The sequence below is a fragment of the Podarcis vaucheri genome (genome assembly GCF_965113315.1).
Source record: "Podarcis vaucheri genome assembly, chromosome: 11".
NCBI classification, from domain to species: Eukaryota; Metazoa; Chordata; class Lepidosauria; order Squamata; family Lacertidae; genus Podarcis; species Podarcis vaucheri.
Window position 1 is genome coordinate 60,846,654 of NC_138749.1, and position 72,089 is coordinate 60,918,742.

Consider the following 72,089-nt stretch of genomic DNA (forward strand, 5'->3'; position numbering starts at 1 on the left):
TCCAAAATGGGAACTCAGTGTTGTGCCTCATTTCCATAACTAATTAATATGCAAATCCTCTTCAGTTTGTGCCCTCATTTGCACTGTGCAAACAACTTCAAATAGCTGCTTTCCCCCTTTTGCCGGAACAATGTCCTTTGACAGCAAGAGGGAAATTAATAGCAGGTAAGGGATTCAGGTTAATGAAACATAGACAAAACGGCCATTCAGTATAAAGTGTGAGATTTTCCTCCTAATCTTATTCAATTCCTCATGGATATATTAATTCGTTTGTCACTAAAAATGGATTCCTCCCCCAGAAGCCCTTCTTCACATGCTCTGTGAATTAACAGGGAAAATCTATCCCACACTTTTCATCGTATGAACAAAAATGGTTTGAAAGAACATATGAGATCATCAAAAGCCAGATTAGGTAGCTTTCTCAAATTGTTTTTTCACGATGAAAAATCAATCAACTGCAGCTTTTTAAAATTTAGATAATAACTTATTTCCTTATCAGAAGGGTAGTGATTGTTATGGACCAGACAAGGGGGACGCATTTCTTTTACAGATGCTATGAATATGGAATCCATTGTTCTGTACTTTGCGTAATTTTGAGGTACTTACTAGGCTTATTGCTTTGTTTATATTGAGTTGACTATGAATATTTAGGACTGATTTGGATTTAATTTAAGACAGTGCTCAGCCTTGGAATAAATTTTCCAGAACAGCCTAGGAAGTAACAACTTCTCCTCACTAAGAAAGGATAAAGCTGAGCATATGCATTTTTGTCAGTGCTTAACAAAATCCTCTATATTCCTTTTGTCTCCCTTGACAAAAAAAAAAGAGCCCACAGTCAGGTTTGCCTTCATCCTATTTCAGTTTAGAAAAATTGTTCCATGACTTCTGGATCACAGAACTCAGACCTCTACATTCACATTTTCTCTGCTATAACTAATAAAAACCCTGTGCAACTATCCAAAGTTGACCCACAATGTATCACTTTCGGATTTGGGGGGAATTTGGTGTTCTTTTAAAAGATCAGCTCATAAGAGCGTTTCTAAACAAATTATTCAAGTGAAAAGCCTATTATTCATCCGCAATGCAAGTTAGTCAAACAAGACATTAGTAGCATGTCCACCTGTTTACTTAGCTCTAGAAGCCCAGCGAGAAAGAGAGAGAGCACACATCTCAGAGTATGGGACCTAAAATGAACATTTACAGGAGAGGAACTAATTTATCCATATGGATATGTCTTGTGCATCATCCATAATCCAGCCTAAAATAAATTACTATCTCAAAGGGCAGTGGTATAGTCATGATGGCTGTATATTGCCTCCATTATGCTTTTCTAAAATACCAGTTAATGGAGAACATAGGAGTGATAGAGTTCTATTGTGCTCATGTCCTGCTTCCCACAGGCCTCTGATTGGCCACTGCGGGAAACTGGATGTAGACTAGATCTGACAACCCAGGGCTCTGCTTAAGATCATACTTTTGTTCAGAAATAAGTCCACTGTGTTCAATGGGACTTACTCTCTAGTTAGTGTGCTTAGGATCTTTCTTTCTTTCTTTCTTTCTTTCTTTCTTTCTTTCTTTCTTTCGGAAGCTTATTTTGGTTAATGTTTTATGCATTGCTTTGCACTAGCAATAAGATGTTGTGAAAGCCTTTTGGAACCGAAGCCTCTTTCTGTGTTAACTGGGCCATTAAATTAAAAACATAACAATCTGTTATATGCTGCTTATAATTGCAAAACATTTTTGACATACCCTTGATATGAGAGCCAAGCAAATACCCCCATGAAAGCTTAAGTCTTTCACCCCCCCCATCCGCCTTTCTTCTTTTTCTCCCACCCCTTTCAATTTCTCTCTTCTGTGCTTTCCCCCTTTTTCTTTCCCCTTCTCTCTCTCTCTCCCCTTCTTTTTGTTCCTGGAACATTCTGTTTCTTTTACGAGCTAACAAGTTTGATGTGGCCCTGTGTCTCATTCCCTTCCAGGCTTGCAGCTGTTTTGGCAACAGAAGAAAAAAAAATCCCCATAACAAATCAAATAAAAGCCTATTCTATGAAGAGGAATTGAAAACAGCAGGCCTCAAAGAGGACTGCACATGAGATGCCTTGTTCTGGCTTTCAACGCAACTCAAATCAGAAACACATTATCATAATCTGAAACAGCCCACTGCTAACACAAGACAGATGGTGGGTAATAACCCGTGCATCATTAATAAATAAATTCCAGCATTAAAGGCTTTACAAAGTATGACAACATTATCCGGGCGAGATTACTGCCCCTCTTCCACCCCAACATCACTCCACTATGTAGTGGGTCCTTACCCCACCACACGCACCCCTCCCTTTCCTTCCTTCCTTCCTTCCTTCCTTCCTTCCTTCCTTCCTTCTTTCAAGGCTCTCTGCTTTTGAAGGAAGTTAATAAGGCACTCTTTCACTTTTTACCAAATGAAACCCATCTCAGTGCATAAGACAGTTTTGAAACTCCAGAAGGGAAAAATAAAACGGCTGCCAAAGTGTAATAGCTCCCATGCACTTCCTCTTGGATCATCGAAAGGCAAATGATTGCACTGCTCTCCACTGGCTTTCTCTCTGGTACTCTGCTGTTGTCATATTCCACTACACATTTCGAACAACAGTTTTGGCATCACGGCTGCCACAAAAGCTGAAAGGGAGATGCAGCATTTCTCAGCTTCTTCTTCTCCAGACTCTACCATCTGTCATATTGTTGCCGACACATCTTGGCCACAGTGTTCTCTTCGCATCTTGGCCACAATCCAGAGAACAGTAGGATATGTTCAACACACCCGGCAGGGCTTTCAGCTTCTCTGTCTTTCACACTCGACTCCCATGCCACATGGCAAACCTCTTTTGAGAGAAGACTTAGCCGCAGGTCCACTGAGTGTAATGAGAGAAGAGGTGCAGAGAGTGTCAGTTCTTTACTGAGCCCCCACTATCAGTACTCTTTTTCTTAAAAAGGTAGGTGCTGGTACTCACCCTGAAGTTGTTAGAGTAAGTGCCACACTTTTTAATAACGAAAAAGAGGTGGCGGTACTGCCCATTATCCCAATTCTGTCCATCTCTCCACGCAATTCTATCCATTAGTGGAAACCATTGCTCCAGCCTTCTCCAAATCTGGTCCAGCTTATTGGTTTCCCTCCAAAACCCCAAATACCCACATTCTGCAATCCAGAAGCATTGCTCAAAGTAGAGAAGACAATACTTTTCATTCCTCTCAAACCTGATTTTCCACTCTCCTGCAACTTTGCTATTATCTTCAGGAGTAAGGAGAGCTGTCCTGATTGCTCCCACCCCATGGTGTCCATGATGGTTCATCCAGACTGGAAAGGCAGAAATTGTTTGAACTAGAGATGCCTGAGGAATTCAATTTCTTTGAATTCCAGTGCGAACTGATTGGATCCAGATTTCCCAGATTAATAGGTGGATTGGAATGTTATGATCCTTCAGATTTTTCACTTTTTCAAATTAACTTTTAATGGATAATGTTTATATATATATCTCACTGCCCTCAGCAACCCACTCTGTCGAATTTATAAAATACTTTGTTAATAAAACTATGTGTAGCCACTCTCAGTTGAACTCTACATTGAGCAGACTCTAGAGTTGGTGAGTTAGGTAGCTCCTTATCTGGTTTTGATGGGTTTGCCCAGCTTGAGGACATGGACAGGTTGCTTGGAGAAGTGTGGCTGGCCACTTGTTTGTGGGACCATGTCTAAAGTGGCTGGTAAGGGTTTCCGGCAAAGGAGGCCAATTGGGTGGTGGAAATTGTGACTGATTCCTTGCAGGAGGGTTGCATTCCAACTTCTCTAAGGCTGTATGCACCCTAGAGGGGCAATGTGCACATGGTTTTATTACGTTTTTATATATGTTGGAAGCCACCCAGAGTGGCTGGGGCAAGCCAGTCAGATGGGTGGGTTGTTGGGCAGATCCTTATCCTCCTGCTCCATAGATTTTATTAAAGTTTGACAAAAAATATACAAAAGTTAGTGTCAAATACACAATATCTTTTTAGAATATCAAAAATAAAAGACATTAATCAAAATAAAAACACAAAGCAAAAAAAAAGGTAAAAAAGCAGGGAGGAGGGGGGAAAAGAGAGGAGACCTTCTAATTCTTCACCTGCCAGCTATATCCTTATCCTTATGGGTTGTTTGGCTAGTGTGTAATTTGGGGGTCATGTTTTGCAGTAGTGACTGTTTATGTCTTATATAATTTCTATTTATTTATAAGAGTGGGCCAAGCACATCTTCTATTATTTTGTTTATCCTGAAAGGGAAAAACACACACACACACCTGTTGGCACCATATTTTTCTGTGGCTTGACAGAAGAGAGATTCCCATCAGGGTTTGGCAATTTATGGCAACCCTGTGAGCATATCATGTGAGCTGTTTTGTAGCATTTTTTTAAACAACACATGAATTGGCAAAAGCTTGCGCCCTCTCATTTGAAGATGCTTTAACTGTGAAGGTACTGATTTCTGCCTTAAAACATTTTGTGATTGGGTTCTGTGTGCCTGAAAGCTCATCATAGTTCATATTTATGTCTCCTCTAAATTTATGAGCCTTCCCCCTTGAATGGACTTTTGAATACCTGGGTGCTTTAGACAAGAAACTACTTGAGACATGGTTGAATATGGAATCTACCAGTACTTTAGCTCACCAAAGCTTATTTTATGGATGAAAACAGATTTTGGGTTGGTTTGTTTTTTACAATGAAGAATGAACTTCAGTGGGAATGTAAGCTAAGGCTTCATTATCTGATGTTAGTGATGGGGAAAAATCTACGCAGGCTAACCAACTGGACTTGGAGCAAATCTTCCCTTCCTTGGTATTTTGTAAGGAGATTAGTATTTCTTTTAAAAGACTTGGCTGCTAAGAGCGCCACCGGCTGCATTCACTGCAAGCATTAAGTAAAAAAATGCTGGTGGAGTAGGCATGAAAAGAGTGGGCAAGAGCTGACACTGAACCCTTTGAGAAGATTTAAAGGACGTTTAAGACGTTATGCAATGTATTTGCAAAGAGTGAGTCGAGTCACTGCACTCTGATCAGCGTGTGTAACAGGGATCAGTGGGTTTGGCATGCATCATCTGTCTGTTTCTGGGGGCTACAACTGAGTGGATACAGTACAGCCAGGGGGGCGAAGAAAGCTAGAACTAATGTTGAAAGGGAGACAGCTGCTTGGTTAACCATGCACGACTCCACTGGATGCAAAAGCCTTTTCAGAATGGAAAGGGACTCAAGCACCCAAGTTCACTGTTTTGCGTGTCGAGGTCCCCCAAGCCACCCCCCCAAAAAAATCACAATTCACACAGGATTTTTGTTCAAGGTTTTTGGCATAATTTTGGCCACGACTTTATTAAAATACATAAATGTGAGTGGTTGCTTAGGCATTGGTTACAACTATCTGTCCCCGGGACAGAACTGACTTTCGCAACCCTGCGAAAGCCAGTAAGGGAAAACATTTTGGGGAGAAAATGGAGCTGGGCACCAGACCCTCACCTCTCTCCCCATGCTCCCAAGGGCTTGCACGCCCAAGCCTCATGCCAGGGACTGGGACAAAAGCATGGCGAGCCCCTGGATTCCTTTAATGGAAATCCCTTGCAGCAGCAGCATTGGAAGGGCAGGCACAGCCAATCCTTGCCCCTCCACCAACCAATTTTTAAACAATGCCTAACCGCAACCTACAAGTTGTGACGATTTGCTACGCAGTAGGCAAAAACCAGATGGCACCAGCCAATCAGCCAAATTGACAAAATTCCTACCAGGCCCCTGCTCCAACGGCAGATGACCCCATGACAGGCATAGCAAGGTCAAACACAAAAGCCCTAAATTAGAGAGGGAGGGAAGGTGGGTGATCCGGTGCTCACAGCGAAAGAGAACGCTCAATGCTGCGTGCTCAGTATATAAAAACTTGGTCCATCCCACAAATTGGTAACATCAAAATTTCCCCAGCAACCTAAAACAGCCCAATCACTGCCGTGGCCATCTATATGATCCCGCCCAGCAACAGAGGGGTGGCCTGTCAGACCCCACCGCAACACATGCTCTCCATGAAGAAGAACACACTATAGGGAATGATAGGGAATGCTGACTTGTGAGGGATTTTAGAAAACATAGTATAGTATTATGCTGCAGTTGAACCCCAGAGACAGATACATTTCCTAGTGTGTGATGTGGACACGCATGACTTCTGTTGAGTCATGATGTGTGGCACAAGTATTTCTTTTATTACTTAGGATAGTATTCATTGGTGTCATTCTGGAACAGAAGGTCCTTTGAGTCAGTAGAGGCTTCCATTAGTACATATGCTTCACCTTTCTCTCTGTAATTCCTCTTACTACCCCCCATCTTGCTTAGAAGGTTGAGAGAGGCTTCATAATATCATGGGAGGTAGTGGCAAGGACTGCAAGTGGAATCACCAATAATAATCACCCCATCTCACTAATGAAAGCAGAGTAACATCTTTGGATGCAAGTGGTGGTTCTGAAGTGGACTGGAGATAATAAGATGCTTCTTTCAGAGTTAATGAAGGATGATCAGATGGAAATGAGTAGCCCTAAATAATCCCATTTACAAGTAGTGTAGACACCACCAGGGTCTCTGGCCTATCCCTTTGTGCAAAAAGCCAAAAGAACAGAGTAAGGCAGACACAACAATAAGAATGAATTATGTGCATTGCTTGGCATCTTTGCTTCTGGAATCATTAAGGCTTTGCTGATAGACAGCATATGCTCCAGCTCCAGTATGAAGAAACAGGGTTTGGCTGAAAACTTTGGGTAGTATCAATCAAAACACAAAGTCAGATGAGTTGGCTCTTTTCATTGGGCTAAGTTGGTATGATCCTTGTAGCAAGATTTTTCTTTCTTTCAACAAATATACGGCCCATTTCAGCCTAGTTTAAAAAGGCTCTACTGTTGCTATGTTGAAGCCAACTAATTTTTGTTTTTTAAAAAGCTGAAAGGACCTAAGAGCTGATTATAATTTCAGTCATTACCACTGCACTGGCAGAAAATTCAAAGACACAATGCCAAAGATGTTTCACCAGATAGTTAACGGGAAGAGTTTGGGCAAAAGTATCATTTGCTGACAAATATATGTTATCGTGGGGCAGGGGGACTGTGACTCTTAAGAAAAAAGATCCTAATTCCTATTTTCAACATGCAATATCCTATACAAAGTCCCCCCCCCCTTTAAACCCACCAGGCAAATGATTACCTGGTTCCTTAGAAAAAAGCAATTTATGGGTGTAAGAGAAAATAAATGTGATGCCAGAATTGTTTTACACAATTGGCAAGTGAGATACAAAAGGAGCCTCCTGATCAGTGGGGCTGTATAGCAGGCTTCCTGGGCAACCCAATGGACACGAGGAATGGAGACGGGGGCAATACATGGTAGTGATGAATTATGAAACTGCTGAGAGGACAGTTGGGCTGCTGATGAGCAGTGAGCAGTTATTTGAACTTGCTGACAACTGGCGTTAATGTTATGGCAGGAATGATCCTGCACCTCTCATCACTAGGCCCCTGCTTTTTCAGACCATGCTGGGCAGCTTCTTTAAATGTTTAGGCCATTGCTTTTTTACTTAGGGCCAGCTGTGAATTTAGAATAGATGAACCAAGGATATAGAGCTCGATGTACATAGGACTCAGCTACATTAGTCAAAAAACAACATTTTGAATTCATTATAAACATGCAGGACCAGATCGCACCAGAGATTTAAAAAAAATTCAATATGATTTTTACATAGCATTTTTTATTTTGTTATAATGATTTAATTTCTGACTTATTTATAGCGGGGTTTTTCCCTGTGTGTAGATCCGCCCATAGGGACTTCACAGCTCTAAAGCTGGCAAACTGTAATGATCTCTGGCAGGCAAACAAGCCCCAATAAGAAGTAATGACTCTCCGGCAGTTTTATGTATGCTTCTTTATAAAAAGACACATCCAGAGCACGGCTTCTCACCTGCTCGCATTTACAATAGTTGGTCCGTCTGAATCTCCGCCCTCCCACAGCAGGAAGGACGCCAAACTCCTGCCTTTCCCCTCTTGCCCTTCCATTGCCATCTGATCTTATCCAGTCGCCTAGAACGGGGACTGAGAGCCTGGCCTGCCCCATCTCCACCTCCACTCAACACAAACTCAAACCTCTGCTTATCCGCTGATTGCCTAGCAATGCTCTGGCTGCCTTCCAACTCTTCCTCTCCTTGAGTCGAACTGCCCTTTCTCGACTCTGTCAACCAGCTTTCATCTGCAGAGTAGGTCCCTTATTCACTTAGTTCAATCTCTGAGTCTAACTTTCCCCCTGTGCTCTGGGGGGGGCACATTCCTGACACAAACTGTCAAGTATGAAACCATATGAAAAATATCCGGTCTCTTCACATGAATTCTCTACATTAGGACCAAAAAGAAGTTCTACCTCGTTCAGACGATGAGCTTTGATTAGGAAATAAAATCCATGAACGCTTGACTCAACCTGATCACAGTTGCTTCTGCATTAGGCCTCTTAATAACAGTCAGGCATTGCTGTTTCACGCAAAAAAATCAAATACCGGTAGCTATAGTTGCACAGGACTTGCTAACATGAGCAACATTTTCCCCTTTAAAAACAATAGTGCCTGTGCACATGGTAAAGGGGGGTACCTGCTGAAATAACAAGTATGGCTAGTGTACAAGTCCCCGTTGTGGAAGGGGGTGAGGAAGGGTAGAGTGAGGAAGAAAAAAATAATTTTGCCACTTCTATCATCTCTGCCACTGCTATTCCCACACCGCTAACATACCACTGAAGTAAGGGAGGAGGGTGTTTGGGTCACCGGGGTAGGGAGGGCACAGGAGATGGGCAAAAGAAAAACTAGTCATTATTCTTCTGCTTGGAATTATTTGCTGCTGTTGTGATTCAAGGACCCGATTCCCGCTTGGGGCAATAAAGACATGTGGACACAGTGTATAAGGTTAATGGGCAAGAAAAGGCCACAACATTATTGATTACAGCATGTGAGAAGGTATTGGCTTAGGCATTAGAGCATGGAAGATTTGACTCCACCCACTCGGAGAGTCAACCACCGTCGGGGAAGCCTGTTGATGCTATAAGCTCTCCCCTGATGTCACCGAGGGTCGTGCCATGGTCCCCCGCCACACAGGCATCGGGCAGGATCCACAACCGCCGGATTCCTTTAACGGAATACCCAAAATTGAAGGGGTAGGCGATGGCCACACCTTGCCCTTCCACACACCAACAACACATTCCAATGCTTAACCGCCAAATACCAAGAAAGTTGTGACGATTGCTACGAGGTAGGCGGAAAAAACCAAAAGGCCGGTGCCAATTTGCCAGTTGGAAAAAATTCCTACCAGGCCCCCTGGGCAACCTGGGCGACCAACCATAGGTCCATAGCAAGGTCATGAGAAGAGCTAAGCCTAAAAGGGAGTGGTGGGTGGGTGACTCGAGGTGAAAGGTGAACGAATGGGCAGGATGGCTGGCGCGGCTGCATTTGAGCAGCAAACCACACACCCCACAAGCCCCCGGTTGGATGCTCAGATGGGGGCGTGGTGCACCAGCCATGTGAGTGGGGCAGGGGGCATAACGCCCCCTGCGTGACGTGGGAATTGTCTCCCGCTCACAACACTCCCCCTCCGGAAGGAGGAGAGGCCTTGTTATACAATATCCAGCTAACGCATCCCAATAGCACAAGGATTCATACTGAGTTAGGTTCACTCATCTATCTAGCTCAGTATTTTCCACAGAAATTGGCAGTGGCTTTCCAAGATTTCAGATGGAGGCAGTCTTTTCCAGCCTTAACTGGAGATGCTGTTTATTGAACCTGGGACCATTTGCATGGAAAGCAGATGCTCTATCATGGAGCTCTTGCCCTTTGCCAAAGTGGACAGAGGTGGTGGTGGGCAGTTCCAAATGTCTGTCACTTCCTATAGAAAATTAAAACAATTTGCAAGGAGTGGGCTGTTGGCAGGTTCCCAATGAGACTGAAATCACTGACCCCAATTCAGAGAGACTTTACACATGTGCAATAGACTGTGCATGTGGGAGATTTTGTTTTCTTTGGCTGAGCAGCAGCTGCCTTGCATGGCATGCCAAGCTGCTTTTAATGAGATGCTGTTGCTTTACAGGGATAAACAAAAGTTTCATTGTAAATATTGGCTTCCACTTTGTGTTTATCTGGAATTAAGCCACCGTATATAGCTACTCCTTAGATATAACAATTCTAATAACTAGAAATGGGTGAGCTCCCACCTAGACTCGGCTTAGAAAAGAAGCCAAATGGCACTTTTTAAAGTTCAGCGAATATTTGTAGCCAATGTGTTATCTGGAAGTCACTGACATACTTGCGCAATGTCCCCCAAACCCTTCCCTTTCAACTAGTGCTATACCAAAATCTGGTATTCCCAGGTTTTCTCTCAGCTTGTTTGCTAAAAATTCAACAACTAATATAAAAAGTAACGGATAGAATGAACAGCATTGTTTTGTTCCCATGTTTAAATTAATGACACATATGTCTATATTATTGAATCATATGTGTGCTGTTCTTGAGGCATAAATTGTTTTTAATATTGGTAAGAATTTAGTGCCAAAATAAAGATAAGGTTGAATTTAATAACAATTGTCCTATCAAAAGCTTTCTATAAGCCAAGTACCAGTTATGTGAAATAAAAAAATAAATAAATAAATAAATAAATAAATAAATAAATAAATAAATAAATGAGGGACAAAATTTGATCAGTCTGTACATGAACAATATAACAAATAGGATCTGCTTTGGTCCAATATATCACCAAACATACAACTTGAACTTCCACAAACATTAGGTATTCCCTTGATGGCTTCCAGAATTCAGATTTTCAGAAACCCAAAACATTTTGTTTATATACCATTATGGACATCCATGGAAAAGAGTGAATATTTATTTATATATACAGTGGGACCTCGGGTTAAGTACTTAATTCGTTCTGGAGGTCCGTTCTTAACCTGAAACTGTTCTTAACCTGAAGCACCACTTTAGCTAATGGGGCCTCCTGCTGCCGCTGCACCGCCGGAGCACGATTTCTGTTCTCATCCTGAAGCAAAGTTCTTAAGCTGAGGTACTATTTCTGGGTTAGCGGAGTGTGTAACCTGAAGCATATGTAACCTGAAGCGTATGTAACCCGAGGTACCACTGTAAACCACCCTTCATTATAAGATATCAGGGTGGTTCACAGAATAAAAACAAGTAAATAAGTAAAGCAAAACAATAACCCCCTTCCTCCAGGCACATTTAAAAGGCTGTAGAATATTAATCAGCCCAAGGCCTGGTTGAAGATGAACTTTTTTGCCTGGTGCCTAAAAATATAAAATGAAGACACCAGGCAAACCTCCCTGAGGAGAGAATTCTGCAAACGGGGAGCCACTTCAGATATCAAGCAATGGAATGGTGTTAATTTGTCATTTTCTAGCAAAATATAAGCAATTTAAATGATGCTTCTCCTGAAAAACACATCCTTTTAATAACTTTTAATAACAAAGCATTGGTGCAAACAGAGTTTCAGAGTACATGGTTGGCATTACTAGATATATTTATTTGGATCTTTTTTATTTTTCCTCCAGATACACCATGGCTATATTTGTATTCTCTATCAATGCTGCCATTTTTTTCTGTGTTGTGTTATTTTTGTGTTTGTAACTCCTCCCATGGGATTTTTTCAGATCAGGAAGTGTAGGCATCTGAGGAGCCTGCAAAGTGCTGGAGTAATGTTGACTGAAACAAACAAAGCCAACCACCGCCATTGCTTACTTCACAACGGTACAAAACGCCACCCTGACTGAAATTCTTAAGAAATTCTGAGGACAAGGCAGAAAAATAAATTCCTCCCAAGAGCTGGAGAACAGATTTCAGCACACCTGTACTTTCAACCAAAGTCCCCACGCTGCAGCAACACCGGTGAGGATTCTCTAGACACAGCAAGAGGGAACAAGGGTGGTCCTATCTTTTTCTCCTTCCCATTTTCCCCCTGCCTGATGTGCAAGAGAGGAAAGGCCTACAGGTTAAACTCGGAAAATTAGAATATTGTGGAAAAGTTCATTTATTTCAGTAATTCAACTTAAAAGGTGAAACTAGTATATGAGATAGACTCATGACATGCAAAGCGAGATATGACAAGCCTTTATTTGTTATAATAACAATATAAGCTGATAAAAACCCCAAATTAATAATCTCAGAAAAGTGGAATATTAAATGAAATCAGCAAAACAAGGATTGCAAATAGAGCAATATTGGACCTCTCAGAATAATTTTCCACGATATTCTAATTTTCTGAGTTTCACCTGTAGTTTTCCAAATGCCAGTGGAAGTTTTCTGTCAGTGCAGCTATTTTGACCCTATTTAAGGGTAGTGTAAGATGTACTCTTTGGACAGCGGATGGTGACCAAAGTATTAGGCATGAGAAAAACCCCAAATGCTCCAGAGCCTGGACTTTAGAGCTGTTTTGCAAGACTGGAATAGAACTATGCCAGACTCTGGGGAACCGTAATAAATGTAAAACATGGACTGGATTCCTCAACATTGCAGGTGGCTGCAATTACATTGTGGCAGCCAGTTTCCCCAGTCCAGAATGCCCCAGAGCGATGCTACATCTGATATATCCTGAAGGGTAATGGCAGCTACCAGGAAGCTACAGGTGAGAGGATATCGTTTGTTATCTGTTTGAAAAGTTGTTTTTTTTAGTGTTTTTTTTTTAAAAAAAAAATTTATTCTGCAAAAGTAACAACAACTGAAATATTTGAAGACTCCACTCACACTGAAATAGTCTCTCAAACTCACCCCTGTAAATGGGGCCACAAATTTGCCACGCACTTTCAGATCACACCTAGAAGTCAAACTCCCTCTCATTTATTTTTGCACATTTTCAAATCCTAAGACACGCATTTTCCAATGAAAGTTGCATGGTATTTTCAGAACCATTGGGCTTGTCATAAAGGAATAGTCTAGGTATGTTTCCATAAGAAGAAAGAACACAAAAAAAACCTGTGGCATGATGCCAGGAAAAGAAGCTTCTTCTTCTTCTTCTTTGCTCTTCATCCTTTCTTTTGCAAAGCGAAAGCTGTGATCCTACTGATAAGTGGCTGGAAACTTCACTGAGCTGGTGATGATTGAAGTGTTCTGTGAATCTGCAGCCTTTCGAACAAAGAACAATTCTGCAGGCACCTTGAAGGCAGAGTCCAGAGCCTTTGCAGTACACAAAGTGGAAACGAGCAGAACAACAAAACAAACCTAAAAAAATCTAGACAAATTCAGTCCTAGACAGGAGCTGTTTCTTTTTTGAAACAAGAAAGAAGAAGAAGAGGTCCTGAGGCAGTATGCTTTAAGAGTGTGAGATGTCATTCTTTGGTGGTACCAAGAAGCATCTATTAATCCCCGAAGGATGGTGTTTTTGTGCAAGTGAATGTATCAAAAAGTAAGAGCGGAGAATCAGGCAGGCAGTGACTGAGTGACTAATGATGCAAAACTACCCTCAAAAATAAAATGATATGGGGGGAAGAAGTCTTTTTTTTTCTGACCAGGAGATTAAAATGTATTTAGTGGCAGACAGCAAAGGCAAAACGATCAAATGAAATCATTTGGGTAAGTGATTTGGATCCTTTATTTTGTAGAAAGCAAATATTTTCTAAACATGGGCCCATGGCTTGCTCTGCAACCACTTTTTTTTTTTGGCTCTCCCATCCTTTATATATACAGTGGTACCTCAGGTTAAGAGCTTAATTCATTCCGGAGGTCCGTTCTTAACCTGAAACTGTTCTTAACCTGAGGTACGACTTTAGCTAATGGGTTCTCCAGCTGTTGCCGCGCGATTTCTGTTCTCACCCTGAAGCAAAGTTCTTAACCCGAGGTACTATTTCTGGATTAATAGAGTCTGTTACCTGAAGCGTCTGTAACCCAAGGTACCACTGTACTGGAGAGGCAGGTTAACACCCCCCTGGTGGCCCATGCCTGCTCATGATTCGATGATTAGGCAAGAGGGTGGGATCAATTACCTAGGCAGCAAGCTCAGCCCTGTGATTTCCTTTGCTTCCTGAAAAACAATTTCTTGGACTTCCCACATTGGATCCCGGCATGCAGGGGAATGCCAGCCCGCAATGGCACCCACCAGAGAGGGTGAGTGGCCTTTCTTAAAATAGAGATTCTTACTTATTTTGTTCACTTGCCTCTTTTCTTATGCTTATTTAATTATTTGGTGGTTGGCAGCTGTTTTCAAAGGCCAGTTGTGATGAAGGTAGTGACAGGCTGAAGTTCCTTCTACCAACATAAAGTAATTAATAAACTAGATAACTCCATTTTGCAATCACTGCAAGGAGGCTGAAAACACAGGTTTTCCTGTGTTGATTGATCCTCACCTAACTAATCCTTTAAAAGGGGATTGCCATCAGCCAACAGGGCCCAATTCGATTTTTGAGAAAGGGCTGTGAGTGCCAGACACAAAATTGCTACAGTTGCTGTGTAGTGTAACACAAAATGTCAGACATGGGGGTGTAACATAACAGGATATGGCTATCATGGGGATAAGGAATAACACAAAATGGCTGCCACACCCAAAACAGAAGGAAAAGAGACCAGACCAAAACAATGGTGTGGGCCATAGCTTGTCAACCTTCCCTTTTTTTGCGGGAAATTCCTTATTCCAGCACCGTTTCCCGCTGCTTCCTGCTGCTATCCCAGATTGTTAGCTATCCCGTAGACTGTCCCTGGGACAGGTGAGGCTGCTGATCCCTTATTTTCGAGGCTGCTGATCCCTTATTTTCAAATCTGAAAGTTGACAGCTATGGTGCAAGCATGGTCCCAAACTAGTTGTCCCATTGGGGGAAAGGAGTCTACATCAGCCACTCTCTCTCTCACTCTTTACACCTGTCCTCTCTTCAGAACATATGGGTGAGGGAGCTCCAGTCCTGTCATTCAGTGAAAAGTGGACATGATTAAAGTGGGATGATATCATCATCATTATCATTATCATTATCATGCTGTTCCTCAATATAATTAAAAGCATTCTAAAAAGAGTTTAAAGTAATGAAGTGCTCAACCAATGATTTCAGAGCTACCATGAACAGTGTATTTCAGACATAAAATGCCTGAGTGAACAGGGATGTTTTAAAGTTCCCCGAAGGCTAATAATGTGGGAAACAGATGCAGGAGGGGAATTTCACAATTGTAGAACCCCCACTAAGAAGGCCCTGCTATGGGTCAGTCAACTGGACAACTACCAGTCACAGCACCAGCAAGGCCTCCGCTGCTGTTCATAGGGTCTGAGAAAATGAAAAAAATGAAAATGAATGAAATGAAAGAAAATGAAAAAAATATGCTGAGAGAAATATTTCAGTAACCAATAATAGTGGGGTTATGCACATTACTGTATGGTTATCAGATAGTATCTCAAATACCAGACCCTCCAAGTGTCCCTATTTTCCAGGGACGTCCCTGATTTAGAGAAGCCACCCCAGCTTCCGATTTGATCCTGGAATGTCTCACTTTTCCTTAGGACACCCCTAGTTTTCTTGGAGAATTGTTGGAGGGTATGGAGTTAGCTGACCCCTGAGCCGTCTGAAGGCAATGCTGTAGAGGGAAGGTTTTTAAAATGTTTGATGTTTTATTATGTTTTTATATATGTTGGAAGCTACCTAGAGTGACTGGAGCAACCCAATAAGATGTGTGGGGAATAAATAGTAAAATTATAATTATGGAATGGGACATCCCTATTTTCATTGGAGAAATGTTGGAGGGTACAATAACTTCTTCTCTTGAAACTGTAAAGACTATAAAGTCTTCAGGCAAGAGTTTATCCTAACATGCCATGGGGGGTTTTTTGGTACTGCATAGACAACTAATTAGTGTACAAAAGGAAAATCTTATTCTTCTATGTGGTCTTGGCCTTTACATTTACAACATGTAAAGCACAGTTGGTTCCCAAATGAAATATAAAATGAGAAGAACTTGAATGGATTAATGGAGAATTCCACCATGACAAGCTAAAATGTGGAAGGGTCCTACTGGTAAACAATATACAGTAGTTGGCAGACGCAGAACATGGGGAATTAGAATTTTGAAGAAATCAATCAGACCAGTGAAGGGGATAAAAACCAATGTGAAACAAGGAAAATCTAATTAGATTTTAAAATCATGACAAACTTTAAAAAATAAGCTGTGTGAGCATGGGAGCGTGGCTGGTAAAGAATGTCCAGGAGTCCAGGGGGGGAAAGAGACAACCTCATTTAGAATTTGGCAGGAAGATGACCTCTGGCTGTGAACAGCCAGGGCTAGTTCCAACGAAAAGAGCAATGGTCAGCCAAACTGTTCAAACTGAGTGGCACAGAGAAGGAAAAGCATTATCAGGTTCACAAAATGGCCTTAGGGAGAAAACTGGGCAAAGTGCCTTATTGGAAATCATTCTGTGCCAGCTATAGCCTGGAATAGCAAGGAAGGGTTGTGCACTTGTGAACATTGTTGTTGGGATGACAAGTAGACATTTGAGCAGCATCTAAGACAATACCATACCTAAACCCATCTGAAGACACTTGCTGGTTGAAGCCAATGAGCAGAATTGTCAGGTAACAATCCTTGGAGGACTCTACTTTTGACTGAGGTGTAGAATGCAGGCTAGCCAGCTTTTATGCCCGGAGAGCAGATCAGAGTGAAGACTGCAGTCTCCAGGTCCATTCCCAAGGACCCCCCAGGTCCCCACAGATTGGCTGGAATTCAAAATGGGTCCACTGGGAACCCGTGATGCTCTGCGGTGGACAGGGGAGCAGCCAACAGCTACAGACAACATGGCAAGGCTCCCTGCAAGAGTATTTTGTTAACACCCCACAGAGAAGGCTTTCTGCACGAGAACAAACACTCTCTGTACACACAAGCATCCTTCATTGTAAGATTGGTCCCCTTAGTAGACAGAAACAAGAATTCCCTATTCAAGTGGGGTTAAATATAGTCCCTTTGTGGTCAAATGCACCCAAGTTACGGGGCAGTATCGATGTCTCATTTTTAAGAAACATATCTAATATATATATATGCGCAGATCCTTTAGTCCAGATTGTGAGTGGTTTCACAGCAGCTTGATTTCAGTAATGCTACAGCATCTGATGTTCCCAAACCATTCAATGGGCCTGTGAATACCCAACTTAAATGAGTGGTGGTTGTGCCAGTGTTTGTATGTGAGAGAGTTGTGTTCTGCAACCAGTACAAGGTGTGCTATATTTGAGTCAATCTCTGAAGAAGTGCTCCTAGATACAGTACATGCAGTGACCTTGGTGAAAATGAGTTATTTACACTATGTGCTATACAATATATATTTACATCAGTATAATGTATCAGCAAAACAGTAACTTTCAAACTGGTTACAACCAAGGTTATTGGAAATGCACAGCAGCTGTTGTAACCTCAAAGTCTTGAACATATTTTTCTTTATGTACACATTACGGGCTAATTGTCCTCCAAATTCCATTTTCATAAACAAATGCATTATTGAGTTTTATGGGAGCACATAAACAAGCATACAACAAACCCAGGCTCTTTTTATGTTCTATTCATGCTATTTCCAAAATTGGAGAAGCCACATTAAAAAGAAGAAGCCATAACAGAATTTACTACAGAAGAAGAACATGCATATGTCAAAACTTTAACAGCTTCAACAAACCTTTATAAACAGTAGCCTCATAAAAGAAATACTTACATTGCTTTAATTATGGCCATCCAGGCAAACACTTAACTATTGTATGACAGAATGTGCATGTCACATGGGCATGATGTTTACAAAGCCAGTGAATAACTGAGGGCATTGTCAGACATCCTTCAGACTCAGTTTGGAAGCTTCTCCTGAACTGCTGTTCCTATGTTAGCTTGAACAAAATGTTTCCTCCAGTGCCTGCTTAGTATACCAGGTGATGAATAGCAATTACTGGACTTCCGACGAGGCAAGATGGCGAGTGACATGGCCACACCGAACTCCTAGGAACCGCCAGCACCAACCGAGCTGCTTGGCTGGTCCCTGTGCCACCATCACTGCCACCACCGCGATCAATGGGGAGCCCAGGGAGCCCAAAACAACAAGCGAAGAGGCTGTGTGGAGCCCCACCCCCTGCAACGGTCTCAGTCCCACCAGGACCAAGAGTGCTCCAATGAAGCTCTAAGGCCTGGAGGCCTCCAAAGCTAAACAAATAATGAAGCATGATAGCAAAGGGTTCCTGTGAAGCCATTGGCAAATGCTTGATTTCAATTTGGGGATCTTTGAATTCATCTCGTACAACCCTCTGCTCAATGAAGGATGCAATTACAACATCCCTGAAACACACACACACACACACACACACACACACACTTTTATTTGTATGTTGCCTTTCCATAATTCGAACCATGTTCAAGGCAGCTTAAAAGATGGAAAAAATGCACAATTACAAACATAACGAAAGTAGTCATACAATAAATAAAACACCAAAAAGGACACAACCAAATGGAAAAATTTCCACATAAATAGTAAAATCTAAAATCATGATACAAAATATTATCAGCAACAGCAACAACCTTCCCAACAACCCTCCATAAACAATACTCCAGCCCAATAGTCTGCTTAGCAGCCTTCAGCTTTTGTAGCTGGAGCCAATCATGTTCCCTCTCTCCCAGGCCAGGTGGAAAAAGACCTGCAAGGCAGGGAGTGGGTCTTCCAGGTCTCACAGCCAAGATAATCATTCAGCACCCATTTAAACCCTTTCAGAAAAGGAGAAGCCCCCCCCCCCAGCTAGCCAAGGCAGTCGGTTCCACTGTCAAACAGCTCTTACCATCAATAAGTAAGCCAAAATCTGTTTCTTTATCGTTTCCAACAATAGGTTATATCCCTGTCCTCTTCAGTTGCTTCAAGTATTTCTAGCCAATCCAGGAGTTTTATGTTATGCTATATGAGTCACAGCAGTATGGAGATGACAACACTGGGGTGCTGTTTCAAGCAAGCTCTATGTATTGAATATAATCCAGAGACACCCACCCACCCCCAATAGAATTTCTTTGCTGAAAAAAGCATCAAAACATCTGGAGATAAGTGTGCTTTCTTGCCTACCCATCATTTAAATTAACTGCATTTAAAATTCCAGCCAATTGTTATAGGGTGAAATGTTCTAGTGGATTTGATAGCTGACTGGGAATAGATACTAGCAGTGACATTTATGAGGAGTCATACTTATTATTTGTTCCATCAAGAAGTCAAACATACAGCAACACCAATTCTGTCTGGAAAGCAGGATATTTCATTCCAAGTGCAAATTAGATCTACAAGAGTTTAGAAAAGCCTGTCTATTATCCCACCACAGGATACAAGTAAGACTCATTGAGCAAAAGCTTTTGAAGCCAGTGGGAATTAACTTGTGCTTGGTGGGGGACAATCTATCCTTGATGAGCCAGTCTCTCTTCCTCGTTTTTCTTTATGAGTCCAAACCCATCTTTTATTATGGTAACCACACAATAGTCCAAACAGAGATTAGAGTTTTAGTGCACTCAGAACTGTAGGAAATTGGGAATGTGTATTACAAACCTCTGTCAAGTTTAGATGTTGAATCCCTGAGTGCATGAGAGTACATCAACAATCAAGGGACCGTGAGGCCAAAAAGCTTTATTTTCCTCCTCTAGGCCCCAACTCCATAGTATGTTGGTGAACAGTTGGGGAGGCAGAGTGAAAAATTCTTTGCTGAGAAAGAGTACATTTAATAGCTGTTCATACATATGCATTAAATGAGAGTACAGTTTGTGTACACAGATAGTTGAACTGTTCACTTCTACAGTTATTTATATGCATTGTTCAACAAGAGTACAGTCTATGTTCACACATCAACAAGTGTACACTGTTTCACACAAACATTTGGACTTTTTTTTTTTTTAAAGGCAATCATTAACATTTCTAAGCTGTGTGCCTAATGCCATGCACCTGAAGTTCATCAAGGTGGGTACTAGTCTAAGTTCCAACAGAAGAGAGTTTTATAGGTTTGGGCCCCAAACACTGAATGTATGTGTAGAGGTAGCTTGTACCTGTGTTCAGCGTGTGAAAAAAGCAAGCAATGAAGATGGAATATATCCAAGGCATATTTGTCAGAATCCGGACCTTTAGAATCCTAATTTAAAAGCCAGCCTGAAGGATGTTGATGAATCTGAAAAACATTAGCTTAGCAAATTTCCCAGCACCTTGCTGGAGATGTCAGAATTTTTTAAAAACTGTTGTTAATGCTGTATTTTATTTTGCTGTATCCACCGTTGGACCCTTAGGTGAAGGTTGGGAAATAAATCTAATAACGAAAACACCCTAAACTTAGATTTAGAAAGGAAGTATTTGAAGAGAGGTGAGATGCCCTTTAAAATTGACAAGAATGCCCTGAATATGTTAGGTCTGTATTAGTCCTTGCCTGGCGCTTCAAATCAGGTTTGATATATGGAGAAAGACTGGCAGCTTTCAGGTTTGCTTTTCATCTCAGCTCTGGCTAGTGAAACATCGGCAGGATATTCACAAGCTTTTCCAAGACGGTCTGCCTTCCAGGGACTTGTTCAGCAGAGTTCAAATCTCTGGCAAACAACTTGCTGTGTCTCTGGTGCACCTAATGCAAAATACATTGGGGTGATTTTATATTTTTTTACATTGTAGCTGTGAGAGTGATGGACCCAGTGGCACCACAGACTTTAAAATATTCATCCGTTCTCGTAAATATTCAATATGGAAAACAAAAAAGCAGGCCTCAATGTGCAGCTAGAGAAGAACAAAAGTAGATGTGAAGAGAAATAAATTAAGCACAAGGCCAAGATGACTGACAAAGATATTAAGACATGGTGAAAAGCTAGGGTGAGAGTCCAAAAAATGAAGACAACTCATCTTTCAAAAATAGGTCTATTGAATAAGCCACAAAAGGGGCAGTTCAGGAAATCCATAGAAGACTATGAAAAAACATACTGGGGATGGAATCAAAGAGAAACTCTGAGAGGGATTGAATTCTGGGATTTCCCAGATGTTTGTAGTGTTGTTTTTGGCACAGTTACTTCTAATGAAGTAATGCTTTAAACACCAGGCTATTTGACTGGGAAACAGATCAATATTATTATTTCCCTTAACCAATCAAATACCAATACTAATCAGGATCAGCACCCCAAACTGGTTACTTCTTGAAATGACACCCACCTAATACAGGCGATCTGGGCTCCTGCTGCATCAGGAACAGCACACACAGCTTCTGACAGATGGGGATCAGAATCAGATGTGCATCCACAGCCAAATGCAATCTAGTGGAAGCTATTCTATTAGCTTTGCATGGTGCAGATGGAGACGCACCTTCCATCTGTCTTGCAATGTGGAACACACATCCCAATGATCAACCTGGGACCATTGCATGTGGTCCTTTCCTGAACCTTGTTTCCTAAGTCCACCGCTGGACTGAAATCATAGAACAGAAGCAGCAGTGCCTGTATACTTTTAGAAAACAGAAATCCACCCCTTTCCTGGGTATCTTAAAACATTTATCTATCAAGAACCAGAATGTAATTTGCTTTCAATTAGTGTGGCTTCAGTTGCTTTTGTTCCAGGAAAAATACACCAGTTCACATCACCTAATAAACTTAACTGGGGCATCAGTACACTGGAAAAAAAAGTGCAAGAGACTTGTCCAAATGTAGGAGGCCATCTGGTCTGCTAACTTTTCATATGGAAAGGTCCCTGTCTAATCACTCTCAAATGAGTTAGCTTTTGCCATCTTGCCACTGAATTGTTATCTAGACAGCTAGAGGAAAGAAAATATGTCTGGCACATTCAAGAATTGGCAAAACTGAGGCATTCATTATTTCTCTTCATGTTTAGATCTCATCCAAATGAGCCTTGTTTGACTTTCCCTAGAGCTAATTTTCCTTAATCCAAGTGGAAAATATATCAGAACATATGGGAAAAGCACATTGCTTCCATGGTAAAGTAGAGTTCATTATATTTTGTAATGAGGCCAAAAAAACAAACAAGGAATACTTTGCCCAAAATGAACTTGTCAGAATGTGTGGAGAGAATGGAAGTTCAATAGAAATCACTGCTATAATAAATGAACAATATTGTGTGTAGCTCCACCAAACCCCTAATAAACTTGCTTGTTTGAAGAGACAAAAGGACTCGTATATTTCTATGAAGATATAGATAGAGGATGAGCTTTGATAGTGGCAGTACCAGTACCCATTGGGCTAGGCCACAAATGCAACATTTGCTCAGACTGCAAAGGTCCACATGATATCAGTGTGTTTGGGAAGAACTGAAATAGTACATATTTCATAAACTGGCAGGCCCCTGTCAAGTTCCTTTCCCACCTTCATATTCTCTCTTATAAAAGCCTGTGGCCCTCCAGAATATGGGGGTATATGCACAGGGAACAAATTCTAAGCACTCCCTGAACCTGTTCTAGGGGTTCCCCTGACCATCTAAAGCAGATTTCGGGCAGGATAGGAAGAAGAGGTAAATGTCCCACTGTGGGAACATACTTGGTTCCATGCACATGTCAAGTGTTCCATCAGAGCAAGGACTCTCCCAATCCTGCAGTGGACGGTGGGAAGCCCATGGCACAGAAGGCCTTGTGCAGACTGCCATTGGTGGGACTCATTAGTAGAATCCCACTGTCAGGGATTGGGCAAATCAGGAGGGGGAAGAGGAAGGGAGTATGGATCCAGGATTGTGGTGGTTTCAGATAGGACACACCCCGGAAGAAGAAAGGACCTGGGAAATAATGGGTGATGAAGAACAGGAGCGAGATGGCAGGTGCACCAGCCCTGAACAGAGACAGGAGTCAGATGTGACAGGAACAGTACAGCAGCCAAGTGACATGATGTCTCTGGAGAGTATGCTAGGGCTCCCTCTTTCTCCTAGAATCAGGCATGCCGTTCATGTTTTGGAGCAGAAAGCCAAACAGAAACAGAGGGAATTCCTTAGCAGCCACTATAGACAGCGGGAGGCATCTGAGGGCTAGGAAGTATCTGATTTCACTAGGCTACTAGCCAGTGAGCTGCTGATGGCACAATCCTGACACCCACCTATTGTTTATTTTCAAAAATTTCTTTATTACCAACATCCAGAACAATCATCATGGTGGTGAACACCCTAAAATTATATCCATAAAACAAATATGGATGGATTTTATTAGGGGCCTCACTACCTCCCTCCTATAATTAGAGCCCAAGTGCTGAGTAGTATTCAACCAAATGCCAACACTTTAAAATACTAAAATATCCAAAGGAGAGAGACTGTTACCCATTAACTCATTCTGACCTTGAGACCATATATAAACATTTCCTCTTTCATGTGAAATATATTAACATTTCCTCTTTAATGGGAATTTAAATCAGAAGTTAGCTGTATCAATCCCGTGTGTCACATTTAATTCACCTTGGGCCAAATTTGAGAAGAGTAGCAAAGGGGCCTGTGCCACTGCATTAAAATTAATGGGGGGGTTTACACTTTTAAAGAAGAAAAACCTTTAAAATTATGCTATAGTGACTGGATGGTTTCAGGGTCTTCAAAATGGCTAGACAGATGTTCAAAGCACAGTTGAATACATATAGGCAGAGACCACATAATTCTGAGAAGATGATTCTGTTTCTCTTTATTAAGTACCCATTATAATTGCATTTCATTTGCAGACTGTTTATATGCAGCAATATTTTTTTCCTATAATGTCCCTAAATTTTAAATATACTGTGTGTATGCACTGTTTTCCATTATCAAAATAGCAAACACCAGTTCCATGGCAATGAAGCCATGTTGTTAACCCTCAAAATTCCTTTGACAATTTTTGAGGATTTTGACAAGTTTTTGGGATTCCTTCTCCCTTTTGCAAATTTGTATGTGAGGGGAGAATTTGATCCTTTTACGTGGTTTTGAATATCTTGTGATATTTTATGCATTGTGACTGGCTGCTATTTTTATTGATTATAGTTTGTTGTTGTTTAGTCGTTTAGTCGTGTCCGACTCTTCGTGACCCCATGGACCAGAGCACGCCAGGCACTTCTGTCCTCCACTGCGTCCCGCAGTTTGATCAAACTCATGCTAGTAGCTTCAAGAACACCATCCAACCATCTCATTCTCTGTCGTCCCCTTCTCCTTGTGCCCTCCATCTTTCCCAACATCAGGGTCTTTTCCAGGGAGTCCTCTCTTCTCATGAGGTGGCCAAAGTATTGGAGCCTCAGCTTCACGATCTGTCCTTCCAGTGAGCACTCAGGGCTGATTTCCTTCAGAATGGAGAGGTTTGATCTTCTTGCAGTCCATGGGACTCTCAAGAGTCTCCTCCAGCACCATAATTCAAAAGCATCAATTCTTCGGCGATCAGCCTTCTTTATGGTCCAGCTCTCACTTCCATACATCACTACTGGGAAAACCATGGCTTTTACTATACGGACCTTTGTTGGCAAGGTGATGTCTCTGCTTTTTAAGATGTTGTCTAGGCTTGCCATCGCCTTTCTCCCAAGGAGCAGGCGTCTTTTAATTTCGTGACTGCTGTCACCATCTGCACTGATCATGGAGCCCAAGAAAGTAAAATCTCTCACTGCCTCCATTTCTTCCCCATCTATTTGCCAGGAGGTGATGGGCCCAGTGGCCATGATCTTCGTTTTTTTGATGTTGAGCTTCAGACCATATTTTGCGCTCTCCTCTTTCACCCTCATTAAAAGGTTCTTTAATTCCTCTTCACTTTCTGCCATCAAGGTTGTGTCATCTGCATATCTGAGGTTGTTGATATTTCTTCCGGCAATCTTAATTCCGGCTTGGGATTCATCCAGCCCAGCCTTTCGCATGATGAATTCCGCATATAAGTTAAATAAGCAGGGAGACAATATACAGCCTTGCCGTACTCCTTTCCCAATTTGGAACCAATCAGTTGTTCCATATCCAGTTCTAACTGTAGCTTCTTGTCCCACATAGAGATTTCGCAGGAGACAGATGAGGTGATCAGGCACTCCCATTTCTTTAAGAACTTGCCATAGTTTGCTGTGGTCAACACAGTCAAAGGCTTTTGCATAGTCAATGAAGCAGAAGTAGATGTCTTTCTGGAACTCTCTAGCTTTCTCCATAATCCAGCGCATGTTTGCAATTTGGTCTCTGGTTCCTCTGCCTCTTCTAAATCCAGCTTGCACTTCTGGGAGTTCTTGGTCCACATACTGCTTGAGCCTTCCTTGTAGAATTTTAAGCATAACCTTGCTAGCATGTGAAATGAGTGAAATTGTGCGGTAGTTGGAGCATTCTTTGGCACTGCCTTTCTTTGGGATTGGGATGTAGACTGATCTTCTCCAATCCTCTGGCCACTGCTGAGTTTTCCAAACTTGCTGGCATATTGAGTGTAGCACATTAACAGAATCATCTTTTAAAATTTTAAACAGTTCAGCTGGAATACCATCACTTCCACTGGCCTTGTTATTTGCAGTGCTTTCTAAGGCCCATTTGACTTCACTCTCCAGGATGTCTGGCTCAAGGTCAGCAACCACACTACCTGGGGTGTACGAGACATCCATATCTTTCTGGTATAATTCCTCTGTGTATTCTTGCCACCTCTTCTTGATGTCTTCTGCTTCAGTTAGATCTTTACCACTTTTGTCCTTTATTATGGTAATCTTTGTACGAAATGTTCCTTTCATATTTCCGATTTTCTTGAACAGATCTCTGGTTCTTCCCATTCTGTTGCTTTCCTCTATTTCTTTGCATTGCTCGTTTAAGAAGGCCTTCTTGTCTCTCCTTGCTGTTCTTTGGAAATCTGCATTCAATTTCCTGTATCTTTCACTATCTCCCTCGCATTTTGCTTGCCTTCTCTCCTCCGCTATTTGTAAGGCCTCGTTGGACAGCCACTTTGCTTTCTTGCATTTCTTTTTCATTGGGATGGTTTTAGTTGCTGCCTCCTGTATAATGTTGCGAGCCTCCATCCATAGTTCTTCAGGCACTCTGTCCAGCAAATCTAAACCCTTAAACCTGTTCCTCACTTCCACTGTGTATTCATAAGGGATTTGGTTTAGATTGTATCTTACCTGTCCAGTGGTTTTTCCTACTTTCTTCAGTTTAAGCTTGAATTTTGCTATAAGGAGCTGATGATCTGAGCCACAGTCAGCTCCAGGTCTTGTTTTTGCTGACTGTATAGAGCTTCTCCATCTTTGGCTGCAGAGAATATAATCAATCTGATTTCGATGTTGCCCATCTGGGGATGTCCATGTGTAGAGTCGTCTCTTGTGTTGTTGGAAAAGCGTGTTTGTGATGACCAGCTTGTTCTCTTGACAGAACTCTATTAGCCTTTGCCCTGCTTCGTTTTGATCTCCAAGGCCAAACTTGCCAGTTGTTCCTTTTATCTCTTGATTCCCTACTTTAGCATTCCAATCCCCTATAATGAGCAGAACATCCTTCTTTGGTGTCACTTCGATAAGGTTTTGTAAGTCTTCATAGAACTGGTCAATTTCAGTTTCTTCAGCACCAGTAGTTGGTGCATAAACTTGGATTACTGTGATGTTAAAAGGTCTGCCTTGGATTCGTATCGAGATCATTCTATCATTTTTGAGACTGCATCCCAGTACAGCTTTCGCCACTCTTTTGTTGACTATGAGGGCCACTCCATTTCTCTTACGGGTTTCTTGCCCACAGTAGTAGATATGGTAGTCATCCGAACTGAATTCACCCATTCCCGTCCATTTTAGCTCACTGATGCCCAGGATGTCAATATTTATTCTTGCCATCTCATTTTTGACCACATCCAACTTACCCAGGTTCATGGTTCTTACATTCCAGGTTCCTATGCAATATTTTTCTTTACAGCATTGGACTTTCCTTTCGCTTCCATGCATATCCACAACTGAGCGTCCTTTCGGCTTTGGCCCAGCCGCTTCATCATATCATATCGATTATAGTTTAGTAGTTCTTTATTGTAATTGTTAAGTGTAAACTGTTTATTATTTCATGATATTTAATTTTACTGTTTACTATTATATTCTAATGGATTATTGAATATTGCTTTATTTAATATAAGTTGTTTATTTTAAAGTTATTGTGACTTTTTGTGTTGGATTATTACTTGCCTATCTTTGCTGTCTATTTTGTTATTTGTTCAGCTTGTAAGCCGCCTTGTGCATAGTAATATAGAAATGTAGTATAAAAATTAAAAGTGAAATGAAATCTTGACATTTTTCTTAATAACATGACATACTTTCATCTTATTGATCTATTGCCATTTCAAGCTAAGTTTGAACATCAGATATTTCAAGCCAAAAGGAAATATCACCCTATCTGTGTTGCACTCCTGGGGACCTTTTACTTGAGTATACACTCATCCGTAAGATTTCAGCTTGTGTCTTTCATGCTATCCTAAAGGACTGGCAGTGACAGGATGTGGGGAAGCCTTAGGTGGGAGAGAAACTATACTACAGTCAGTGAGACTGTTTGAGAATTTCTCCTCTCCACTGGAGAAATTCTGTGAAATGGTCCACCCAGTATTCTACCTGCAAATAGGGTGGATCATTTTGTCATTTGTACACAGATCTATGCTGACTGTATCAGACAGGTATTACAGGTATGTAAAGGTAAAGGTATTACAGGTATGATACATATAGGTATGACTGCCTCCAGATATTGCTGGAGAAGTACAACTCACATCATGCTTGGCCAGTGCTGGCTGGGACAAGTGGCAGTTTAAGTCCAGTATCATGTGGGGAGTTAAGTTTCCCCACTCCTGATATAGGCTCAGGACTCAAAGCCCTCTCCTGACACAGGAAGGAACAGGAACTTTCAGGCCTGAAAGCACAAGAAATCAGCTTATCTTCTTAGACATTTTCCACATTCACTTCTTGAAGGTGAAAGCAAGCCTGGTATGTTAAAGTTGTAAATTTAATGCACATAAAATGCTGTGTTTGAATGCATTGCCTTTGGAATGCTGTAAAGAGAAGTTTACCTTAAGCCAGGCTTCCTCAACCTCGGCCCTCCAGATGTTTTGAGACTACAATTCCCATCATCCCTGACCACTGGTCCTGCTAGCTAGGGATCATGGGAGTTGTAGGCCAAAAACATTTGGAGGGCCGAGGTTGAGGAAGCCTGCCTTAAGCGAATTCCTGAAAATATCCCACAAGGCAGTGGAGGTTTAGGATCAGAGTTTGTCTTCTAAAGGGGCTACAAAGGTTGGCAAGCCCCACCTGCTCCTCACTTCCTTCTACAGCACGTGAAGAAACCACCATCTTGACCCTCGAACACTCTTTTGATCTCATCCGTTCAATCTGCCAGAGCCCATCTTCACAGGTGGGATAAGTCCCTAACTCCCCTAGGGATTGAGACATATCGGCTCCCCTCACCTGTTTTACCCAGCCAGTTGAAGCTGTTTCCCGGGTGTGGCCACCTTTGCATGTCAACAACTTCTAGGAGCCACAGGTGAGAGCTGAGTGCAGGGTGGGGACCAAAGGTGAACAAACTACCCCAGAAGGAGCACATGTCCCCCAACAGAGGTAGTACCCCTCCCCTAGCATCCCATATACCCCAGGAAGATAATGGTGGGGCCATATTTTTAATAAGTGTTTCAAAGTCTTTGATCAATTAAACAGTTTGATTAATTACCTCAGTGTTATAGCCCTACTTGCTCAAATTGTTTTCCAAAACCCATCTATTTTGCTGTTCTGATTTATTTCAGGCATATCCAGCTTTGATCACTACACGAAGGCCATGACCAACGAATTCCAGAGGGAAAAACTGAAGCTCTTATAATCTCTGCTAGATCATGTGTTTATTTCTTTGTACAAAACATCTGGCATTTTAGAACAAACTGGCCAGAATTACAAACAAAAATCTAACAATAAAATGACAGCTCCAGCAGGTTAGCAGCATTAAAGCGAGGAATGACCTGGGGTGATCCACAACATCAAGCTTGCTTATTAGTACAGCTGGTCACAAAGAACAGTCAAAGTCCTGTATTCAGCTAGTCTGTTTGTTTGTGTTATCAGTAGGTGCCCTGATATATCAAGAAGCCATCTTCAATCGCAATTTTTGGCATATGTTTCCTGATTGTTGTGTCACCGCTAAAAAAAAAGCTGAAAGGGGTTGTGCATGGATAAAGAGTGTGCATTTTTCCAGGGTAATTAGAGCATGGCAATGTGCGCTGTGCAGCAATTGCCTTCACATGTGTCCAGGATTATGTCTATAACATTTCTAGTAGTCTGGCATTGTTTCACATATCTAGGGGATATTTCAAATATGCCACCAATGAACTAGCTCTCTTTAAAAGTATTTCGCTATTGGGAGAAAGTTTGTTGGACTACATGAGCCACTAGCCTGAGAAGATGAAGAAGCAAGACTAGACTTTTAATACTTTGCCATCATCCCTAATTCCCTGTTACGTGAATGTTCACCACGACTCTGTTGGAAGCTGTATAATATCTCTGTATTATCTCAATCCTGTATTTTTGCTTATACAAACTAGCATTCCAGTCCAGGTCATTTTAACCAGCTGGGAAGTATAAGAACTGAAAAGCACAACCATATTGACTTAATTAGTATTATTGATTGAAGTTAAGGAAGGTTAATAAAAAGATTGGTACATTATACTGTACCATTTTAAAACATTTTACTTAGCAAATGGGGGGAGCCATAGTGTAGTAATTAATTCTTCTTTGAAGTCCACAGTGAGCTTTATTCCAAATCTGCAATAATGTCTGTATTGGATTCTTTAGACAGTCTGTGTGTGTCTTATTTAAGGTTATGCGAGCAGCAGAGCCAAGTTTTGTTTAGTCTTTTTTCATGAAAGCTGGGAAGAAAGGAAACAGTAAGTAATGTCGTTGACATGCATGTACTTCAGTTCTTTGGGGATTTTCATGTAAAGATCTCTTATCCACTCTTGGATTTTTAGAGACAAATTAAGTTCATTTACAGATTTTCCAATTATAGCAACCTTCATTCAGGCAGAATGTGGCCAACAAATTCTTTGGAAAAACCAACACATTTTGATAGGTAACTAATCAGCTCAACATTAGCTGCTTTCCCAAAATCCTACCGAAAAGACCTTTGCAGGCTCAGACCTCTATCTATGTACATAAAGTTCTTTATATTTTAGCACCGGATCCCTGTTTCTGTGTTGTATGTGGGAAACAAAGACAGGGCCTTTTTCATGGTAGCATCTAAACTGTAGAATTGACTTCCTTGGAAAGTTCCAAGAGCAAAGAGGAAATGAAGACAACTTCGGGAATCCACTGACTAACAGTTTTATTGTGAGGATCACTTTTTGTTTGATTCCTTCTGCCCTAAACATTGCTGATTAGCTGCTGAAGTACTAATGTGGGGTTAGGACTGTTCACAGAGTCTCTCAATTTTACAGCTAACTTTTCTGTATGACTGCTCTCCTTAAATCTTGCACAAGTTAACAAAGTTTACTGGGTGGTCTTGCCAGTTCCTGCCCAACTTACAGAAAGCTCTCTCTCGAGTTTATTTCTATGTCCTATTCCATTTCTATGTCCTATTCCATTTCTATGTCCTATTCCTATTACATTGTTCTTTTTATGTAGATGTTAAGTGAAAAAGGAATTCTGCATATGTATCCATTTGAGTTCTGTCAGCAAAGACAGAACTTCCCTGTTGCAGCTTAGCATCTGTGCACATCTTGCAAAGTTCACTATTGGAGACTTCCAGCTTTATTAAGTTCATTCATATGGAGGCCAGGATGCTAAATACATCTTATTTACTGCTATGCCTATTAGACTTGGTAACAATCACTTCATAGAGGAAAGCCATGTATGAAGCTAATATTCTTGGGAATGTTTGTTACCAAGGTAACAAATAAAAATTCTAGCTATCAGGGAGTACTTTGCTTTCAATGAAGAACGGAATCCTTTTCAATTATTGGGTAGGACAGAAAAGTAGTAAACAAGGTTATAAATCTCTGAAATTCATATCATGGTAATAGTACATTAAGCAGGCAACTGGTACCCCCTCTACACAGCGAAAGAGAACTAGTATAACTTCCTGCTTTACCATTATGTAACAATTATTAACACAACAGGAGAAGGAAATGGGCTTCTTGACACAACTTCCTTTGCTAATTGCAAATTTACTAGATTGGCTGAGGCACACAGATCTCCTATTGTGCTCAAAATTGACATTAAAGTGCTAATAATTGACAAATGATAATTGATGAAAAGAAAGACTCTCAAAGGGTTATTTCTGTTATGTGAAGTTTTATTTATTTTCCGTTTAGGTAATAGCATTGAGTCAAAAGGGAGAAGTCTGATCACATTTAAATGAAGTTTTATATCCAGTTATTATAAATATTGAGCATCAACTGAGCTAGTCCCCAATGTATTAGTCCACGTGTGAACAAACTCATACATGTTCACTTATTTAGATATGTTACACCACTTCCCAACTTTTAGAAGCAATGCAGCCTGCATGGGTTATACAAACCATGAAAACAAGGCAGGATATTTCTTTTAAAAAGATTAAAACAGAGCAAATAAAAAATAGAACAAATATGATATAGATGAAATATAACAAAGTATATAGATTCAAAAAGAATCTGAAGAAGAGAACCTTTAGATCAGGGGTGTCAAACCCAAATTCATCGGGGGCCGCATCAGCAGTTTGGTCACCCTCAAAGGGCCGGTTGTATCTGTAGGACTTACAGTGCAGGAGAGAAGGGTTCAGGCAGCCGTTGGATCTGTCACATCACAGGATGGCATGCGCTCAATATAAAAACAAGTGGAGGTTTCCTGAATGCATGTAAAGTGGAGGTTTCCTGTGTAGAACGGCCGGCGCCGCTAGAGGGCAGACGTTCTCTGGCTTGTAGGCTGCCGCGCATGCGCTGAAGAGGCGGCTTTCTTGTGTCAAAAAAAAAAAAGCGAGAATAATAGGTGAAGGCTGGTGGCTGGCGGCGGCTACACGGGCCACATGATGAGGTCTGGCGGGCCGGATTTGGCCCGCGGGCCTTGTGATTGACACCCGTGCTTTAGATCCAACCAGTGGCGTAGCGTGGGGGGTGCAGGGGGGGCCGGCCGCACCGGGCGCAACATCTGGGGGTTAGGGTTAGGGGGCGCAAATCCACGGGTTAGGGGTCGCAAATTACTTGCTTTGCCCCGGGTGCTGACAACCCATGCTACGCCACTGGATCCAACCCAATAAACCTACCAGTTTCATACACAAACCAACATTTTCACCAGATGCATTAAAATAGCAAACTTAATAAAAAGCTATTTAAAGCCTTAGTGAGCAATGTCATGAATGACCCCAAGGAAGTCACCCTCAAAAAGTGCAAAAGTGACTGGATCCTTTCAGGGGTAGGACAAAGGCAACACCTTATTTCCCTTGGGTGCTATTCAACCAAGTTTTACTCACAGTGGTCCCATTGAAATTAATGGATGCAACTAAATTCAGTCCATCAATTTCTATGGGTTTACTCTGAGTAAACCTTAGTTGACTACCACACATTGTACTTACTGTTACAAAGGCTGGGTGCCCCCCCCCTCGAGGAAGCGTACAAAAGCCCATGGAGTTCCAGGCACTCACCCAGTGGAGAATTGAGACATGGCGAAGACTGCTGTAGCTTTAAGAAATATGGTTTATTCACCTATTTACACCTTCAGTTTGCATGGAGGGAATTCAGATATTGCAGCATGGTCATTTGAAGAGGACCGCATTTGAAGAGGACCACAGCACTGCAGCCCAAGGCATCTCTCCAAGCTAGCTCTGCAGCCAGCCTCCCCAAACATAGACCCAAGACCTCCTTCTTCCTTCTTCTAGCAGCCCTTGCTGAAAACTCTATTTTCTTGTCAACTCACCACTAGTTATCCAGGCAAACTTCCAAACTCACTCTCTGTTCACACCTCAGGGCAGGGGGGAGGGTATTTCACTTGCCAATGTCCCTCAACGGCCCTGTATTTTTCCTTAAAGGCCTGAGCTTAGCCAATGTAGGCTAGCCCAGGAATTCTTCTGCAGCTTGTATTCTCCCTTCACATCCCAAATCATAAAATTCCTAGCATTTATTAAGTTCTAGGGTTTTGGGGGGAGGCAGCCTATAACACCATTAAAAAATATACTTGATACTTTTATTTCCTTTATTACTGCAATTGAGGGATGGGCTGTTCGAGTGGGAGTTTGGCAGTCAATACAGCCTGAACACGCCCATTCTTCCTGTAGATGAGATTCCTTTTGTTTGTTTTTTTATAATGATTTTTATTGCATTTTTTCCAAATTACAGAAAGAACAGAAGAAAGAAGTAACATAAAGAATAGAAAGAAAGAAAAAAAAACAGAAAATCACAACCATTTCAACAACTTGTTTCAAATTTCCTTTGGACTTCCCCACATCTCCCACATAGTGCATTCTTGACAATAAAGTTATCAGCAAATTATACCCTTATTTCGTATGTTTCTTTGTATTTTCAATTGCAGTTTAAGTTTAAATCTCTTATTTTCCATTTACTCTAAAAATATAACATGTTGTCATTTTTACCCATTTAAACTTTGATTCTTTCATAAATGTTATCCAATTTCATAAATAATTAAATTTTCGTTGCTGGGGCTAACATTCCAAGTCATACGGCATCTTAAGATTCATATAACTTATAATACTTTTGCAAATAGTCTTTAAATTTTTTCCAGTCCTCCTCCATTGCCTCTTCTCCCAAGTCTCGGATCCTTGCAGTCATCTCGGCTAGTTCCATGTAGTTCATCAATTGCGTCTGCCAGTCCTCCAGTGTGGGCAAATCTTGGGTCTTCCAATGCTTAGCGATAAGGATTCTTGCTGCTGTTGTAGCATACATAAAAAAGGTTCTATCCTTTTTTAACACCTTCTGGCCGACAATGCCCAGAAGGAAGGCCTCCGGTTTCTTGGGGAAGGTGTACTTGAACACCTTTTTTAACTCGTTATAAATCATTTCCCAGAAGGCCTTCAATCTTGGACAAGTCCACCAAAGGTGAAAGAATGTCCCCTCAGCTTCCTTACATTTCCAGCATTTATTATCGGACAAATGGTATATCTTAGCCAGCTTGACCGGGGTCATGTACCACCTGTATACCATTTTCATAATATTTTCTTTCAGAGCATTACATGCAGTAAACTTCATACCGGTGGTCCATAACCTCTCCCAGTCTTCAGACATGATATTATAACCAATGTCCTGAGCCCATTTTATCATCGCTGATTTAACTGTCTCATCCTGAGTGTTCCATTTAAGCAGCAAGTTATACATTCTCGATAATAACTTGGTCTTAGGTTCTAACAACTCTGTCTCAAGTTTCGATTTTTCCACCTGGAATCCTGTTTTTTTGTCTAGCTTAAAGACCTCATTAATTTGGGCATAGTGTAACCAATTTTGCACCTTATCCTTTAATTTTTCAAAGCTCTGCAACCTCCAATTACCTCCAATGTTTTCTATTATTTCCCAATATTTCGGCCAGTATGCCTCCATATTGGGTTTTTTCCGAGCCTTGGCCTCTATTGGTGAAATCCACCTCGGAGTTTTGCTTTCCAGTAAGTCTTTGTATTTTTTCCAGACCATATATATTGCTTTTCTGACAATATGATTTTTAAACATTCCGTGTGTTTTCCCCTTGTCATACCACAGATACGCATGCCAACCTAACGAATTATTAAAGCCTTCCAGATCTAGGACATCAGTGTTTTCTAGTAGAATCCAATCTTTCATCCAGCAGAAGGCCGCAGCTTCATAATATAACCTTAAGTCTGGCAGGGCAAACCCCCCTCTCTCCTTTGCATCAGTTAGTATTTTAAACTTTATTCGGGGCTTTTTGCCCTGCCAGACAAACCTAGAGATGTCCTTCTGCCACTTTCCAAAACATTCCACTCTGTCCACAATCTGCAAGGCTTGAAACAAAAACAACATTTTTGGCAAAACGTTCATTTTTATAGCTGCAATTCGGCCTAACAAGGATTATTTCAATCTTGACCAGATTTCTAGGTCTTTTTTAACTTCTGACCAACATTTCTCATAGTTGTCTTTAAATAAATTCAAGTTCTTAGAAGACAGATTGACCCCCAGGTATTTCACTTTTTTGACAATGTTTAGTTCTGTTTCCTTCTGAAACCCCTCTGTTTCAGTAACTGTCAAGTTTTTCCCTAACACCTTAGTTTTTTGTTTGTTCAACTTAAAACCCGCCACCCGACCAAATTTCTGAATCAATTCCAAAACTCTTTTTGTACTAGATTCTGGCTCCTGTAATGTTAAAACCAAGTCATCTGCAAATGCTTTCAGTTTATATTGTTTCGCTCCGACCCGTATTCCTTGTACCTGCCGATCCTTCCTTATCATGTTCAGCAAAACCTCCAGGACTGAAATAAATAATAAAGGGGAAAGGGGGCACCCCTGACGTGTTCCTTTTTCAATATGAAGTTCTTCTGTCACCACATTATTCACTATCAACTTAGCTTTTTGTTCTGAATAGATTGCTTCTATCCCATTCTCAAACCCCCTTCCCACTCCCATCCCTTCCAAGTTTTTCTTCATGAATTTCCAAGAAATATTGTCAAAGGCCTTCTCCGCATCAATAAAAATTAACACTGCTTTAGTGTTAATATTTGTTTGTAAAAGTTCCAGAATATCGATAATATTCCTAGTGTTATCAAACAAATGTCTACCTGGGAGAAAGCCAGCTTGGTCCTTGTGAATTACTTCATTTAATACTTTTTTAAATCTATTAGCCAAAATATCTGCAAATATTTTGTAATCCACGTTTAGGAGTGAGATGGGACGGTAGTTCTTAAGTTGAGTCTTTTCAGTTTCCACTTTAGGTATCAGTGTGATGAATGCTTCTTTCCACGTATCTGGTGCCCTCCCTCCCCCCATAATCTGGTTGCAAACCTCCATTAATGGTTGTATCAAGTAGTCTTTTAACATCCTGTAGTACTTGGAGGTAAGTCCATCAGGGCCTGGAGATTTGCCTAGTTGCATATTCTGAATGGCATCCTCGATTTCCTGTTGTGTTATTTTACAGTTCAAGATTGATCTCTTCTCTTGAGATAGTTTTGGTAGGCCATTGTCTTTCAAGAATTGTTCTATCTCAGTTACTTCCTCGGACCCTTGTGTATAGAGTTTTTTAAAATATTTCTGGAAACACTTTCTAATTTCTCCCGGTTTCTGAATATTTTTCCCTTCAACTTCTAGGTTGGTAACATAATTTAATTTTTGTCTCTTTTTCAACTGCCAAGCTAGCAGTTTCCCACATTTATTCGCAGATTCAAAGGATCTTTGTTTCATTTGTTTAATTTTCCATTCCACTTCTTGGTTAATCAATTTCATATATTGTGACTGGTGGAATTTGATTTCTCTTAAAGTCTCTTTTGATTTTGGATTCAATCTTAATTTTTTCTCTCCATCTCTTATCTTCTCCAATATCTTATCCTTTTTACCATTCCAGAATTTTTTCTTAATCGTATTCTGTTGTATCAGAAACCCTCTCATAACAGCTTTGCTTGCGTCCCAGATTGTTCTTTTTTCCACCGAGGTGTTCAAGTTAATTTCAAAATAGTCCTTTAAAGCTTTTTGGGCCTTCTTTACAATCTCTTGATCTCTTAACAGGTTGTCATTCATTTTCCATCTGAAGGAATCGGCAGTAGTGAATCTCATTTCCATTTTCAGAGCGTTATGGTCGGAGCAAGTCTTTGGGCAGATTTCTATTTTTGTAGTCTTAGGTGCCAGCCCTCTAGTTGTCCAAATTTGGTCGATTCTTGTCCATGACAGGTGGGCCTCAGAAAAGAAAGTTCCTTCTTTACCTAGGGGGTTTCTCGTCCTCCATAAATCAATTAAATCCATATTGTCAGTTAGTTCAAAGAAAGTTTTTGGTAGTCTTCCATCTTTAGTCAAATTCTGGTTCTGTGACTTATCCATAAAGGTAGAGACAACCCCATTCATGTCTCCCATCATAATGATGTTAGAATAATCCAGATAGTCCAGTAATGTCTCATGTAGCTTCTTATAAAATTCTGATTTCCCCTCATTTGGTGCATAGATTCCTAATATCAAAACTTTCTCTCCTTGGGTCAGTATTTCAATAGCCAGGATTCTTCCTTGTTCATCTTTGAACAAAAATTTTGGTGATAAATTCTCCTTAGCGTAGATCACCACGCCTCTCTTCTTAACTCTATCTGATGAAATAAATTCTTGGCCTAGTCTTTTATTTATTAACACCTTCCTATGTAGCCTGGTCACATGGGTTTCTTGCAGACAAATTATGTCCAAATTTTCTTTCTTTAGAATATGGAAGATCCTTTTGCGTTTTTCCGGGGAATTTGCGCCATTAATGTTCCAACTGTACAGCTGCAGAGACATCCTGTATCAATCTGTTGTTGCTCTTTATGGGGCGTCTTCTTTTTTGTCCAAATCCGAGGATGGTAGCTCTTTTCCAGACTCTGGTGGTGGCCAAATAGCTACCGCTCCTTTCTGCAAGTCTTCTCCGTGGTCGTGTAGGAACTTCTGGCTGTCCTCTTTCGATTTGATTTTAATCTTCTTTCCTTTGTATTTGAATGAGAGGCCTTGTGGAAACTCCCACCTGTATGGTATTCCGTTACCTCTCAAAAGTCCAGCTAGGTCGGTGTAGTTAGATCTGAGATCCAATAGTTGTTTAGGAATATCCTTGTAAATTTGTGCTCTTCTGTCCTGGATCTCGAGTGCTTTGTTAAAATGTAGGTCAAGTAGCTTGTCTCTCTCCTGCTTAGTCCTTAAGATAATCAAACAGTCTCTAGGCCTGTCCTTCCCGGTAACTCTTCCCAGTCTGAATGCAGTTGTTATTTTAAAATCTGTATCTTCATTTATACCCCAGAATTTAGAGAATTCTGCTGTCAAGAAGCCAATCAAGTCCTCTTTCTCAATCTCTGGGATAGAGCGTAATCTTAAATTATTTTCCCTGTTTCTCAATTCCACCAAAGACAGGTAGGCCTGCTGGTCAGTGATATGTTTATGAAGCGGCCTTACCTCTCCTTTCAATTCCTCCACTTTCTGAATTGCTTCTCCTGCTTTTTCGTTCGCAGCCTCGGCCAATTTTCGATTTTCAGATGTAGCGTCCTTTAGATTTCCAATATCTTGTGCATGCTTAGCCACCTGTTCAGAAAGTTTGGTGATTGAAGATGTGGCTAAGTCAATTTTTGCAGTTTGATCATCCACTTTTTTATTCAAAATTGCAAATTGTTGTAACATTTCCTCTAAAAGAGTGTTGGAACCCCCAGCTGCCATATCCTCAGTTGTTGACTGTTTAGCTTCCTTGGATGGGGGTGTTGGTGATGGTACAGCCTGTAAGACAGCAGGGACTGAAGATCTACGAGCCTGGGAAATCAGGGTTGTTTGTACCAGTTGGCCTTTCCCTGCTTTCGACGCAGCTCTTGTTTTTACTCGGTCGCTCATTCCACACCTGTCTTTGGATTCAAGGTCAAGCTGTCAAAAATTCCATGGGAAAGACAGGCCTCAGAGTAAATAACCAAGCCACAGAGAGTCAAAACAAAGTTAGTTCTCAGGAAATTGTAAATCCCAAACTCCACTAGAGGGAGTATTGTTACAGTTCAGAAAAGAAGAAACAAAGTTTCAGACGCCATTAAAGTTCCTGTAGTTAAGTAAGTTAACAATAGTCTTTAGAGAAGACCTTTTCCCTCTGGCAGAGCCCTCTCAATGTTGCCACAATAGTTTCTCAGGAGGTGCAAAATACAGTTGTTTAATTGTATCCACCAGTGATGCCTCTAAGTATCCGTCTCAACTTTGTATGTGTATCCGCAAAACAGCCTTTTGCCCCGCTGCAAGCCCGGGACTGGGGTTTTTAAAGTCTTTAAAATTTTAAAAGTCCAGCAGAGGAGAAAGTCCCCAAGTAGAATAAACACAATAGCAAGAAAATAAAAGTAACTTGCCTTTCCCTTCAGTTTCTAACTTCTCCAGACGTATGATGTTTCCCGTTTTAAAGCCCTTTTGTGCTGCTTCCAGCTTGTCAGTTCCTTTGCCTTTGATCTCTAAGCACCACCGGGAGACGGACTTCCTTTTTCTCGTCTCCCGTTTTCAGCCAAATTCATGAATTTGTAATCCAATTTCAGGTAGCTCTTACTCACGAGTAGTTGATTTGTAATCCAATATTAAGGAAGAAAGGTCGGCGCTCATCCGTAACAGCCGCGCGGCTTCACTCCCGCAGAAAGAGCGATGAATCCACAGCACCGCTTCCCCTCCGCGCTTCCGGAGCCCCTTACGGGGTTCCTTCTTCGTTTTGGGAGTCGCTCTAGGTGCCCGCCGGATCCCACGGCCACGAGCTCGCTCTGCTCGTGGTTTATCTTAGTGGGTCGTCGCTTTGCCGCAGCGAACGACCCTTTTCTGCGGAGCCCCTCTTCGCAGCGCAAAGAGGACCGCCATTACTCGTTTCGCGCCGCCTCCGGAAGTCTAGATGAGATTCCTTTTGGAGACTCAGCCTTAATTCTTTTGGGACTACTTCTGAGGGAAACGCATGCCAGGGAAGTGTAATCCGAAACAGTTTGAATACCACCTCCCTGAAACATTAAATTTTGCATTGAGGTGGCGCTGTGGGTTAAACCACAGAGCCTAGGACTTGCCGATCAGAAGGTCGGCGGTTCGAATCCCCGCGACGGGGTGAGCTCCCATTGCTCGGTCCCAGCTCCCGCCAACCTAGCAGTTCGAAAGCACGTCAAAGTGCAAGTAGATAAATAGGTACCGCTCTGGCGGGAAGGTAAATGGTGTTTCTGAGTGCTGCTTTGGTTCGCCAGAAGTGGCTTAGTCATGCTGGCCACATGACCTGGAAGCTGTACGCCGGCTCCCTTGGCCAATAAAGCGAGATGAGCGCCGCAACCCCAGAGTCGGTCACGACTGGACCTAATGGTCAGGGGCCCCTTTACCTTTTTTACACATTGCTAGTCAGATCCTGACTGAATTTCTAATAGACGTCACAGTAGTGACATTCCTTGGTAGTGCAAATTCAAGGTCTGACATTACCTCTACTTCTGCCTATGTCAGGGGTTGGAAACCTATGGCCCTCTAGGTTTGGCTGGACTGCAACGGCCACCATGATCTCTGACTACTGGCTATGCTGGTAGGGATGACTGGAGCTGGAATCCAACAACGTCTAGAATGCCCCAAGTTGCCCATTCCTGGCCTATACGTTGGCTACACTGAAGTGCCGCAACACTTGCTTCCAGTCCTGATTGCACAGGCACACTACTGATTTATACCCATTGTGCAGCAAAAATAAACTGTTGTGAAAAAATGTACAATGCATAAACTTTAAGACCTGGCATATGGAAAGGAAGAAACGAAGTGATTTAATTAGATAGCTTGGCCTTAACAAAGATATCATGTGGCAGCTCTCGGGGGGGGGGGAGCAAGCAATGTGCTTATTTACAGTGAAAGGCATAAGAAAAGTTTGTGTTTTGGGAGCACATGCTTTTCTGCAGCAAGTAATCAGAACTCCCAAATAAGCCATAGTATTTCATAGAAATTGTTTTTCTCTCTCTTTTTTTGGCAGTATGTAAAAGTACTCCCCTCCCCCTTTCTTTCTTGTTTTCTCTCCCCCCCTCTTTCTTTCTTTCTTTCTTTCTTTCTTTCTTTCTTTCTTGTTTTAAACCATCAACCCAATTTGTTTTCCATGAAATTACTCTCTAGGCTCTTCAAATATATTTCTTTCAGAGCTGTTCTCTTGGAGCAGTAATTTAGTTCTGAAAGCAGCATTCATCTGATTTTTTCCCCACTGCAATCATTGTTCCAGATGAGTGTATTCCCAAGGACAAATTTAAAAGTACTAATGCAGCTTTACCTGTCTGAAGTGGCCTCCTCTGTTGTCAATACCTTGTCGAGCATGAAGGCCCAGGCTCTAGTGTTTTTCAGTAAGTACTACTAGGTTTTTTATTTTGCTCTCATAAGAGCACTGCACTTGTGTCTCCCGATAGTATCATGCAAGAGAGGTTTTCCAGAAAGAAAAAGAGAGAGGATGAACTAAATTATTCCAATTTGGGGTCACTAAATAGCAGTGCACTCTGCCATGCTTTTGGCTTTACAAATAGATCATTCTCAGCATCTTCTGAACATGTTCCATAATCATTTCAGCAAAATCAATGGGTGGAGTAGAAGAAGCTGGTGGAACTTGCACCACTTTAAACTAAGCCAGAATAAGTTACTCCTGTTCCAAATTCTGTTCAGGAGGAAAGCTACCACTGGCTGAGCCAGCAGAGAGTAAACAGGCCTTTCAAATAGAGGTTGACTTATTGCCAGTGCAAATTCCACCAGGTTACCAGGCCATGTGATGGAGCTGGAAGAAGTTTAAGTCTGTCCTTACCCAGCTCTTGGAATACCCCTTTTGGGGTTCCATAGTTCTACCAGCTGAGTTAGCATAGCCCTGCTCAGCAGATTGAGGGACCTATGCTGGCATGTGCCCTGCTCAGCTCAGCCAGAACAGCCCATTCCATACTTGCTCATCCCAGTAGATCTTGGGTTTGGATGACCCTCCACAAACTGCATGGTCCATTTTATCATATGCATGAAGTGCTATTCTGACCTACACATACATTTGGGAAGGGGGTGGGGACCATGGGGTAGAGGTTTACAAACATAAAAGGCAGACGGAAGTGAAATACAGTAGAGACAGTATATATATATGGTGAGCCTTTTGGAAATTTCAGTAAAGTCAGATTGGCTTAGTTTGAAGAGACCCAAGAACCAAATAAAGAAATCTAAATCTAAGATCTAATTACCAGCAATTTATTGGCAAGTCAGCTCTTAATGCAAGAAAGAAAGAAAGAAAGAAAGAAAGAAAGAAAGAAAGAAAGAAAACAATTAATGGTGAATTTGGAAGAGGAATGGATGTTTACTGTACGAACATTACTCCCTAGAACCTTGGATTATTCATTTGTACACAACTATATTCTTACAATGTTTTCTTGGAACATTCATGGAGATAAAAGGAATTAATTAGTTTTAAAACTGATGTGCATAAATATGTAACGAAAGGGTGATATTTAATGTATTGATCTGAGTAGCAGTCTGTTAGGACTAGTAGGAAAATTTGGGAGCAATCCTAATACCTGATCTGCATTGCATGTTTAGCCTGGAGAAGAGGAGGTTAAGGGGTGATATGACAGCCATGTTCAAATATATAAAAGGATGTCACATAGAGGAGGGGGAAAGGTTGTTTTCTGCTGCTCCAGAGAAGCGGACACGGAGCAATGGATCCAAACTACAAGAAAGAAGATTCCACCTAAACATTAGGAAGAACTTCCTGACAGTAAGAGCTGTTTGACAGTGGAATTTGCTGCCAAGGAGTGTGGTGGAGTCTCCTACTTTGGAGGTCTTTAAGCAGAGGCTTGACAACCATATGTCAGGAGTGCTCTGATGGTGTTTCCTGCTTGGCAGGGGGTTGGACTCGATGGCCCTTGTGGTCTCTTCCAACTCTATGATTCTATGATTCTATGCATTGCTGAAGGGGGTTAAGATTAGGTCAGGGGTCAGCAAACTTTTTCAGCAGGGGGCCAGTCCACTGTCCCTCAGACCTTGAGGGGGGCTGGACTATATTTTTTCGGGGGGAATGAACAAATTCCTATGCCCCACAAATAACCAAGAGATGCATTTTAAATAAAAGGACACATTCCACTCATGTAAAAACACACTGATTCCCAGACAATTCATGGGCCAGATTAAGAAGGCGATTGGGTTGGATCCGGCCCCCGGGCCTTAGTTTGCCTACCCATAGATTAGGTGGAAGTTTCTCTCCATCTGGCTCTGCCCACACTGTGCCTATCCAAAGCACAGTCAGTCAGGAAGCTACTGTGTTGCAGGGCAAAGGCAGAGTAGAGGCAGTAATAGATCCAATGGATCCCAAGCTAGCCCATTGCTGGCACAGCCAAAACGGGAAAGGGAAACTAATGACCATTCTGCCTTGTTACACCTTGCCGGGAAATAGGATTGTTGCCAAATGGATCATTTGCGTGAAGCATTAGGGACTTGGGCACAGCTGAGAAAAGTTCCCAGAAGACAAAGAAAGGTTCTAAAGTGTTGTTTGGGTTAAATAGTTAAATAGTTAATTGAGGGCAAAGGCAGATCTTTTCTCGGGTATCTGATTTATAACACCTGACTTCCTTTTGTCTTTCACCATGGTAATGCATGTGTTACTTAAGAAAGGCAGATGATGTATCTAGCTGAAAATATTCATCATGATTATGTCTGTTTATCATTTCACAAATAATGACAAGTTATGACCTGGTATTGTATGATCAAGCCTTGCATAGATACCTTCCTTCCTTCCTTCCTTCCTTCCTTCCTTCCTTCCTTCCTTCCTTCTTTCCTCTCTTTCTCCAGGCCCCTCTGGAGCTATGTTTACTTCCTGGTTTGTGGCAAACCATAGCTTGGATGCAATGGCAAACTATGGTTTTTGCATGAACTCCAAACTAGGATTGTAAATAGAGTTGATTTAGAGCAAACATAATTCACTGTTTTGGATGATGGCTGGTGCAAATTGTGGTTTACAGTAAACCAGAAAGCAACCAGTTAGAGTTCCTGAGAGGAGGAAGGAGCATGTGAACACTAGGATAATTCCCATTCTACCATATCATGGGTTGGCATCAACCGTAGCCAGAATTATACCCTCATGTTTGCCTGAAATGTGTAATAATTTTTGATGTATTTTAAATAAAGCATTGCAATGGTTTTGATCAAACTATATTATTCAATCATAAAATCTAACTGAAAATATTTGGGATGGGGTGGGGTGACAGTTACGCATCTCTGTAAAATATAGGAATGCAAGACTTGTGGCCAGGTGTGTGTGTGTGCCCTATAACCTATAATACTATGGATTAATGTTATATTAAAATATTTTCTTTCTTTAAAAAAATATTCTAAATTATCCTTGCCCAGATAGGCTTAGATGACATTGTCTTGAACAAAAAGAAATAATTGTTTTACAATTTAGGCATTTGAAATTAACTCCATTCTTTTCTTGTATTTTTAAAATTTCTTTACTGTACTAGGAAAGAACAAACAACAGTCATTTTCTTGATCATCACCAGCTCAGCATAAGATTCAGCTTCACTAAGTCTTCTTCTTCATTAATTAAATACAATTCAAACTTATGGTGTTTAATTCTTCGGAAAGATGCCTTGTATTTTCTTTCACAATATGATAGCATGCACCATTATCTTCCAGTAGCTCAAACTAACATATTGTGATTACCTTATTTAATGAGTTAAAATATTCAGATCAATTCAATAATAACCACTAATCAAGATCAAGAGTTGGTTTAAGGTTTTAGAGGCATTTGACAAGCGTAATTTTTGAGTCCCCATTAAATTATATTATCTATATCAGATCCTTCTAGAAATCTGTTGAACAAGAGACTTGGAAAACTTTACACTACCAGCAATGGATGTAAGATCCCACATGATAGAATCTACAGCTTTGATACCAGTGATCAACTCTTTCTTTTTCAATTGCTAGTTTAAAACTAATTTTACTACTATTTGCCATATGGCTGAAAAGGTAGAGGAGGTATCAAACGCTATCTAACAGAAAATACTGTTCTATAAATCCTTTTAATTTGTGGGTAACCTGCTTACATAACATGTCCCTGAAAAGTTGTGTGAGGTTTTCTGAAGTTATGGAAGTTGGAGAACTGCTCTTGCCAGGATTGTGGATATATGAATTTGGGGTACAGAAATGGATGTAGATGTAACAAATGGAATTTATTTAAAATATTGATGAAATACTCTCTTCTGTCCATGATTTGTTCATATACTTAACCATATAATCATTGACTTAAACATTCCTCATCTTGAGATGAAAATGCTTACACCATTATTTATATACGGTACTTAAAATATTAGCAGATGATGATAGAATTATTGATACTCTGTGGCTCTTCCATCATATAGGTAAAAGGTAAAGCACCCCAATATGGTTAAGTCCACTCAAAGGGGACAATGGGGTGCGACACTCTGATCGGAAGGTCAGCAGTTCAAATCTGCGCAATGGGGTGAGCTCCCATTACTCTGCCCTCCATCATATAATAAAGCATAACTGACATGAGTGGGTATCTGAAAATAAAGAAAAGAGCTTGTGAACTGCGACTTCCAGGTTAGCGCCTCCAGCAATGGCGTATTTCCTCTGATCGGGAGGAATCCGCTCCGTGGAAATCAGGGTCTGGACCACCACGGCGAGGTGGAGACCCATTAAAAACCACAGGCGGGAGAAGCCTGTGGACGTGGGATTTGGCTGGCACCTTTTGCGCCTCCCCTATTCACGGGGAAACCCGGTTTCGGGGATCCGGAGCGATGTATGGTGAGTGGTGCGGTGCTTCGAAACGACTGCTTCTTTCACGGAGTGAAGCCGCATTGCTGTTGCCGGAGAGCGCTGACTTTTCCCTGTGGACAATTGGACTCTAAACAACTACCCGTGAGTAGAATGGAAAATTGGATCTCTAAATATTTTAATTTGGCATCGAAACGGGAAGGTTCCAAACAGGAAGTCCACCTTCCTCTTTTGTAAATAGATTGAAGCAAAGATGTTGCAAGCTAAAGCCTGGAAAGTCTCTTTGTAAAGGATTAAATCTCCATCGGCTAAAATTACTAAACCCCCCTGGAAGCAGGAGAAGAGGGGGGAAATTTTAGATCGTTCAAGCCTGCAGGAGAGAGAGTGAAGAAAGATAAATTACCACCATTTCGAACCTGGGAACGGACTGCCAGTAAGATTGACGTTTTGGGAAAGTCCATTGACTTTGAATAAAACGTATGTTGACAGATTGTTAAATAAGAGAAATATATTGTTTCCATTGTTTCCTTTTGCACTTAAAAAGGAGTAAAAAAAATAACTGAAAATCAAAACTAATTTTGTTGCTGGATCTGCCCTTAAAAGGATGGACACAAATAGAAATTGTTTCCTCTAGAGGGAGCTTTTGAAACTGTTGCAGGAGTGGAGCTGGGGAATTTTCCAGCTGTAGAGATTAAAGACCATGAGAATCAGAGATTGACCTTGGACAAGAATGTTGACAGAAGAAGCCTTGGTGATTGCATTTTGCAAGACAAGTGCGTTATTGGAAGAGCTTCATGAGAAGACGGACGTGATGATTATTAAAATTGACAATTTGGGGCAAAAAATGACTGATTTGGGACAAAAAATGAATACCTATGCAGAAACTACTCAGGATTTGATTCAGGGATCTGTTTTGACATGGCAAGCTGTGGAGAAGACGAAGGAGAAAGATATTGTTGAACCTCAAGTAATTCAAGTGGAGAGAGCTCCGGCCTCACAGAGGCAATTTGATGAACATAAGCTGCTACCTTTTATGATCGAATCTAGAGAAAGACAGATTTGGTGGGATGGAGCCCCGCTTGGATTGGAGAAGGAAAGTTGGATAGATCCTCTTATGCAGGGATGTTCTGGCCTTTGGGATTTGGATTTGGGTCAGGGGGAGATTGGCGCTCTGAAATATCTTTTGGACTTTAGTTCTGACTATGGAGAATGGGCTGACCTGTCGAGAAGGAATAAAGACATTGTTAGGTTGGAGTTTCCCCGAGATCTACCCCTCAGCGCCAAAGGAAGGAAATTAAGAACAAGATCAGCAGAAGACAAAGTAAAGTGCATGTATAAATATGAAGAAGATCCGCAGAAGGGACATGGAAAAGAGTTAAGAGCCTCGGACAGAAGGTCACCAGGTTGATGGACTATATGGAATTGATAGAAAGGACTGACAGAATCCGAGACCAGGGAGAAGAGACGATGGAGGAAGATTGGAAAAAAGTATAAATAAGTTTTAGGGTTTTAATGGTAAGATAAGGTTAAAATAAATCAAGATAATTAAATGACAGAAAACAGTGAAAGATGGAAAGGATTTGCTGAAATAATTAATAACTAGAACACAAAAAGGGAGGTGTGAGGAGGTCGATGAAACAAGTTAATGAAAGATAAAAATATGGAAATATGGGGTGTGTTTTTAATTGTTTTTGTTTTTGTTTTTATTTAGATGTATTGTGTCTTTTGCTTTTTTTATATGTACTGTAATGTATGGATTTGTATTGTTTATTTTTTCTCTTTTCTCTTTCTTTCTTACTTCTTTCTTTAATTTTTAAACTTTTAATAAATATTATTTTAAAAAAAGAAAAGAAAAGAGCTTGTGAATAGTTAGGACCTCTTAACTCATCTGCTTTATTTGGGAAACACAGTAAATACATCAATCGAGGCATTTCAAGTTTGCAGAGATAGATGGAATGCATGGCTATGGGATGGCTAGCAAAGGTATGTATGAAACCTAGTGGGATTTTCTGCCCATGTAAACTCCCTGAAATCACCAGCTTCTGAAACAGAATCCAATTGCTCTGATTATGTAAACAGTTATGTTGGAATGTATGAAAGGATACATGTTTGATTTAGACATAGCAATGCTTAGCGTTGGCCCCTTATAATTAACAGGAGAATCATGACTGACTTAAGTCCCATTAAGCAGTGTGTCTGCTCTAAGCTTGACTAAGTCTGGATCTGACCCAGTATTTTCATTCTTTAATTTCATGTGATGTTACTGTACTTAATATTACCATTTTTATCATTGTTAAAGTTGATTAGCATCACAACTCCCATCCGCTTTTGAGGGAGGCTGGGGCAGTAGCAGTAGCTGGTGGTGCTACTCTCATCTGGACATAAGACAGTGGAAGGAGGTGGGGGAGCTTTGGGTTGGTATCACAACCCAGGCCTTCCCCAGCTTGGCTTCTGCCACTACACTCTGCCCACCCTGATGAGTGCAGTAGCACTGCGGTGAGGACCGCCACCTCACAAACTACTGCTGCTCCCACCGTGGTTGATCATTTTATAATTAACTTTGTAAAGGCAGTGTAAGAAAACTATAATTAAGCCCCCCCCCTAAATGTGCATAAAGAACCTTTTAATGAGGGTGAAAGAGGAGAGTGCAAAATATGGTCTGAAGCTCAACATCAAAAAAATGAAGATCATGGCCACTGGGCCCATCACCTCCTGGCAAATAGAAGGGGAAGAAATGGAGGCAGTGAGAGATTTTACCTTCTTGGGCTCCATGATCACTGCAGATGGTGACAGCAGTCATCAAATTAGAAGACGTCTGCTTCTTGGGAGAAAAGCAATAACAAACCTAGACAGCATCTTAAAAAGCAGAGACATCACCTTGCCAACAAAGGTCCGTATAGTTAAAGCTATGGTTTTCCCAGTAGTGATGTATGGAAGTAAGAGCTGGACCATAAAGAAGGCTGATCGCCGAAGAATTGATGTTTTTGAATTATGGTGCTGGGGGAGACTCTTGAGAGTCCCATGGACTGCAAGAAGATCAAACGTATCCATTCTTAAGGAAATCAGCCCTGAGTGCTCATTGGAAGGACAGATCGTGAAGTTGAGGTTCCAATACTTTGGCCACCTCATGAGAAGAGAAGACTCCCTGGAAAAGACCCTCATGTTGGGGACAACAGAGGACGAGATGGTTGGACAGTGTTCTCGAAGCTACCAGCATGAGTTTGACCAAACTGTGGGAGGCAGTGGAAGACAAGAGTGCCTGGCATGCTCTGGTCCAGGGGGTCATGAAGAGTCAGACACAACTAAACGACTAAACAACAACAAAATGTGCATTGATTATAGAGGCAAAATATGGATCAAACCAATTTCTGAGCTTGTTCTCTGTTAAGTAATCTTGAGTGATCCTTCCCCACATGTTGAGTCAGTGTGTGAGGGAGGAGCAGAATGGTGTCTACTAGGTAAAGGTAAAGGTACCCCTGACTGTTAGGTCCAGTCGCGGATGACTCTGGGGTTGTGTGCTCATCTTGCTCTATAGGCCGGGGGAAGCAGCGTTTGTCCGCAGACAGATTTTCTGGGTCATGTGGCCAGCACGACTAAGCCACTTCTGGCGAACCAGAGCAGCGCACGGAAACACTGTTTGCTTTCCCGCCAGTGCGGTACCTATTTATCTCCTTGCACTTTGACGTGCTTTTGAACTGCTAGGTGGGCAGGAGCTGGGACTGAAGAACGGGAGCTCACCCCTGCAAAGAAGGACTAGCTGGCATTGGCTAGCATGCACATTGCAAATCAGCAGTGGTGACTGGTGCCCATTGGGATTGGTAGGGTGGAATGCAGAGACATAAAGGGTAGATGAAGCCAGAGCCAATGACAAGGCAGTGCCAACAGATAGTCGTTTTGTCCCCTCGTGAGTTCTACAAAGCCAACACTGAGACTAAGGAGGAGAAAGCTGACGGCCAGTGCCACCTCCTAGACTGGTTGTATGCAAGAAGGCAGGCTGGTGTGGGCTGATTACATGCTGAGGCTGATGGGGACAGAGCCCTCTGCCCTTAACCACCGCTATGGATGTATAGATGTTCATGTACATCCCACCTCTCCATCTGAACACATTGTGGCCCTTATCTGCTTAGGCCTAAAGGCTGTCATCCTAAACCTACTTACTTGGGAGTAAGCCCCAGTGAATTTAATAGGACTTGCTTCTGAGTAGACATGGTTAGGATTACATGATTAGCCACTCAGCGATGCTCTAGAACTAGAAACTGAGACTGATAAACCTACAAGTACGCTGACTTCCAGCAGAAAAAGCGAAGAGCTCTTTTTGTATGTATGTATGGTCTCTTGTCTCTATGTAATTCTTTTGCCACCAACTTGAGCTCAAGATATAACATGGGGAATTTCCTTGACTGTATATGCCCTGTTAGTATTTTATTTTAACAAGGACAGCCATGTCCTCCTTATGCTCAAATCTGTGAGCCTCACTGCTGCACTGAGCCAGGTAAAATGCTATTCCAACAGGAGCTTGATATTTCTGCTCAGTGGGTTTCGATTCCCTATTGTAAGGCTGCTTGCTAATTTCCTGGCTACCTGTGTCTGACATCTATAATCCAACATCACAGACAAAACAAGAGAAAAAAGGCTTTTTAAAAATGCCTCGAACAAAAACCAGGAGACAAATGCGGAAGCAGCCATGGAAGCATCAGTTTCACGATAATGGAAGAATCTCATACAATGTCTAATTTTTAGCTGAAGGAGCAAAGCTTGATGTTAGATATTTAACAGCTATATAAGTGCTGAAATCAGAGGTTATCAATTCTCAGCATATGATGTTTGGAAGCAGAATACACCCCAGTATATAAATAGCATGGCGCTTCTCCCCTCACTTGGTGCAAAGGGGGCCATTTTGTCCCACTTTTGAGGCTGGGGCAGAGCTTTGGGACTATGGCTACAGGGCAGGGCAAGGCCCACAGGAATGCCTATTTCAGGTACACTGTTTGCTTCACGCTCACCTGTGCCTTTTGTGTGGAAAAGGCCACACTGGCCATCACAGGTCACTGCACAGCAATAATAATGATACAGCAATAATAATGTCTACTGGTCTAGGCATCAGGAATGAAGCACCAGCACAGCAGCTTTTCGCCTGACATCATAGCGAGGACTTTCTACTTGGCTATTTATGGTGGCAGGTAGGCAGAGGAAAAGCCGAGCAGCTAAAAGGCAGGAAGAGCTCTGAAGGTCCCACCATGGAAAGTTTCCATACCCGTCAACTTGAGTGGGACAACCTGATTAGATGTCCTGTTTTGGCTCTTGTGAGAGCGCAACTCTGAAAGACACGCAACCCAGTTTTCCTCTGTGGTATGTTGGAGCCTTCTCCCCACGCAAACCCTAGTTGTGGGATCCCAGTCTGGACTGGAACCACAGCATGGAGCAAAGGGACCCTCACAGGGACACCAGGTTCCCAATTTGGAGTGGACCTCCCATACTGACTATTTCTGAGAGAAAAATCCTGCACACAAGGGCAAGGATGGTGGTTAACATGCAGTTTCGCCCTGAGGAAGTGAGCGTGGGGTCATGCAAACAGCATTTTCTCACAAGTGTTGTAATAAGTAATGGAGATCCCAAGTTCTGCACTGTCTCTGTAAGCCTATTGAAGCTGTGTACAAGACTGTCCCACACCAAGAGTGCAGTTCAGTGCATATAAGCGAATATGTGTAGGATCAGCTTGGAATCTTTTCCTTCCAAGGGAAAAAGGCCTGTCTCAAGGTATTGTATTTTTCGCCCCATAGGACGCACCGGCCCATAGGATGCACCTAGTTTTTTGTGGGGAAATAAAGAAAAAAATATATTTCCCCCCCAGGTGCGGGGCTGGGGCGGGGGAAGCCCGAGCTTCCCCCGACCCCAGCCCCCAGAACAGGCTGCTATCCGCTAGCCGTGGGAGAGATTCGCAACTTCACAGGGCTCTCCCACGGCTAGCGGAGCGCTGCACAAAGCCCGAAGCTTGGGGTGTGCTGAGCTCAGCGCGCCCCAAGCTTCTGGGTGCAGGCTAGCGGATAGCTTCCTGAAGCCTGGAGAGCGAGAGGGGCCGACCCCCCTCGCTCTCCAGGCTTCAGCGAAAGCCTGCATTCGCCCCATAGGACGCACACACATTTCCCCTTCATTTTTGGAGGGGGGAAAGTGCGTCCTATAGGGTGAAAAATACGGTATATATCATGTTAGTTGTCAGTGCTTCTAAAACTGTGCTTGAGATTTTTTTATTTTATTTGTGAAGTATTCTATTTGCATACCCTCCAACATTTCCTTGATGAAAATAGGGATGTCCTATTCAATAATAATAATAATAATAATAATAATAATAATAATAATAATAATTATACCCCACCTATCTGACTGAGTTCCCCCAGCCATTCTGGGCAGCCTCCAACACACATATAAAAACATATTTTTTTATTTTTTATTAAACTTCCTTGTGCAGGGCTGTCTTCAGATGTCTTCTAAAGCTACTTATCTCCTTGGCTTGGGGATCACATAACTCAGGCATAGGCAAACTCGGCCCTCCAGATGTTTTGAGACTACAGTTCCCATCATCCCTGACCACTGGTCATGTTAGCTAGGGATGATGGGAGTTGTGGTCCCAAAACATCTGGAGGGCTGAGTTTGCCTGTGCCTGACATAACTCCTACAACATTTCTCTGATGAAAATAAGGGCGCCCTAAGGAAATGTGGAACATTCCAGGATGAAATCAGAAACCCGGACAGCTTCTGTAAATCCAGGACTGTCCCTGGAAAATAGGGACTTGTGGAAGGTCTGTTAGTCACATCTCACACCAAGCCTTCATGCTGCTTTAAATGAAAAAGGAGATGAAAACCCAGAAGTGCACAACTTATAGCTTTGGCAAGGACATGAAGGGCTGAAATGGATTTTCTTGTTCACAGGCTATGAATGGTGCTGGCACATGCAGACATTTGCTCCGAGACTACAGACATGACTTTCTTCTTGGTTGCGATCCTGTACTGACTAACAGGATAAGCCCTGTTAAATAGGGTTGCCATACGTCCGGAATTTCCTGGACGTATTTGGAATACTGCTGTCTCTAGCAGTGTCCGGGCAGAAATCTGTCCAGGTTCTCACTGTTTGGAATATGGCAACCCTGCGTTAAACTCAGCGGGACTTACTTCCACATAATAGTGTAAACGATGGGACTACCTGCATGGCTCACAAGCTTCCTTTGGAGCATGTCAAGCTACTTCCTCTATCTAAACTTGGCTATGCAGAGCTGGGGGGGGAGGGAGGAGGAGAGAACAGCTGGTCCTGATCAAAGCTGGCCAAAGAGCCTTCACACTTACATCAGTGAGGCAAAGAGCCCCAGAGCACACAGTCTTGGCTTAAAACAGACCCACATTTTTGCAAAATTACTCGCAGCTCTATCAAGTTACAAGTAATTTTTCTCTGGGAATGGGATCCAAAACACATACAACGCCTGCTGTAATTTTTAATGGAAGAGGGAAGAAGAGATAATTCTGTTTCCATTAGCAAACAAAATGGGGAGGGAGAGTCTAGAAGCACACAACTTGTCCTTCATAGACTGCAACTGGCCTCCCTCGTGAAGAAGTGATACTGATACCCTGTTAAAAGAAAGGGGGTCAGGTTGAAAAATCTCAGATTTGGAATGGTTGGGGTTTGTTTTTTTAAAAAAAATCAAGCCTCACAGCAATGGAAATTTATTGCACATACTTGGAGAAGCAGTTTCCATTTTTTAACTGCTCTAGTGGGTAAACATAATAAATTGATTCCATCCCATTTATTAATATCTGGTCCCCTGGACAGAAAAGAAACCCAACTGATCAACTTGAGTGAGGTGGGGAGTAGTTTTGTGGGCAAAAGGTTGAAGGGAAAATAAAGTTAACTCGCCCACAAAACTGGAGCCAAACCAACACTTCAACCATAGCCAAGCCAACATGAAATAACCAATGGCTTAGGATATTTCAGAAGCTTTCGCTGAGACACTGGCTGTGTGCACACTGCACTTTTAAAGCACACTTCCCCCTCCAAATCCTCAGAACTGTGGTGCTGGGAATTGTAGCTTGGGAGTAAACTACCATTCTCAGGATTCTTGGTTGTGTGAGCATTAAATGTGTGGCATGTGCACAGTAAGTCTTGACCAACATAGTGAGTGACCCTTATATCACAGTTGGCCAGTGACAATGCACTCTGTATGGGAATGTCCTTAGAGTGTGTGTATGTATTTCATTGATATACCACCATTATCTTCCAAGGAACTCAAGCTGGTGTAGATCCTCCCCAGTTCATCCTCACAGCAACCCTGTGAGGTAAGTTAGGCTAAGACGTGGTGATGCCCAAGGTCACCCAGTGAGCTTCAATGGTTGAGTGGGAATTCAACCCTGCTCTCCCAGGTCCTAGTCCAAGAGCTTCTCCTGCAACTTCTAAAGCTATCAGGAGCCCATTCTGCAGTAACCTAGAGCAGGCTTTCAGTGTGGCTGTGAAGCAGCATTCCGGCTAAGATACAACAGAGGCCCACTACTTACACGTTCCAGAAACAACTGAAGACAAATCTCTGCTATGCATATTTTAGCTGCTTTTATTGTATTTTGTACATCACCTTGAGATATATACACAGAAAATGAGTGATGATGATGATAGATCCTGATTGTCAAAAGCAACCCCCACCCCCAATTTATGCAAACTACAGAATTCCCACCCCCATAACCTAATTAGGAAATTTTTATTTTTAGGCAGGACAAAGGAAAGCAACTGTTCTGTATAAATACCCAAATATATAAATGCTTCTACCGCTTCTATGATGAGCATAGATGTAAGTAAGTCTATTTTATACACTACTGTGCAGGTTAGAGGTAACAAATCAGTTGCCAACAATAGTCAAGTAAATATGGCAAATGCTACTGCCTAACCCCAAAACTCTAAGGCCGGCTTCCTCAACATCAGCCCTCCAGATGTTTTTGGCCTACAACTCCCATGATCCCTAGCTAGCAGGACCAGTGGTCAGGGATGATGGGAATTGTAGTCTCAAAACATCTGGAGGGCCGAGGTTGAGGAAGCCTGCTCTAAGGTCCACTTGCCAGAACCTTTTTTGGATGGGGGAATAATGCAGCCTTTCTTCCAATTGTTTACAATCTGTTTGCAACTCATCCAAAGTTATTTTTGGGCTGAGTTTCTAGTCACAGGTCTGCACTTAAAAGTGTTGTGTCAGAGTGCTCTCTCCTTCCACCCCCGCCCCCACTTTCCCCATGAAAACCTGCTCTTTTCTGCTGATTCGGAGCAAACAGAAAACCTGAACTGCCATTTCTTTAGCATTAAAGAGTGGATTCTCACAGTGAAAACCCCAGAAGGAGGGAGCACTTGGACATGGTGCTTTAAAATGCAGACCAAAGGTAAAGGTAAAGGGACCCCTGACCATTAGGTCCAGTCGTGGCCGACTCCGGGGTTGCAGCGCTCATCTCGCTTTATTGGCCAAGGGAGCTGGCGTACAGCTTCCGGGTCATGTGGCCAGCATGACTAAGCTGCTTCTGGCGAACCAGAGCAGCGCACGGAAACACCGTTTACCTTCCCACTGGAGTGGTACCTATTTATCTACTTGCACTTTGACTTGCTTTTGAACAGCTAGGTTGGCAGGAGTAGGGACTGAGCAATGGGAGCTCACCCCGTCGCAGGGATTTGAACCACCGACCTTCTGATCAGCAAGTCCTAGGCTCTGTGATTTAACCTACGGCACCACTCACGTCCTATGCCAGGGCAAAAAGTAAGTGTGGCTTTGCCCTCAAACTGCCTTTTTTGTAGTCCAATACCTGGAGACTCAAGTTTGCGAAACCCTGATCTAGAACACCCCTCATCTAGAATATGTGTAGAGAACCCCTGCCCATATCAGCGAATGGGCAAAGGATCTCTTTCCACCTTCTACTTAATGCACACAGGTGAAGGAAGGATCCTGCCACTGTGATGCTGCTTTGTGCACAGAATGTACCTCCTCTCAGGACAGGTGCCAGCATCTGACATACTTGGGCAGCCCATCCTTTTGTTGTTGTTCTTGTTTAGTCGTTTAGTCGTGTCCGACTCTTCGTGACCCCATAGACCAGAGCACGCCAGGCACTTCTGTCTTCTACTGCCTCCCGCAGTTTGGTCAAACTCATGCTGGTAGCTTCGAGAACACTGTCCAACCATCTCGTCCTCTGTCGTCCCCTTCTCCTTGTGCCCTCCATCTTTTCCAACATCAGGGTCTTTTCCAGGGAGTCTTCTCTTCTCATGAGGTGGCCAAAGTATTGGAGTCTCAGCTTCAGGATCTGTCCTTCCCCCCAAAAAACCCTCTTATTTTTTCTGGCCTGGTTCTCCTAGGCAACTGTATGTATTTATTTACATATTTGTAATAGGTATGTATCATTAAACAACACCAAATATTATCACAGTAGTGTGTCTCAGCAATAAAATGCAAGAAATAAAAGCAAAACAAAACAGTTTTCCAAAGAGGACTCCTTATACTCTCAGTAAATCAACTCATTCATCTGTAGAAACACAGTAGTTTTTAGTACCTGGCAAAAGGTATGCAATGTCAGAACCTGTCTAACTTCAACAGAGCTTTCCACAAGGCAGGTGCTGCTGAAAGACCAAGTCTGAGCTTCCATGGAACAAACCTTTAATGCACACAGAACCACAAGGAGGGTCTCTGTGGAGAACCTTTGGCCATCCAGAAGTTGCTGAACTACAACTCCCATGAGCCCCAGTAGGCATGACCAGTGGCTTGGGATGATGGGCATTGTAGTTCAGCAAACATGTAGAGGACAAAGGTTCCCCACACCTGCCATAGATGGATCCAGGGCTGGCTTATCTCCACCACTGGAACAGCTCATTCTGACCCTGTTCTGTGGGTGGAAGGGGTAGCTCTTGGTGTAGGGATGCTGGCATCATGGTACCACTGGAGGATGGCAGAGGTTCAGGGGAAGAGATCTCTGCCCAATCAACCCCCCCCCGGAGGGAGCTAAGGTTACATGCATTATTCCACCAGTGAGAAGGCATTTCATTTGGGCCCAGAAGCCACATCTGCCTAGGAAAGACACCGCTCTTTGATTTCCCTTTGCAGTTTCATGGCTTGATTTTGCCATGGTAGCTTCAGTTATGTGTGCAAAGGAAATTTAGTTTATCACCACATACAACGGCTGCCAAGTCACAAGGCAAGCCAGTAAAAAGCCCCTAAGGAATGGTGAAAAATATATTAGTTTGCCTGCATGAATGTACAACAAGCACATATGTTTCTACATTTCTCGACATTAACCAGATGAGCACTAAAATTGATTTCCTTCTGCTGATATTGTAGTAGCTTTAGAATTTCCTTTTTTCCACCTTGATGTTTGTTTTCTGGAACTCATGTGCAGTTATCTTAAAGGGATGTGTGCAATGAGGTAGAAAAGGAATAATTGGATAAAAATGGTTACCCGTGGTTGTGGTTGTGGGAGCAGGAGAGGAAAAACACGTTAGTTGCCACTGATTGGCACCAGTAACAAATTTTTATTCATAACAAGAATCTCTATTAAACACAGATGCTTATTGGCTGAATTCCTTTAATGCAGGTGAGGGCAAAAACAGTTGATTATAAAACCACAGCAGCTCACAACCATATTTTTAGTGGCTTGCTTTGTGTTATATTTACAGGTGTGCAAGATATAGGCCAATATCCAACATTAGTCATACTCTGAGTAGACCCATTGAAATAAGTGGTAGTCTAGTTATTTCAGTAGATCTACTTTATAACACAAACCACTAGACTACCACTTATTTCAATGGGTCTACTCGGAGTATGACTAATGTTGGATATTGGCCTATATCTTGCACACCTGTAAGTGTGCTTTCACTAGTGATTTCAGTAGGTCTACTTTATAACTTAAGGGACACGGGTGGCACTGTGGGTTAAACCACAGAGCCTAGGGCTTGCCGATCAGAAGGCTGGTGGTTTGAATCACTGTGACAGGGTGAGCTCCCGTTGCTCGGTCCCAGCTCCTGCCAACCCAGCAGTTTGAAAGCACGAAGTACAAGTAGATAAATAGGTACCGCTCCGGCGGGAAGGTAAACAGCGTTTCCGTGTGCTGCTCTGGTTCGCCAGAAGTGGCTTAGTCATGCTGGCCACATGACCCGGAAGCTGTACGCTGGCTCCCTCGGCCAGTAAAGCAAGATGAGCGCCGCAACCCCAGAGTCGTCCGCGACTGGAGGTAAAGGTCAGGGGTCCCTTTACCTTTACTTTATAACTTAGATGGATCTTAGTTGGACACATAAAGTCAGAAACATGTACAATAAACTCTCATTTTCAAAGCAGGAAAGTTTGTTAATATCAGCCAAGCTGCAAATGGATAACAACTGCCTGTTTGCAGAACAAATCTCTTTCAATAGGAGATACTAAGGAGGAAATTATCAGCCTTCTCAAAAGACTACCACAAAAGCAAACACAGAAAATTCTGACAAGTTAGGACTGTAGGACTTGTTATAACAATTAGACGTTTTCCCTAGACACTCCATTTTCACACATTACTTCCTGGACAGGAAGGGATTTCAGTTTCTAAAATTCTACGTATTTGCAAAAATTGTTAAACTTTTATGTGGGGGATAAAGATAAGGGAAAGGAGGAAGAGATAGACTGTTGCACAGACTGGTTCAAATATCAGAATATTGTTTCTGTACGGTCTCTGGGGCATACTAGGCTGCTCCATGTTGCAAGAGCTGTAATTTCATATCGCTTCAGAAGATCTCCTGCTTTTGCAAGAAGCATCCCTCCTAGGTCTCTCTGCAGAGCATAACCTACCTGCTTTGTACAAAAGAATACTGCTCTCTAGTGGAATATGGGTAAAAATTCTATGACCTCACTCCTTACCTTGCAGATAAAACAGTGTTTGAGTTGGTTCTGAATTATCAGCTGATAACACAGGAGTGGGGGGACGGGACTCATTTACTTTTAATATAGGCATGCCTGGCAGAAAGCTAAGCATTGTCACCTATCAATTGCTACAGAACAAGCAGCTATTAAAGAGGCACTTGAAGAAGCCACTTTAAAAGTTGGCAACTCAGTTTTGAAATAACAGCTACAATTTTAGGGACACTTTCCTGGAACAAATCCTTCGCCTCGAATCAAAGGCTTGTTGTTTTTAGCCACATTACAGCTCCAAAATCAGTTGGTTCTTCTTTATCACTCCCTCTAAACACAGTGTCAAGGAGAAAGAGTCTGGAACTAATAGCAATTTAATTTGCCCAGGAACTCATAATAATTTAACTTGCATAAGGTTAATTTGAGAGTGATTAATAGCAGCATTTATAGAGCTGGAAATTTTTAATAACATTTCACTCAGGAATTTATGGAGCTAATACGTCATAGTCAGAGTGCATTTTGGTTTTGCAGTCACTACTTGTTTTGCAGTGGCAAAAAAAAAAAAAGGAAAGAAGAAAGAAAGAAAAAGAAAGACAAATGGCTTAATAAATTGCTCAGTCCAACAGCAGATGTGTTGCCAAATCAAATGTGGCATATTTTGTTTTCCACCCTCTGGGCTTGCTGCAGATCTGCCATAGATTGGGCTGGACAGGATGGGGATCATGACTCCTTTGAAAGCCTTATTCGCTATCACAACTTGCAGTAAGCCTGTGGGCCAGCAAATCTGCTCCCTGGACATGTTTCAAGCGAGCATATATAGCAGGACTGAAATGAGCACGGACTGGAATGTGCTGCATTCAAAACAGACATTCCCTGCTTTGAGGTATTACAGTGTTTAAACCAGGAGTCAGCTGTTCTCAGAAGATTTATTTTTCAATATGCGCTTATCCTAGGGCAGTTGGTTGAAACTCGTGTGTGTGTGTGTGTGTGTGTGTGTGTGTGTTTTAAAAAATCTTTATTCTGTGTCCAGAGAATGTCGAGCTCTTGTTTTGTTTTGTTTTTTTGTTTCAGGGAGGCAAGGACAGTCATGCTAGATTAGCTTTTCTAGAAATCACTTGGCTAAAATACCATGCAGAGAATTTTAATATTATGCTGCAAGTGGAATCACTCAGAAAAAATACATTTTAAAAAAGCAGCCCTCTGCAATGCTTTCATGCCAGCCATACAAGAAGGAAGCTGTAAGATGAAAACAGATCCCAGTGGATATTTTCAATCTATTCTTGTACTTTTGCAATCTATTCCTGCACTATTTTGGCACTAAATAGGCCTGTAAAGTCACTGCTACCGTGGGATTGGACTCCCAAGTCTTCAGCTCCGTGGTCAATGACTTCTTCCTCTAACCTATCAAAGGAAGCTGGAAGACCTTTAAGACAGTTCAGGTGTTGGGATTTTCTAATAACTTCCTTTGCTTCAGATCAGCTTTCAGTCTAGCCTTTTGACAGGGTGGATGATAGGTAGATGCCTCCCATCTGTGTACTCACGCCAAAATAAACTTTCACAAGTTTACACAAGTTGTTGTATTTATTCTTTTATATTTATTAGCCATCCCCCCAAAAAAAGAATGAAATTCAGACTTACAAAAATGAACATTAAAAACAACCAACCGTAAACCAACTTATCACACACAGAGTGATGCGTGTTGAACTATTTATTCCTACATTGTCATTGTGACATTGTAGGAAGACACGTTGGCTTGGATACTGTAGTGGTTCTAGAAGCTCTTTGACGCCTAGTCTCCTCCTACTCTCTCTGCGCGAAAGCCTTCTGCGCAAGGAGGGCGTAGGCAGCGGAGGACCCCTACTCTCCCCGCTGCTCCCCGGCAAGGAGTCCTGGGACCGCCTCGCCGCTTCCCCCATCTGCCCCCCTTCTCCACTGGTGCTACGCTGATTCTCTTCCCCAGAAGATGGGCTGCCTCTCCCAATCCTGGAACGCTCTCTGGAATCCCTCTGGATCTTGCTCTCTCCCTCCGGCACTGATGGCAGTTCCCTGACAGATACCAAGTTGTGTCTCCATGCAGACCTGCAGAGGGAAGGGAAAGTAGGGAGGCAAGAAGGTCCCATTCTGTGAACATGAACTCTGTTACAATCCAAGTCACTGTGTGTCAAAGGGCAGTTTGTTTTGCAAGCAATTATTTGTGCTTCAGTGGCTCAAGCATAATGAACCTACCTAGGAACTCTCTTCCTAAGTATTCGGAATGACTGCAGCAACTAGATTTAGCCAGATGCAAAAGAGGACAGGGATCCTCAAAGTATAGTTGTGCTGAAGGTAGAATTTCAGTAGGTGTAGCTTTCGTGAAAAGCTATACCTGCTGGACTTCCCTGTTTAGCAAACCTACTACAGGTACAGGGATCCTGTAATGGGTATGGGGTTGCTCGTGCGTAAGTTGCCGCCTCTCCTGGTTATGTTGCCTTGTTAAACCTTTCTGTCTGGACAGCCCTTCAATTCGTGGCTGCCTCAGTCGCTAGCAGAATCCGTCAGTGGGCGTTTCTTAAATCTTTTCCAACATATAAGTTGTTTGACACCCAGTCTCCTCCTACTCTCTCTGCGCGGAAGTCTTCTGTGCAGGGTGGGTGTGGGTAGCGGAGGACCCGTGCTCTCCCCGCTGGTGTCCGGTGAAGAGTCCTGGAGCCCTCTCGCCGATTCCCCCATCAGCCCCTCTATATCCCTGGTGTTGCGCTGATTTGCTTCCCCATCTGCGGAGCTGCCTCTCTCCCTGCTGGGCCCTTCTCCAGCATCATTTGAGAGCCTTCCCTCCTCCTCTAGCTCCGATGTCAGTTCCCTGACACATCCTGTTTTCCTTCAGGTCTAGCTGCCCTAGCTGCACCTTGACTTGGGCTTCCAGAGTTCTGTGGACCAAAATGGCTGCAAAGTCACTGTGCAAGGCGTTGGAAGGCTACCCAGCCTGAGGAACACCTTCCCTTCTGAGTGCCCCATGAGATTGACAGGCAGGGCCAGAGGCAAAAGTGGGTGGGACAATTAATGGCATTTTCACCTTTGTACAGTAGGGACACAGGTGGCGCTGTGGTCTAAACCACTGAGCCTCTTGGGCTTGCCGATCAGAAGATTGTGAGCTCCCATTGCTCGGTCCCAGCTCCTGTCAGCCTAGCAGTTCGAAAGCACGCCAAAAAGTGCAAGTAGATAAATAGGTACTGCTATGGCAGGGAGGTAAACACCATTTCCATGCGCTGCTCTGGTTTCAGTGTTCCGTTGCACTAGAAACGGCTTAGTCATGCTGGCCACATGACCCAGAAAAACTGTGGATAAACGCTGGCACCCTCAGCCTGTAAATCAAGATGAGCGCCGCAACCCCAGAGTCGTCTGCGACTGGGCTTAACTGTCAGGGGTCCTTTAACTTTACCTTTTTTTACAGTAGGGTAGCTTCTGCACGACAAACCTAGACAGCATCTTAAAAAGTAGAGGCATCACCTTGCCAACAAAGGTCCGTATAGTAAAAGCTATGGTTTTCCCAGTAGTGATGTATGGAAGTGAAAGCTGGACCATAAAGAAGGCTGATTGCCGAAGAATTGATGCTTTTGAATTATGGTGCTGGAGGAGACTCTTGAGAGTCCCATGGACTGCAAGAAGATCAAACCTCTCCATTCTTAAGGAAACCAGCTCTGTGTGCTCATTGGAAGGACAGATCGTGAAGTTGAGGTTCCAATACTTTGGCCACCTCATGAGAAGAGAAGACTCCCTGGAAAAGACCCTGATGTTGGGAAAGATGGAGGGCACAAGGAGAAGGGGACGGCAGAGGACGAGATGGTTGGACAGTGTTCTCGAACCTACCAGCATGTGTTTGACCCAACTGTGGGAGGCAGTGGAAGACAGGAGTGCCTGGCGTGCTCTGGTCCAGGGGGTCACGAAGAGTCGGACACGACTAAACGACTAAACAACAACAAAGCTTCTGCACACACTCACACACCCCTTTTTGCCATCCATCCAGGCAGCAAGAGTCGTCATCAGAGCTCAAGGATACCTTCCAGCCATGCTTCAAATATTCAGTGGGATTTGAAGCAAGGCCAGAGACGGGTGTGGCTGTGGAGGGGATATGTCTGGGGAAAGTCCCAAGGGCCAGAGAGAGAGAGGCAGAGGGCTGCTTTTGGCCACTGGACCTGACCTATAAGAACACATACTCCTTGTATGCTGTAGCCAAGCCACAATGGGAACTTGGGAAACATAGCTAAACCTGTGATAGGACAAGAGCCAAAACTGACTGGCTGTTGGGGTCGTGCTGTCTCTTGTAATGTATCTCTGTGTGTATTACAGTGGACGCTCGGGTTGCGAACGTGATCCGTGCGGGATGCATACGCGTGGATTGCGATTCAGCGCTTCTGCGCATGCGCAGTGTGATTTAGCGCTTCTGCGCATGCGCAACTGCCGAAACCCGGAAGTAACCCATTCTGGTACTTCTGGGTTTCAGCGGTCCATAACCCGAAAAAAAAAAACCCACAACCTGAAGTGTCTGTAACCTGAGGTATAACTGTGGTTTCCCCAGCCACTCTGGGCAGCTCCCAATCAAGTATTAAAAACAATGCAGCATTAAATATTAAAAACTTCCCTAAACAGGGCTGCCTTCAGATGTCTTTTAAAAATAGGATAGTTGCTTATTTCCTTGACATCTGATGGGAGGGCGTTCCACAGGGCGGGCGCCACTACCGAGAAGGCCCTCTGTCTGGCTCCCTGTAACCTTACTTCTCGCAATGAGGGAACCGCCAGAAGGCCCTCGGCGCTGGATCTCAGTGTCCGGGCTGAACGATGGGGGTGGAGATGCTCCTTCAGGTATACTGGACCAAGGCCATTTAGGGCTTTAAAGTTCAGCACCAACACTTTGAATTGGCTTGGTCATCTGTGCTCCAGAAACAGGATATGGGGACCCAGGAATGTCATGTTAGTGTGAGGGTTAATCCAAACTTGGAATACATGGTTGATATCTGTATATTTCATGGTCTGCCAGGATGTCCCATTTTTAACTCCAGCCAGGTCGTGTTCTCTCCAAGTGATCATTACTTCTTCTTCTGAACCTCAGATACTATTTGGTTTTTTGATGGTTGGGATATGTCCTAGCCTACAATATATTTTTAGCACTCTGTGTGATTAGCTACATAATTATGATTGGCAATATGTTCTTTTGTTTCGTTTTCTTCATTTAGTGGATTTTAGTGTCTGAATTTGATTCTGTTACTTGGAGAGTTTTAATCCGTTTAATCAAATATCACCTGGCCAACATAAATGTGCATGTATAAAATAGTATGTGACAATTATTTTATTTAAATTTATTTTAAAGTATGTTAATTCTGCTCTTTCATTTTACTTTCAAAAGTGGCTTATAAAATTTAAAATAAAGGATAAAAGGAATAATATACTATAAGTTAAAGTCCCGTATGTCAGCTATGAACTCTTCTGCAAATAAATTATTTCCTCCCTAAAGTACATTGTTTGCTTGATTATACTGAATACTTTTAATAATAATCAGAAGAATAGAAAGATTAAATTGAAATAAAACAAAAGAAATACCCAAAGTTGAGCAAGCTCATATCTTTTGCAAAAAAAATGACATTTAGTATTTTTGGGGGGGTTTATTAACATTTACCCTATATTGCTCCTTTACATGGTCCCATAGCAGGAAAATATAGTATGAAAACAATAATTACATGGCATATAACAACAGTACACGCAATACAATCACTTTAATGCATACATTTTGGGCTATACAATAAGAACCTCTTCAGAATTTCAGCTTTTGTTTTGGGCTTTTGGGAGAATGGGGATGATTTTTGGGCAGGAGAAGCAGATTAAAAACATTAGTAAACTTTAAAATGTTGGAAGGAAAAGCAATCAGATACCCATGACTTGCATTTATTTCAGTTGAAGTTGAAAGAATTTATCTCAAAAAGTAAGCACGTTCCAAATTCCCACAGACCAACAAGTCTGCTTCATATAAGAAAGATATATAGACATTCTCATTAGTTCATAGTACATACATAAAGGTTAATGTCCACAATAAAAAGAATTTCATTAGATGCTGACCTGCCCACACCTCCTTAAAATTTACACTATCACAGAGCTGTGTTAGGCTTCCGTGCCTCTAATTGTGATAGATGTTTATTCTAGACTGTGCTTAAAATCACTGGCAACTTGCCTCATGGACCTGTGCTTCTTTCTGTTGCTGTATTGTTTTGATTTATACAAGAATGAGAAATCTCTTAAGATTCCAATTAAATCTGTTAAGCTGAGAATTAAATCTACCCTATCTAGTCAGGTAAGCCCCAGTGTGCATGCTCTTATTACACACGAGGAGAGCCCCCACCCTCAAAGTACCGTATTTTTCACTCTATTGGACGCACCGGACCATAGGAGGGGGAGAACAGGGGAAAAAAATCTTGTTCTCCCCCTCTAAGTCAAGGTGCATTCTGTGCGTTCAAGGTGCGTTCACCCAAAGCCTCCGGAGCCCAGTGGGAGTTCCCGATGGGCTCTGGAGGCTTTGGGTTCCTTTCAACCTGCTCTTTGGGGCTGGCGGGGGGGGGGAGCGCTGCTTTCCTCACCGCCAGCCTCCAAACCAGGTCGGGTTTGGAGGCTGCTATCCACAAGCCTGCTATCCGCAAGGCTTGTGGATATCTGCCCGAAGCCTGGAGACCGAGAGGGGTCGGTGCACACCGACCCCTCTCGCTCTCCAGGCTTCAGCGAAAGCCTGCATCGCTCCATAGGACGCACACACATTTCCCCTTCATTTTTGGAGGGGGAAAAGTGCATCCTATAGAGCGAAAAATACGGTATCTTCTGAGTTGGGGGCAATTCCATATTTATGTGAATTCCTCTCTCACCACCACCGCCCTTGTATATATATTGCAGTGCCTTGTAAAAACTGCTCTTAGCAAAGTTCCCCTCAGCTAATATTGGTCTTGAAAATGGCTCTTCCTAACCCAATTTACATTTCACTTCTTCCATTGCTTACTAGACCATATTGACATTTTCCAAATGGCCCATTAATGATATTTAATTATGACTAATGTGTGTAAAACCTACCAAAGACATATTGGCAAAATAATTCTTATTCTAGGAACAAAGAGATGTTAACCACTTATAAAGCTTAACCATGTTAAAATGGGGAAACCACATGGAGAAAAGAAGATGCAAAACAGAAAGAGAGAAAATAAAGTAAGCCTTTTTAATAATGCCAAGATTTCTGGGCATTAGACATTTGGCCTTTTCAGTTTCTGAAAGTGAGTTTCCTAATATCAAAAGCGGATGAACAATCAATGGCAAGGATAACGGGAGAATTATAAATCTTAAAAGAAACCTTTCACTCCCCAGAATTGGACAACAAAGGGCTTATTTAATGGAGGCTCAGACTAGATCATGTTATCTTTCTTGATCTCTGCATGGAAAGTCCAGTGCTGAAATAAATCTACTCTGGAACTCTACTCTTAATCCATAACTTGAGCTCTATATTTATATATATACAAATTGCCAGGAATGAGGCCCTATCCATTTTGGGAGCCTTGCAACAATCGGAAGCTGTTTTGAGTGGCCACTGGCACTTCCCAGACACTTTAATGATTGTTTTGTACCATTTTAATAATGTTGTGTTTATCGCTGTTCACTGCCCTGATATTGCAGTATCTTAATACCTTGATGTGGGACGCGGGTGGTGCTGTGGGTTAAACCACAAAGCCTAGGACTTACCGATCAGAAGGTCAGCGGTTCAAATCCCTGCAACGGGGTGAGCTCCCGTTGCTCAGTCCCTGCTCCTGCCAACCTAGCAGTTCAAAAGCACATCAAAGTGCAAGTGGATAAATAGGTACCGCTCCGGCGGGAAGGTAAACGGTGTTTCCATGCGCTGCTCTGGTTTGCCAGAAGCAGCTTAGTCATGCTGGCCACATGACCCAGAAGCTGTACACCGGCTCCCTCAGCCAATAAAGTGAGATGAGCGCCGCAACCCCAGAGTCGGTCACGACTGGACCTAATGGTCAGGGGTCGCTTTACCTTTACTTTAATACCTTTATAAATAAATAAATAAATAAAGAGTTGAGACACAATTATGTGACATATATTGCTGCCTGGCTCTCTAAACCAAGGCACATTAGTCACAATTTCAGGACATTTTCGTTGGTGGCTCAGTGAGAAGGGGATCACATTCATCCGGTGCTATACCAGCTGCACTGGCTCCCGGTGGAGTACAGGATCAGGTTTAAGGTGCTGGTTTTAACCTTCAAAGCCCTGCACGGCCTAGGACCCTCGTATCTACGGGACCGCCTCTCCTGGTATGCCCCACAGAGGAACTTACGGTCCTCAAATAAAAACATCTTGAAGGTCCCAGGCCACAGAGAGGTTAGGCTGGCCTCAACTAGAGCCAGGGCTTTTTCGGCTGTGGCTCCAACCTGGTGGAACGCTCTGTCACAAGAGACAAGGGCCCTGCAGGACTTGACATCTTTCCGCAGGGCCTGCAAGACAGAGCTGTTCCACCAGGCCTTTGGTTAGGGCACAGCCTGACTCCCTCCTTCAGCAATCTTTACAATACTTTAGTTTATGGTTGCCATTAATTTTGATTTTAATTAATTCTTATGATGTTTTTATATTGTTGCACTTTTTTAGTGTTGTTAGCCGCCCTGAGCCCGGCTTCGGCTGGAGAGGGCGGGATATAAATAAAATTTATTATTATTATTATTATTATTATTATTATTATTATTATTATTAATTCATCCCCTCATGCCATTTCACATACACATCAAGCTGGGGTGGTGGAATAATATACAGTATAACTCTCTCTCACACACACACTCCACAAACCGCTTCCTTAGCACTGTGGTCCCAGTTCAATTCTGGATCCTCATACATCTGACGTTGAAGAGAAAAAATTGGAAAGTTGAAGAGAGCTGGTCATCGTTCTTCTGCATCTCATCTAGGATGACCACCGGCCCTTGGCAATTGACAAAATAACCACTGAAGTACGAAGAAAGCCTCAAAATGGAACTGGTGAAATGGTTTTTGTTTGTTTTTAGTTCCATGCTTCTGATTTTTCACCTAAAAATGTTCTAGTTTTACCACCAGTAGTCTAAACCACTGAGCCTTTGGCTTGCCAATCAGAAGGTTGGTGGTTCGAATCCCTGCGACGGGTTGAGCTCCCATTGCTCGGTCCCAGCTCCTGCCAACCTAGCAATTCGAAAGCACGCCAAAAAGTGCAAGTAGATAAATAGGTACCACCCCAGTGGGAAGGTAAATGGTGCTTCCGTGCACTGCTCTGGTTTCGCCAGTAGCGGCTTAGTCATGCTGGCCACATGACCCAGAAAAACTGTGCGGAAACGTCGGCTCCCTTGGCCAGTAAAGCAAGATGAGCGCCACAACCCCAGAGTCGTTCGCGACTGGACTTAATGGTCCAGTCCCTTTACATTTACCTTTTTACCATCCTCTCTGACCTAAAATGTGAAATGTGCATAATCCAACATATATTCCAAATAAATTGAGAGATTGGGGGGGGGGGGGCTCTTTTGACAGGCTTGAGCGGCTTTTGAACAGCAGGTTTTTCAAGCCTCCCAATCACATGCAAGGTAATAGCAGAGTAAAACTGCCGCTGCTGATTGTTGGGATGCAGAGCTGGTCTTGAATATTTAAGCAATAATTGACAGTACATTCAAAGCAATGAATGGGTCCCATGTTGAGGCCACACATTGGTATGTTTACTGAGAAGCCGAGTTGATGATAGGCATTATATTGCAGGCATGAAGGAAATGAAAGCACCTGAAAAATCGTTCATCTTAATGGAATTGTCAGCATTGAAAGAAACACTATTGGGAGGGGGAAGAAGGGGGGGGGGAGCTTACCAGCTTCGAGATCTGCAAGGAGATAAGTGAAGTCACATGACAGCCCACTACACTCCCTGTTTTTCGCCTGCTGCAATGTTGCTCAGCTTTGCCATTTGTAGGTGTATAGTCACTCTAGGGATGAGAAACTTTTTCTTGCTTACCTTCTGTTGTGACAGGCAGTCCCAACAGTGCTGGGATCTGTATCTGGTGGCCACCTTCCAACTGCTATTTTAATTCCCATAATGTCGCACTACTCGAGGGCATTGTGGGTAGTTGAAATGATAGGTGGTTTCTAGGCACAGCTGCCTGGCCCAGAGGCCCTGGTCAGAGGAAGTAGTGGGCCTTCTCAGGTGCTGAGGTCCCAGCATCTGCCCAAGTCTGATGGATAATGGCATCATCCTTCAGACCCTGTTAGAGACCCTGAATATTGCTGTGCTGAAATATGTTCCCTACAGGAGGAGATGAAGCATATGGTTCCATATGATGTAGAAATTGACTGCAAGCAGGCAGCTTTGTGTTGGCAATAGTGTTCCTATGGTAACATGTCACTTGGTCTGAGCAGTCTTTCTCAGCCTTGGGTCCCTTGACTACAACTCCCATCACCCCGAGCTAGCAGGACCAGTAGTCAAAGATGACCCTGGTCCAGTCATGATCTCGTTAACTTAATCAGCCTCACAGGCGTGATGTGAGAATGAAATGGAGAAGGTGGAATTGAGTATGCCGCCTTGACCTCCTTGAAGGAAAGGTGAGATATAGTCACATTCCTCACTTGAAATATTGTGAGTGAATGAATCTATGCTGAATGTTATATTATAGCTTTCCTCCAGTTCTCTTGGGTTTGCACAGCAAGCTGAAAAACATGAACTTTCTTTCCCCGTATGTGAGCTAACATCCAGTGCCCGAGCCTTTTCAGACAATGAGGAAACTAAATGAGGTCAATCTCTCAAGTAACATTGAAAAGCCAGGGGCTAAGCTCCAGGTCTGGTAATAATGTCTCTTGGACTTGATGGCACATTTTATATGTATTGAAAAAAATCCCCTCTGGAGTTTCTTCTTGCTACTCCAAGTCAACATCTCTTTGTGGTGTCACCTAGATTAGTCCCTGTGCTACAGCATCATGAGAGTCGCCTAAACTGTGTCATCCCCACCCTGAAGAATCACATTTCTTCTGAACAGTGGTTTGGTTCATGTATACATAAGAAGTCAAAGTGTGTGCGTGTGCGTGCACGCATGTACTTAATGGGCAGGGTAGGAAATCTCCACGTGAGGAACTATTAGTATGAAGGCAAACTTGATACAGAGAAATAATCAAAGCTGTTTCAGAGATTCCAAAATGGATGTTGCTTTCTCAATGGATTCAGATTATATTAATGTTTCTTCACATGAACATAACTGTGTGGAGACTGAGGTGGTGAATTGGTTTGGAACTGACTTTCATATGTGAACATGTCCATGTAACGTGATAATTATACAAAATTTCCCCCTTTCATGTAGGCAATAAGAACTGGGTGTTCCTTTGTGATGCCTGCCTTCAGGAAACCTCCAGATGTATCAAACTGGCATTGACTTCAAACATGTTTTGAACTGAAGAAGTATGAGGGGGGAGCAATATAAACCCTCCCTTTCCACCACAAGGCCTCTAGTCTGACATACAACAAGCATTCTCTATGAAAGTTTGATCATACAGAGCAGGTGTTGCAAACCTTGGGCCTTATAGATATTGCTGAATTACAGCTCAGCCCCAGAAAACATGGCCAATGGCCAGGGATGATGGTCATTGTAGTTGCAAGCATTCAGAGGGTGAAAGGTTCTCCAAACTTGACTTAGAAACCTGATTTGCTGACTCTCTCCCTCACTCCTCTCAAAAAAAACGTGGAATAATTGTCCCAGTATGTTCAGCCATCCCATCTACCTAGGAGCTAAACTGCAGAGGAGAGGAGTGGTGATTATACCTATTTTTACTTTATTATTAGATTTATATACCACCCTTCATCATAAGATCTTAGGGCAGTTCACAAAATAAAATACAAGATGAAAACAAGTACCCCCCTCCCCTCCATCATGCTGTTACTGTGCTGCTGTTACATGGACTGTAAACCTCCCTGATTTGATAGTAGAGGGAAGAGAAAAATTGTTCCCTCGATATAGCCCTGTTACCCAAATGTTAGTAAGTCAGAGCAATTGTTTATCTGATGACTGTCTTCTCCTTGAGATTAAAAATATTTTCTTCTGAAGAATAAAGACATGCCAAATCCCTTAAAATTTTAATTGATATTCTAAATCAGATCTCATAAACTAAACCTGGAGTTTGGGTTTTTAACTTATTAATAATTATATATACATGCATACATACATACTGTGTATATCTTCATTAACAAAACAAATATAGATTGCATTAAGACCAGTTTCCTATTTCAAAATGAGACTTTCAGGGCCATGCCATTAGCTGATTGAAATTTCTGTGCGAAACAATTCTACTGGATTCATGACCTGATTCAATTAGCTAATTACCAATTCACAGTGAATGATGTTTACCATTTACCTTTGAAAGTAAGTTCCAGTTTCATAGGAATTCCTGCTGTTTTGTCAAAGGGAAACATGTGAATTAGCTTAGCATGGTGTTTCCTTTGTACTGATTATTCTTCTCAGAACACTCTTTGCAATGCAGGGCTAGTTCAAGTATTATACCCACCTGCTGAAAGCTACTAAATGTATTCCTGTGTTGTGGTGTCCTATGTGGGACTGCAGTGTTTGAAGCTCAGTTGCTGTGTGGGTGGAAGATGGCCCTATGTCCTACTTTACAGGGGTCGCTTCTCTGTTTGAAAGACAGAGTCCTCTGTTTGTAAAGCTGTCCAAGGCTGGTTTAAAGATAAGGAACCATAAAATGGAAGAGAGGAGACCACAAAGTTGCCTATAAATTTCCAGGAGTGGGTGTGACATTGCTGTGAAGCTGCCCTCCTTACTGGGATGGTGAGAGGGCAGGAAGCTCGCTGCCACCCTCTGGCTGGTAGGTGGCAGTGATGCCAGTGCTGGGAACAGGGCCGACCCACCTGTGAGGGAAGGTGAGGCGACAGGCTTGGGTGGCAGGAGCCACAGAGGCAGCAGATCCTTCCTCCAAGGAGTGTGCCATCCATTGCCATCCATAGAGGCAGCACACTCACCCCTATGCCACCTCTGTTGGTCGCCTCCCACCCTTGTTCCCATGTAGCTCCTCACATGCCCCTTCTTCCCTGATGGGAGGGAGAGCGCCATTTTGTGGTTCACCTCAGGTGCCAAAATGTATTGGTCCAGCCTTGCTTCCCACTGCTATCAACAGTACCCAGACAGCGGACTGAGTAGACATGTGTGTCGTGCAGTCACTATCTTTCTGACCGTGGCAAGAAGTATTCTAAGATTCTAATAATCATTTTTTAATTTGCATCAATACTTACGTTTACCCTAGTTTTTAGTGTTTCCTTTTTTATTTTTTTGGAAGCAATGCATAAACCACCTCTCTACATGGGTGGCCCTGATCATCCCATAAATACCACAATATTTATGTTACGTTGAATTTTAATGTTATGGCGTCTCATGGAGCTAAATGGAAATCACAGAATCAGTTCTCTTTATACAAAGTTACAGGCATACTGCGTATGTTACAGGGAAGTACCTTAAGGGCCGAGCTACAAATTACTTTCATGTCCCCCACTAGTTTATTTTTCTACTGAAAAGGGAAATTAAGGTGTTGCAACCAGGCACAGAGTGATAGCAGGAAGCGGCTTCTTAATATTTTCTGTTTCTGAGCAGACTGGAAAGGGTGGTTTTGAGCACAGAAAGAAAGAGGGCTGGAATGGGCTAAGCCCTCCTTTCCCTCCTGCTGCTGAGAGGGAGAATTCATACATATATACATCATTTATTTGTATGCCGCCTTTCCATAGTTCAAACCATGCTCAAGGCAGCTTACCACATGAAAAAATACATTTACAACACAACAAACGTAGCCATAAAATTCAGTAGATTTCAAGAGAAAAAGAATCCAGTGGAGAGAAGGAAGGTGCAATGACATATCATAGAATAGAATCATAGAATCAGAGTTGGAAGAGACCACAAGGGCCATCGAGTCCAACCCCCT